The following is a 72,089-nucleotide window of genomic DNA, read 5'->3' as shown; positions in this document are numbered from 1 at the left end:
TCATTGCAAATTCAATAATTCAAACCTGTTCTTGAACTTTCAATTCCTGACTTGTACTTCAATTAATTTGCTAATTTTAGTCAGGTTAAATCATTGTAGTCATGCTGCATGCCTGTCCTCCGAAGTTTGATCCGTGAAAATCGTTTGTTTAGTTATAATGAATCGAAGTGAGCAAGTTGTTCACTACCTCTTTCAACACACTACTCTCATTGGATAAATGTGGACATAGATATTATTCATGTGAACTGTTCTGCCATGATATAGAAGTCTGCTGAAGCAGAGTGTTCCATTTCTATCCTAGGCATATACCATAGTTGATGTTCAAACTTTTCAAGTATTCATAATCATGTTCAGTAAATGTATATATGATGAGTATGATATCGTTCTAATTATAAATATGAAATCGTATTAAGAATAAACTTCAATTTTTTGCGAAGGATGTCCTAAATGGCAGATGTTGAATTATAGAGCAACGATTATGGTCTAATGATGGCATGAATTTTGTAAACGAGCTGGTGTTTGATACTTCCCATTCATGACTTCAGACATCCAAAAATGTTGCGTCCCCTACACTAGCTTAAAAGGCAACAGAAGAAGTAACAGTAGAGATAAGAGTAACGCTTTTCCGACACAGAATTGCGTTCAACTGCACGCGCGAGACGCACTAAGACGCGTCAGGAGCGTCTGGCGGCTCACCGCAGAAACGCGCTCGATTGATCTATTCCTTTGAGCGGCTGATGGAGTCTTTGGCGGCTCGTAGGTCGTGCTTGAAAGTCAGGGTGAATTTTACAGAGTTAATCCGCTAATTTATTACGCCTACTCTATCATTATATTATCTTGGGACTGACGATGCATTTAGATTTTGAACCGTTTTCAATTAAGATAAAGAGAATTTATACCATTTTCTTCGTAGCAATTGTGGCGACTGTGTTGATTATGCTAGATCTGGTGTGTCGCCGATTCTAGACTTCCTAGATTGTTTTTGCAGCTTGCCAAGGATTTGAGCCCAGACCCTAGCAACCCTTCGCCCTAGAGTATGTAACGCCAGTGCTGGAGGAGAAATGATTAGAAAAATACTGGAGAGTAGCGATAAAGTATTGTTTTTCGAGTAGCACGTAGCACAAGCAGCTTGAAAGGCAAATATGAACTCAGATAGCATTAATTAGGCATGCATTGCATGGACTTACTTAGCCGCAGAAAAAGTTGTATGCAGAAATGTAAGAGTGTACGACTTCTACGTTTGTCTTCATGTTCATTCCAAAACTGAAATTATGTTCAGAAGTTGTCCATTCTGCGTGTGCAAAGAAATATTGTAGGGTGTTGACATTTGGAAGTTCATGAAATTGCACTTATCGAATAAAAGCAACTCTTGCTCTTAAGATAATTGGAGAAGATTCCATGAATGGCTTTATATACAGAATGGCTCTGTGCTCTTCCCAAGTCTAAGAAATATATTTGACTTGTAAATAAGCTGCCTCACCAACAGGTTCCTAATTTTTGGGCATGACCTTGTCTTATACTAATCGACGATAAACAAATTGTAATCAATAAACAGGGTCTCAGAATATTGCGGTTACCGCTCGTAAACAGTGCAAGAGAATGTACTTGCATGTACTTACCGCTCCTACTTAATTCTATCGGTCTCATGATTATGAAGGGCACCGTCTCATCACGACATTTCCAAAGAGTTATACTTCACGCAATATAGAATTCTTTTAATAAGAATAAGCGATCGTGGAACTCTTCAATTCCCGTCAGAGTTCACTTATTACCTGTCGCATCCGAGTTACTTGAGGAATGATTAACATAAAAGAAAAAACATGGATGAGTCATGTGGATCATTGGTGCCTACACCCATGTGACGCAGAGCTATGCAGCGCTACTTGGAAATATAGCGGCGCTACCGCTACCGCTACACGCTCTAAATGTAGCGGGCGCTACCGCTACCGCTGCACCCACTAGATTGTAACGGGCGCTACCGCTACCGCTACAGTAAAATGTAGCGCGCTACATTAGCCGCTACAATGGCCAAAATTATTGGAAATCTCTAAATATTTATTGTTCTGCCATTGGGATTTACTCATTAACATTTAATGATAATAAAACATTTTTAAAACATATCAATGCAACTTTATTGCAATTAACCTAACCGAACTAGTATGGGTTACCCCAGGGTTAGATACAGTAAATAAAAGTTACATTTATTTTTATGTTTTACCTTCCCTACATGGATGAGAACTTTAATCTATACCAATCTAAGAAATTATCCACATATACATATAAAAATCAGTCTTTTTTGTATATATATGTGGATTATTTTTGTGATTGGTAGATTAAAGTAGACATCCATGTAGGGAAGGTGAAACATAAAAATAACTGTGTAAAAATAACTATAAGCAAACTGAAAGATGAAAAAGACCAGTAAGTGGTAACTGGTAACAACCTAACATGTTGACACTAGTAACAGGCTGAGGTTGACAACATTACACCGAAATCTTTCGTACAGTTTTATTCTGTAATTTATGTTATGTATGTATCATACTGGTTTTTAAATAATATTTAATACTATTAAGGGGACCGGCTACCCTAAAAATCGGAAATTTTGGCTTTACCGTTTTCTTGATTCATTTTGTAGCTGCTTGAAAAGGCGCGTCTATAACGCAGTTTACCGCATGTCTGTGTGTGCTATAATTTTTGCGTAAGACAATTTTAAAAATATATTTATGAACATTTTTTAACAATATGTACAAAGATTTCTTTGAATTAAATCTGTATATATAGATCATTACTCTCGTTAATTACAAAGTGATTGCACTCGTTTGAAAGCTACAAGCGAGACGCGTTCAACAAAGCTACTACCATAGATGTACATACAATACTTTTTTGTTTAAAGCAGTCTTGAACTTTTATAAAATGATCATTTTATATCATTATTTACGAATAAATGGTATTTATATGTCATTATTTAGGTTAATTGCAAAGTGTTTGCACTCGTTTGAAAGCTACAAATAAGACGCGTTTAACAAAGCTACTACCATGGATGTTCATGCAATAGTTTTTGAGTAATGCAGTTGTTAAGTTATGTAAAATGAATATTATATATATATATTTATATATAAAAAGTCCCATTTATAGCCTATTATTCACGTTAAATTGAACAGAAATACGTCTAAAGACGCGTGCTGGTACCTAGAATGCAAATAATTGGCAATGGGAAAGCTTGGGCTACAATATCAAGACTTTTTGGGCATATTCTTCTGTTTTCAATGAATTTTACCTTATTTAGCTCCCCGGAACAATTTAAAAATCCAAAAAACGCCATCTTAAAAAAATTATAACTCCAACAGTTTTCAAGCTACGGCAATGAGAGACATACCATTCGATTTGTAGAAACAATACCTAGCGACTCTAGTGATATTGTTGTTACAAATCGAATGATATGTGTCTCGACATTGTAGCATGTGATTTGCAAAAGTTATAAACTTTTTATAGTCCCCCTTATTTGCCGTTTTCTATTAATTCCACGTTTTCTTTCATTTTTTTAAATTTACATGAACAAAAAGTCTTAGATTTCTGTTTTACATATGTGTACCAAGTTTCAAAACGATCCGTCTGTAAACAAAAAAATTTTGTTGGAGGGTAGCCGGCCCCCTTAAGTAAAATCTAAAAGCTTTATCTATAAATGTAGCGGTAGCGCTGTAGCGGCAAAACCTCGTATATATCGCTACTTAAATATGTAGCGGGCGCTACCGCTACCGCTACATTGCCTTAAATGTAGAGCCGCTACCGCTACTGAAAATGTAGCGGCCGCTACATGTAGCGCGCTACTGCCCACCTCTGCATGTGAGTTTGACAAGCATGATATTTCAATTTAATGTGTACTGAATTTATTTTTGAAGCGTGACATTCCTTTCATTACTGTAAATTTTATGCCAATATCTATAATTGACATTCGGTTATTGCGGCCATGCCGGTTAACCGAAGTTTATTCAGTGAACGCTACATAATTATAATGTGCTGAAGAGAGATGGGAATTCACTACATTTCTCAACTCTCAGCCCTGCATGGACAAATGTTTCGAATGGACAAATGTTTATTTACGTCGTTTGTGTTGCCGTGATATACAAGTCTGTTGACTGACGCTTAGAACCCGAGTAGGGTAAATGTCATAGTTAGAGCCCATAGTTTCTAGTATTTGTTCAGTAATAGTTTATATATAACTAAACTCCCATTTTTCCACGCCAGAGTTAAAAGAAATATTCCGTTCGTATAATTTGAACTGCTGCTCTCGCAGCGGCGTTGAAGATGAGTTTGCGTTCACTGGTATTCAAATGTTCGCTTACGAGGTAGTTATTCCTACAGTTATTGATAACTTAAACTAACTTGCTTCTATTACTTATACCCCTAGCAGTTCTAAAAATGTTGCTTCCCAACAGTAATATGAGAGATATGAGGGAAGGCGCAGGTTGCAGCATCGTCCTGGTGATGTGTATAGCTGTGCTACCTGCACGCGCGAGACGCATTAAGACGCACTTGATTGTGCTATCATTTCGATACGTTCTTGTCATTTGTTTTCATTGTGTGGCGCAAAATACACTAGGAAACTTATGCATGTTAGCTTTTATACGGCACAAAATTCGTGGATACTGGAGAATGTAAGCAAATGTTGATAATTTAGTTCTATTCTAGTATTAGTTTGCTGATATTATTACTTATTATTAGTTTGCAAGTAACTAAGAATTTTAAAGAGAAAAATGTAGAATTAATTCATTATACTTCATTAAAAACGTTTTAAGGACTATTTCCATTATCAGTTAAGTTATCTTAAGTTTATTCAGGTTAAATTATTGTAAGCAAGTTGCTCATCCATCAGTGCGGGACTCGCGCGGTCACTCGCATTATGCGGCGCTGTTGAGCGAGCAACTCAATGGCCGTCACTGCGGCGAACGATTGTCATGTCTGTCATCTAGCACTCGTAATAAAGACAAGTTCCATGGATGGTAAAGTGATTGATTTTAGGACAAGTTATTTTAAATAGTTTATTTTACTTGTTTCATAATTGTTATAGGGTATTATCAAGTTTATGTTGTTTTGCGCCCATTTAAACTCGTAATTTCCTGTCGTTTCTGCTTCTTTCTTCCCATTAATGAGAACACGTAATTCAACGACATAAATTTAAGACCGTATTGTGTTGCCAGATGTCCAACAGATTTTCGCAACGTTTCATCTACCGTTTGCGCCACGTGAGTCGCCACTCGGCGAATATACTGGATCAACTGGCCGCTCGTTAATAAAAACCGTGTAGTACTGGTCAAAACTGCGATTTGAAGGATTCGATAAATACGTGATAAGAAATAAGTACAAAGCTGATCTGATCCCGCCAAAAAGTTGTAATTCAGTTTTATGTATAGAGTAGATCGTTTCTATTGGAGGCAGGTGACATTGGAGGCAAGTGACTGAGATTATTTTTTAACTGTCGCCGTCGCGGCGACGCTGAAGTAGGTCATTTGCGTCTGAGAGCTCAGACGTACTTCACTGGAGATCTTGAGTCATCAAACTCGCTTGTCTACTTTTTTTTATTTATCAATAGATTAGTAAATTTACATTGCCCATAGGGCTTCATATTTGCGTGCGACGAGTTCAAGTGAGGTTGTCGTTTGTGTTGTTAGGATAGGAGCTTTGGCAGCAATTGCGCTGTGGGCTCGAGCTGTGGAGTCGGTGCGCGCAGTGCGTCGATGATGTTAGGTGGGAAATGACTTTATGTCAATATTAGTAGTTGTGGTCTTGCGGATTCATTATTTATTATATATGCATTGTATTTATTCAGATATATGCTTATTTACTAATTATTAGTAACAGTTACTTATGTTATAATTTTTTATTGCTTTGCGATAGTCTATATGACGAGGGTCTCCAAAGAACGGTTAAAATAGGTGATCGAACGGAATTGGTACTGACATGTTTGGAAGATACTGACATGTTTGGAAGGTACTGACATGTTTGAAATAATTAATTTTATTCGTGCAGCTTTGATACACAAGCCTGTCGACTCCAAATAAAATGGACAAATAACTTCAAAATATTATGAACTGTTGATTAGTTCGAGAGTTGCCGTTCTTTTGTTTGGGATGCTGGCATTAGCGTGCAAATAAATTCAAGGCAAATAGTAATGGCTGATCCATTTCAATTGTCGTTTGATTAATATCCGCAATGGCGTCTGCCCGCCTTAAAAGCTCGTAATCTTGTTGAGGTTGTTGTGGCGCATACGCTACCGCAATTTTCTGCGCTGCTACCACACCACAAAGCCAATGTAATCGATAGTTTTGGTAGTACGCGAAGGATAATGAATACACTTATTTTTTCGAGGAGCATAAACTTAAGAACTTTCACACGTGACAGCCTGTCTCTTACTACTCGTAGCCAGAACCCTACTTCCAACTGTTACAACGAGAACCATCTGTCCAGTTCACTCTGAACTAATTATTCAATACAGCTATGGTAAATATATATACAGAATGAAACGCAAAGTAAAAGTAATGAAAACAGAAAAGCGATTCTATCATGTTGTGGTGGTCACAACATTTCCCCCCACCAGTGGATACACTTATCCACGCCACAAAAACGAGACGAGCCATTATATATATACATCCTTATATCTGTTCGCTTTGCATACACTATTATTATTCGCCAAATATTACAAGTAACGGTCCTATACACCTGTGATCCGTATGTTTACCTTGAAATTATACACAAAATGGCGCCTATCGTTTAACAACATTTACATCCATAAGCATATTTAACATCCTACTATTACCAATGAAACTTTACACACCTATTAATGAAACTTTACACACCTATTAAGCATTGGAAATTGATTGAGATACATGTTATGAACAGTGTAATTTTTTTTTATGATAAGACAACACAAGTCTATCGTCTGACGTCCATATACTACTCTTCTTAATTTACATTCTCAAGCAATACATTGGTCAGACGCCCGTTTACAATACTTTTATTTACTAATTTAAGTACGCCGTATGTGTTCAATGAAACTTAAACCTAATGCAAATATTTACACATTTTACCACTAATCTGTAATTACATCTTAAAGCAAACCGTTACAATCAACCGGATTCTTAAGATAATCATTTCTTGGTATATTTTCGATATTCGAGAACTCTGGGTTGTACATGGGGATGGTTCTCGGCGTTCCCTCTAGAACGAGTAATCCTCTGCTCGGGAGCGGGTGTAATCAACACCGGTATTTCGGTCGCCACGTCTGAACTCTCGGATTCTAACCAATTATTTCTATCAAGTCTACTTTCACTACCCTTATACCGCCTAACCCAAATCTCCCTTAGTAAATTATTATCACTTTGATATCGCGCTGCTATGCTCCGAGAGCGTGCCGCCTGTTCCTTCATTATATTTAAAAAACTTCTTACTGCCGACGCGTCCCTAGATACTCCTACACTTTCCCCGACCCCACTAAAGCTAACATCGTCCGTAAGAAAATGGGGCGTATTGATCTGTGGCATTTCGTTAACGCTTTCCATGACCGTTAACTCTTTCAGAGCGTCGTCAATGAGCTCTTCTTGCACCCGAAACGACTGTTCTACCCAGGAAACGAAAAACGACTGATTTCTATCTGCCAGACTGCATGAACTTCTGATAATCGGAGATAGTGATTCCGCTACTTGAAACTCAATGTCACCGTGCCTAGTTGGAGTTGAAGTCTTCGGCTCTGGCTGCCTCTCGACATTCAGCTCTGACCTATCCAACCTCTCGACATCGTCTCCATCAACCCTATCTCTCGTCGGCGCTAAGTCATGATTCACATTATCTCTTATTCCCCCTACAGCTTCTTGACTACCAGGCTCTACTCTTCTTACTTTAGAATCTACATCATCCCGGCTATTGTTACTGACATCATCGCTTCTCTGACAATCGTTATTTACGTGCGATTGTATTTCGCTTGCGTGGCGTGGAACGTTATTGTCACTATTGCTCCTAATGCTACTGTCGTCTTTACTACTAATACTAGAACTACTACTGCTATCACTACTACCACTATCATCGTCTCCACTATCACTGTCATCACTACTACTGTTACAGCTACTACCACTATCATCGTCTCCACTATCACTGTCATCACTACTACTGTTACAACTGCTGCTACTTGGAAATGGCATACCGACACTGTCAAAGTTGGGTGCATTCTCATCCGTTAAATTGCCTGCTTCGTCCCCCGAGGTAATTCGTAACTTTGGGTCTCCCGTTAGTTCTAAATATTTCATCAAATATCTCGGAAAATCGTTCCATTCCTTCAGCTGTCTATGATGAACCTTGTGAATATTACCTCGATTATCCTTAACTTCGTACGTAACCCCATTAGATTGCACTTTCGTCACTAAAAAAGGTCCCTCAAATTTGGGTGCTAATTTATCCCTGCTAAGATTCCCAACTCTATTAATTTTATGCGCTACCTTCTGCCCTACCGTGAATGAACAAAACTTTGCATGCCCTTCTTTCCANACCAATTATGTTGTGGCGCATACGCTACCGCAATTTTCTGCGCTGCTACCACACCACAAAGCCAATGTAATCGATAGTTTTGGTAGTACGCGAAGGATAATGAATACACTTATTTTTTCGAGGAGCATAAACTTAAGAACTTTCACACGTGACAGCCTGTCTCTTACTACTCGTAGCCAGAACCCTACTTCCAACTGTTACAACGAGAACCATCTGTTCAGTTAACTCTGAACTAATTATTCAATACAGCTATGGTAAATATATATACAGAATGAAACGCAAAGTAAAAGTAATGAAAACAGAAAAGCGATTCTATCATGTTGTGGTGGTCACAACAAGGTTCCTCGCAGGTTGAGGACGACGAGGCTGGAGGCGATGAAAGGTAGTTTGCTTGTCTTTGATAATCACAAACATCATTGCAAATATCTATTCACTGCATGTATGCTAAAAGACATTCACAGTATCAGTTGATAGGTCATCAGCTTACGGTTATAGGTTTAAGCCAGGTATACACATGAGATTATAACTATCTTCCAATTCTAGTACGGTCACCTGCCATGATTATCATCATAGATACACATCGGTGTAATAAGGCTCGTACGTAATACACAGAGGTGGGCAGTAGCGCGCTACATGTAGCGGCCGCTATATTTTCAGTAGCGGTAGCGGTAGCGGCTCTACATTTAAGGCAATGTAGCGGTAGCGGTAGCGCCCGCTACATATTTAAGTAGCAATACGAGGTTTTATTTTTATAAGATGGCGTTTTTTGGATTTTAAATTGTTCAGGGGAGCCAAATAAAGCAAAATTCATTGAAAACAGAAGAATATGCCCAAAAAGTCTTGATATTGTAGCCCAAGCTTTCCCATTGCCAATTATTTGCATTCAGGGTACCAGCACGCGTCTTTAGACCTATTTATGATCAATTTAACGTGAATAATAGGCTATAAATGTGACTTTTTATATATAAATATATTTATATATATATAAAATATTCATTTTACATAACTTTACAACAGTATTACGCAAAAACTATTGCATGAACATCCATGGTAGTGGCTTTGTTAAAGCGTCTTGTTTGTAGCTTTCGAACGAGTGCAAACACTTTGCAATTAACCTAAATAATGACATATAAATACCATTTATTTGTAAATAATGATATAAAATGATCAGTTTATTAAAGTTCAAGACTGCATTACACAAAAAACTATTGCATGTACATCTATGGTAGGTAGTAGTTTTGTTGAACGCGTCTCGTTTGTACCTTTCAAACGAGTGCAAACACTTTGTAATTATCGAGAGTGATGATCTATATTAACAAATTTAATTCAAATAAATCTTTGTACATATTGTTAAAAAATGTTCATATATATATATTTTTAAAATTTTCTTACGCAAAAATTATCGCACGCACAGACATGCGGTAAACTGCGTTAGACGCGCCTTTTCAGCAGCTACGAAATGAGTCAAGAAAACGGTAAAGTCAAAATATCCTATTTTTAGGGTAGCCGGTCCCCTTAATAGTATTAAATATTATTTAAAAACCAGCATGATACATACATAATATAAATTACAGAATAAAACTGTACGAAAGATTTCGGTGTAATGTTGTCAACCTCAGCCTGTTACTAGTGTCAACATGTTAGTTGTTACTTGTTAAGTTGTTACCAATTACCACTTACAGGTTTTTTCATCTTTCAGTTTGCTTGCAGTTATTTTTACACAGTTATTTTTATATTTCACCTTCCCTACATGGATGTCTACTTTAATCTACCAATCTCAAAAAGAATCCACATATATATACAAAAAAAGACTGATTTTTATATGTACATGTGGATAATTTCTTAGATTGGTAGATTAAATATCACATCCATGTAGGGAAAGTAAAACATAAAAATAGCTGTAACTTTTTTTACTGTATCTAACCCTGGGGGTAACCCATACTAGTTCGGTTAGGTTAATTGCAATAAAGTTGCATTGATATGTTTTAAAAATGTTTTATTATCATTAAATGTTATTGATTAAATCCCAATAGCAGAACAATAAATATTTAGAGATTTCCAATAATTTTGGCCATTGTAGCGGCTAATGTAGCGCGCTACATTTTACTGTAGCGGTCGCGGTAGCGCCCGTTACAATCTAGTGGGTGTAGCGATAGCGGTAGCGCCCGCTACATTTAGAGCATGTAGCGGTAGCGGTAGCGCCGCTACATTTCCGAGTAGCGCTGCCCAGCTCTGGTAATACACTTTAAGAACGATAAAATTGTACTGGATGCTACTTGCTGCTTAATTTTGTGACATTTTTTATCAGTAAATGGAGTTGACTTAATCTTTATGTATGAGTCATCCAGATACTGATTTTCTTCTATATTATTTGAGGACTGACTATAGTATAAACGATTTTTCAAAAGCGTAAGCTACTTATCCATATCTTCGCATAGGATTTGATAAATCTATGAAATATATTTATTGATAATTAAATATTTCTCCAATCCCAGCCTAATGTTTTATAACCTGACTTTTACTCTAACTAATTTGCTGATTTTAGTCATTTAAAATCTTTGTAGTCATGCTGCATGCCTGTCATCCGGAGTTTGCACCGTGAAAATCATTTGTTTAATTATAATGAATTGAAGTAAGCAAGTTGTTCACTACATTCCTTAACACACTATTGTCTTTAGATAAATGTGAACATCGATAAAATTATTCATGTGAAATTTTCGGCCATGATATACATCTCTATGAATATGCTGCTGAGTGACCTTGACTGGCATTCAGAGCATTCAATGCATATACATCAGTTAGTGCAGAAACATAGCGATGTTTCTACCGTATGTTCAGTAAAAATTTATATATGGCTATTATGATTCTTGTTGAATGAAGGGAATAAAATATGCTGTATGTTTAATTCGTACCTTCGGGATATATATATGATGGTGAAAGCCGCTAAACGTGAGGATGAGTAGCTATGGCGTTAATTGTTTTCATTACTCCGCGCATGTTGCTTCCTATTAAAGACATCCAAAAATTCAAAAATACTGTGTCCACAACAATGCGTGAAATGCAACGGTAGAGATACAAGCAACAGTAACGCTTTTCCGAAAACAGAATTGCGTTCTACGCAACCTAAATATATGTTTTGTGGAAATCAAATGACGAACATAAGTTAATTAATGAATTATAATTATTTTGATGCTAACCTAAAATATACCGACGTCTGACATTGTAACGGCGGCGGTCAAGTAACATGTGAAGACTCATCTCACGCGCTCGTTGTCCTTCTGAATGAATGCTGAGTAAATTATATAAATGTTGTTCATCAGAACACTTGAGTGTCATGTTCATGAGGCCAAACTGAGTAAAATATGCAAGACTCCCGTTATGGGCTTGATGGATGATGCTGTCATTCGGATGTGATCAAATAATTTAGTTACTGATCAAACTTCCAAGAAATAATAAATGAGTGTAATGCAAGAATCACCATATTTTTGCAGAAATTCAGTACAAATTCTGTGTAATTTGTAAATTTGAATTGAGATAAAATGCTCAGATTCTGATTTTGATACGATTAGATGGGATGTTTTTCTTCGTATGGATAATATGCTGCAAAACAGGCAGTACTTTCGACCGGAGACGGAATGAATCACCATAATATCGTAAGCTTAAAATGCGTATAATATACTTATAAATGCCCTCAGGGGATAAATTTGAAAATCTTGCCTACTTATTTTATTTGTATTGGAAGAATAATTGCCCAGTCTTGTACGCAGTTATTGTGAACACATGCTTGTAGAATAAGATATATGCACATCACTCGTATGAGGCTCTGCTGCTCATATGCACATATCTCTTATAATAACAATAGCAATAAAATTATAAAGAACGGAGTGCTCGCGGACCTTGTCGGGGTAACTCATTTGAATTGAAGTTTTATTGGAAGTAATAGCACAGTCATGTTGATGTCATGAACAAAGGTTTGTAATAATAGGAAATGAGTTTGAACTTAATTTAAGTACCAGATAAAGCATATTTATAATTTCCAGTTGCAAGGCTTTAATTTGCCAATCCAAACAGCGGGCAGTCGGCAGTTTCGGCCTCCGCACTTAACGTGTTAAGAAGATTAACCCCTCCTCCCCCTGTCTCTAAAATCTAGTATCTCTTCGTCTTGCGGAGGTGTTTGAAAGTCGGTGAATTTCTGCGAGAAATTGCAGCTCGCCTGTGGCTTGGGTTGCGGGTTGGAAGTCATTTGCGCTTTAATCAGCCGCCTCTTGAAGGGTCGTCTTAAGTTTGACTGGTTATATCGGTATTATTTGAACTAACATAGAGGCCACAATAAATTTTAAAGGTGAACTTTTGCAAATAATGACAAATGACAATCTAGATAAAAAAACACTAAAAATTATTTAGATAGGCTGAAGAATATTTTAGGGGGCTGAAGCCTCCACGAAAAGGCCTAATGACGCCACTAGTTAGCTAATCAGCCCTTCAGCAGACAACTGTCGCACTCACTTGGATTTTATCCCGCGTCAATAAATTATTTTATTTGTATTTCTGTGCGCTGGCTTCGTGAATTTCAATGGCACAAGTTGAGTTGTTTAGGAGTATATTTTTGTAGTTCAGTCATGACTCATCAATTGCCAACAATCCTGTTCTATTTATGCGGTTATTTAATTTAGGTTGAAGAGACCTCCGATCTTCAGGTTATCATTTCCATATTTTAATGGAACTTTCGTGTCCCGATGGCCGCCGTTGTGAAGCACTCAGAGAACTAAATGCAAAGGTGCGGGAACTAGTAGCAGAATTGAGGGAACTAGTGACAGAATTGAGGGAATTAGTGGCAGAATTGAGGAACTAGTGGCAGAATTGAGGGAGTTAGTTGCAGAATTGAGGGAACTAGTGGCAGAATTGAGGGAACTAGTNTCGAAAAGTTCCGAATTTTCTCCATGTACTCAGGTGCCTTCTTTATCCCATCTATGCCTATTACGTGACCCAAAAAACTAACCTCGCTCCTAAAAAATTCGCATTTGGATATCTTTACTTTTACCCCATTTTGACCCAAGGTGTTAAGCACCTCCTCAACCAATTGTAAGTGTTCCTCGAAAGTCCTGCTCAGAATCAATATGTCGTCTATATATACCAACACGTTGTTGAAGCACACCTCTGATAACATTCTCTGCATGTTCTTCTGGAAGGCTATGCCGCTATTTTTAAGACCAAAAGACAAAGTTTTGAACTGAAAATGGCTATGGGGCGTGCTAAATGCTGTGTATTTACGACTGCTCTTATCTAAAGGTATTTGATAATACCCTTTTATGAGGTCTAGTTTGGTAAAAAATTTACTATTATGAGCGCTATATATTTGTTCTGCTAAATCTGGCATTGGGAATTTCTCTGTAACTGTACGCTCGTTAAGTTTCCTATAATCAATGCACATCCTAATCTCTCTGTCTTAACTACCAGGGCTTGGCTTCTTCATAACGGGTACCACTGGGCTACTCCAAGGTGAGTCACTATTTTCTATAATGCCTAACTCTAATAACTCTTTGCACTGCCTATCAATTTCCCTATTAACCGGTTCCGAAAATTTCCTGGGTCTCTGCCAAATTGGCGCCTCATCACTCAATTCTATTCTATGCGGGATTACGTTAGCTCTACCTATATCTACTTCACTCTTACTCAATGCAACCTGAGTCCTAGCCAACATCTGATATACCGCTAACTTCTGATCGCGATCGATGTTATCCGCCAACCTTATTTTCTCCTGTAAATCCTCCTCTGACCACCTATCTCCAAGTTCTTCTACTGGCGCTACTTCTACCAACGTACTAATAAACCCTAACCTCTCCCCTTTCTTAATTCTACCTTCTTCGGCTGACGTCCCTTTCTTAAACTTCACCGCTACTTTATTCTCTTCTAACTCCAACCCTATTATGCCACTAGTGCTTTCTAATTTAGAATTCTTAGGTTTGCCTTCATAAAAATATGTAACGTTTTCCTGGTTAGTACTGCATGCGACAACGTTGACATAAACGGGGACATAGTTAATTCTAGAGCAGCTTAATTTGGTATCTCTAGCAGCAACAACTGGCACATTTTCATGCATAACATGAGTGATACTGCCGTCTCCATCAATGTGAAATGAAATAATACCTCCATTCCTATCTTCCCTTGAAACAATTCGTCTGGACATATTGACACTTATATTATTACAGTGAAGAAATTGTAAGCCTAAAATAATATCAAACGTTAAAACATCATCGGGAAGCACATTAAATTCACACATAAATTTTTCTAAACCTAGCGCTTCACATTCCAAGTTAGTCATACCTATGGTTTTCAGCTTGGCACTCCCCAAACCCGTGATATCATTTTTGACCTTTCCGTCGATTACTCCCTCACACATATCGCAAATGCTCTTCTTAATGATATTGACAGTTGCACCACTATCCAGCAAAGCACTCAATGTTATACCATTCACCTTAAACGGGATTTTAATTAGCCCACCTGGCACCAAATTGAGCAAGTTAACATTTGGGGCATCCGTGTCCAAACTGTCTGACTTCCCTATCTGGGGTGTGCTCACCTCTACCAAGTCGCATGGACTTGCAGTATCATTAAAGGTCACACGCTGTTTTTCGGGCTGGAGAGATTGCTTCTCAGTAGATCCTCGTGCTTGTTGCTGGGGAGGCTTCTGGCGCTGAACGTGTAGTGGTTGCAAGGGTTGCCGACCTTCCGGTTGAACGAGTCGCTGACGTTGAACGGTTTGCTGACGAGGTTGAGTGGGGTGCTGATAATGTCGAATGCGGTGCTGATGCTGCTGATTGGGGTGCTGGTGAAGTTGACTGTTTGGAACCGTTAACTCATCTTGGAGCTCATCGGTTAAGGTTGCAAAGCGATTACGCCACGGGTTCCTAACCCTTTGCATGCTGGAGGTTTTCTTACATATTGCCCCTGACATTCCTCCATCTGTGCCAGAGCGTCTTAGTTTCCCGACGGTCTTCTCTGTGGGTGATAACCTGCGCACCCAGGCACCCGTAAATTTTGATGACTAGAATACTGTCGTTGATATCTGTTATTTTCGGTCATCGCCTGATTGTTCGCTGCTTGTGGTCGGACGTTGTACCTTTGGTTTATCGACTGACGCCTGAAGTTCTTGGGGCAGTTGTAAGAGAAGTGATCAGGAGATCCACAACAAAAGCACAAACCTAGTTTTGCTCTGCACTTTGCTTCAGCGTGCCCGATCCTATCGCAATAGGTACATGTTACGCTCCTATCTATGAGACGCTGAGGTGGTCGGGTGAAGATGTATCTGTCCCTCGTTTGGTTGTCATACCTGTCAGGTTTCCATTTCGATGAATATCTTGGTTTGCTGGATAGTCCTACATTTATAATTATTTCATCCGCGTCCGAGGTCTTCGCTACACCGTTTCTTTCCACATCGCACAAACTGGCAATTTTCTTCATGTCATCCCACTTCATTTTTTTATTCTCCATCTTCCTATTCATCACTTGGTTCCTAACAATTCTTCGATTGTCGCTGGGCAATAACGACATAAACTTCTCACTAAGTGTCTTGCTAGTCTGGATATCTTTCTTTGGAAACGCTACGCTGAATAATTTCTCTAGTCGGGTCGCAAAAAGGTACAGACTTTCATTACTGATGTACTTAGCTTTCATGAAGTTGCTCCTATCCTTGTTCTTTCTTGCGACCTTGTCGTTGTCATACCACTTCACCAGCTTACGGGTTAGGCTCTCATAGGTGTCATCCACCGACTTCACTGCTTTGAATGCTTTTAAAGTCTCTCCTTGCAGTTTAGCTTCAAGCTCTCCAATCCAGAACAAAGGCATTCCTCTGAAGTTCTCCCGACAGTAATTTTCGAAGATTACAAGATACTCCTTCAATTTCATCCCTGAATTTTCATCAAAGTTATACAATGCTGGCGTTTTCCTCATATCTAGTTTACTGACTGCATTAATTAGCTGTGTAAACGTGTCCTTTCGTTTGCGATGCTTCGTTCTCAGTTTGGTTGTCCCGGACTTCTTGAATGCTGCCTCATCTTCGCCGCTCGTAGTCTCATTTTGTGTGTCCGTTGTCTCGCTGGTCGATTCAGTATCTGTGTTTTGGGAATTTACGGAGGTTGCCTTGTAGTTTTTATTCTTCGGGATGGCTCCTTTGGCTACGCACTCCTCTCCACTCTTCACATCCTTTCGCTCTTCTTCCATTGCCAGCACTGCCAAATCAAAATTTGCTTTAAGCCGAAGTAGCTCGTCTCTAGCTTTCAATGTCAGATTACCTGTTTTTGCTTTCACTGCTGTCATAAATTTATCAAGGTGTTTCAAGTTCTCTAATATGCATTCTTCTTCATCTCCATCTGCTGCGTCTGACGCGCCAACGGCCTCCGCCATGATTAATGATCTTCGGCGAAATAGGACTTTTAGTTGACGGTCACAGATAAAGGCGTTACGCCGAACATATATAAACGATGAGCAAAAGGCACTTTAATCAGTAATAAAAAATATACACTGTACCTCAAACTGTAACTGTACACTTGTCCACTGGACTGTAACAGGCACTGATAATGCTCTTAAAATCTTACTTTAGGCAATGGTCACGGCACCAATTATGTTGTGGCGCATCCGCTACCGCAATTTTCTGCGCTGCTATCACACCACAAAGCCAATGTAATCGATAGTTTTGGTAGTACGCGAAGGATAATGAATACACTTATTTTTCGAGGAGCATAAACTTGAGAACTTTCACACGTGACAGCCTGTCTCTTACTAACTCGTACCCAGAACCCTACTTCCAACTATTACAACGAGAACCATCTTTTCAGTTCACTCTGAACTAATTATTTAATACAGCTATGGTAAATATATATACAGAATGAAACGCAAAGTAAGTAACGAAAACAGAAAATCGATTCTACCATGTTGTGGCGGTCACAACAACGATACAAATTACGGGGTTATCTTGGTACAAGATAAAAACAAAATAAGAGAAAATAAAAGAGAGAAATAATTCTTCACACCAGATAATTACTAGAAAACTGCTAATTAACAGATTATTCTATTCCTATGAATAAGTTGACTACGTAATTAGATGTAAATTTGTAACTTTTGATAAATTTTAGCACAAAGATGTTACGGATACTTTGAATTAGTTTATTTGGAAATTATAATTACGGAACTTCAAATTTTTCTGGAGGATAAAACAAAACGTTTCAAAGCAAAAATTGAATGCTTTTCCAAGTAAAATATTTCAGGTGACATTTCGGAAAAATATACAGGAGAAGGCCTACTTTGTATTGGAGATAATGACAATAACCATAACTCGGAATATTGTTATAACTCGAAACGCCGTTATTCCATGCAGATAAAATTTAATCGTGTCGCTAGCACCAACTTGGTATTCAAAAGAATGATAGGTAATTTTTTGACCTGTGTCAGAGTAAATTAAATATTAGTCACGTTTCCCGAAGACTTTTGCAATCGAATTGCCAAATCAATGTACTACCAGATTTATTTGATGCTTTAAGATATTTATAGAATAAGAATTCCAACCCACAATAATTGCGTAAAAAATTGCCTACAGTCTTTGTAAGTAAATTGATCACAGCATGAACAATAGATACGGCAGAATGACGCACACTGGTAGCTGAGTAATAACTTTGGATCACAATGAGATACAGAATCAAAATTTAAAAATAAGCAACACTTTAGGATAATTTCAAAACTGTTACACATTATCAGTCAGTTCCGTGTATAAATAGAGAGCAAACACAGTAAAAATAATATAATAATAATAATAAGAAAAAGGCCATAATAAAATATATCAGCCATGGAGCATATAAATAATAAGAAGGCCATGGTTTAAAATATTAAATATATAATGGGTATCAAAATAATATCCATGGATAACAAAAGAATAAGAGGCCATGGCTGCCATGGCTGAGTTATATATATTTATATTTTATACTTTTTTATATAAATGGAGTTATATTTTGAGGCAAATGTATAAGCCAGAGCATGCAGTTCGGTGCTGATGGAGAACAATGGCTGCTCGTTTGGTGGCGAGAGCCATGCGAACGTGATGCGCTGTCCACTGCGCTATATTGATAAACTATAATATCATTGATGTGAATTCCTGAGTTAGAGAAGCACCTCATCCTCATTTATGAGATCTCTTAGGCCTGCGGGAAGCCTAATTTATTAAAGAGAATTTTCATCGAAGTGGGTCACATGAATAATAAAGGTGAAGGACTTTTTACACTTAGGCTGGTAAGCGAGCGGTTTTTTAACTTCTGTGATGTAATATATATATTTTATATATATATTTTATATTATTTATATTTTCACAATAGCAAGATGTGTTTGGTGGATGAACAAACTAGGTGTGAGATTAGAATACAAAATAAAATAGGAAATAGTTGGTTCAATGATTGATTTTTGTATAGAATTTATGCGACAGGTAAAATTAAGCTGACAATTAGCTGAGCACATGCAACAAAGGAAGAACATTATAACACCTTGAAAGTAAATTTTAATCTTGCATTTACTTACTTTAAACTGAATAAAGGATGAGTGTCTTTAAAGAAAGGTTGAGTCTTAACTCGACAATGATCGTAAAATAACACTCCAGTGACCGTTCATTGTTCACTCAGAGGTCCTTCTGATCTGATTTTGCTTCACACTTTGCAATGTTACAATCTTAATTAATGCTGTTTATAGCCCATAGAAAATAGATGATTGTTACGAGAGGTTCCGTCACAACAAAGTCTGTTTTCGTCTGTGCAGCGCACAAGTTCACGCATATTGATGTTGAAATTCCAACAGTACAATAAGTACTTCCACAAATTATACCTGCATCACATTAAACAGAGTACATTTATAAAAGCGGTATACGTGTACAGTGGACCCCGGAATATAATGGGTAGTCACAAACGTTAAGCATGAAGTCCACCTATTATTTTTATCCGAAAGTTAATATTTGTTTAGTCATTTATTTGGAGTTTTGGTGATGATTGAAGTTTTTGATTTCTGGCCACGTGAAGGACACATAATTGTCTTCTACAAGGTCATTGGTTTTCTCGGGATTATAAAGTCATGCTGTTGTTTGCATACTCGCCCATTAGCGCTCTTTGCTAGAGCACTAAAATTTTTACAAGATTTGCCTAAATGGGGACTTTTGGGGACTGGAGACGCAAATATAACCATAGTACAAGTTAGAGTGGAACGCGGCAGCCAAAGAGTGGGATGAAAGGGACTGAAAGTGGGATAAAGTTTCGGTGAAAGGAGAGAATTAAATTGGATTAAACGGTACGCAAAAAAGGTATGGAAATGAAAGAGGAGAGAGTACAGTGCAAAGAGATAGAAGGGAAATCTGTCATACCATTGAATAGTATGGCGGGAAATCTAAATTTAGGCAATCTATATTAATGTTCTGAAAACAAATTAGTACGGAGAGAATACTTAAATTAAAATTGCCTATTGAAACTTTCAAGTTTCTGCTTTGTGTTGTTAACTGGGCTTTGCAACAAATAACTTGAAAATAGTAGAAAAATAAAAAATTGTAAAAAATGACAAATAAATAAAAATTTACAATAGTTATTTTCAATCAAAAAATTAAACGGTGATACGATTTACCATCAATAAACATTTGAAATCCATCATATTCAGATTATTAAATTCAACTTGCAAATCCGTCCGACAAAAACACAGATGTGAAACTTTTGTTGTTCAGCCGAAACTCGAGTTCTTCATCACAAGTTCCAAGTAGTCAGTTGCAACAAGGATGCAACAAAGTGATCTGTCAGCTAGACAAATCACCTCCCAAAGAGTCACTTGCTGAAGAATAATATAAACACGCATATCTTTTGCGTAAAATTCGTAGCCACATTAAACAGCTCCATAAATAAATGCCAAATATTATAAAATATAATATGTAGCGAGAAATCGGGGTTTTCAAATGAATATTATTTAGGTGAATATCAGAAAACTAAAAATGGTACCAAGGCATTAAAATAACACTCCAGTGACTTTTCATTGTTCAGTCAGCTGCGTCCTTAAAATTTTTTTAATTCTAATAATTTGATAAAAATTTAATTTATTATTTTTTGGCGGCTTAAAATTTACACTTTAGTGATCAAGTCAAGTGTTATCATTTAATAGTTTGAAATTATTGGAATCAACATCAGTGATACTTGACCTGAAAACTTTTTGAAGTATTATTTACAAACTTTGAGCATTAAGATAATATTACAAAAATTAGTCGTATTGAAACATTTATTTTTCCTGTCTATCTACAGAAAATGTTCTAACATCGCTAAGAAATACAAAAAGAGAAAAATTGCTAGAACAATCCAGAAATAGAACAGAAAATGTCATTCCATTGATGCAGGTTTTGAATTTGAACAGAGCACTTCATTTCCGTATTCATTAGTCTATTCTCTATTAAGGTCAAAGAAGCGTCTAAATAAAGCAAATTGAACCACTTTAGAGATAGCAATGGCATAATCGAGGACAATTTCACTTTTCAGACTTCCACAACTCAGTACTGCAGCATAAACTTCTACTAACCTCCTTGAGTTCTGCATGACCTACAGACAGTTTTACAGTCCATGTTAATTCTGAAATCATTACTAAACTTCGTTTTAACATTAGCGATGATGCGTATGCTTTTACGGAAGAAGCATAATGTTAACTACCCTGTTTAGCTGGAATTTGTTGTAAATGTTCTAGATGGATACCCGAAACCATATTAAACGGATTCTTGGGAGCATTTTACTTTAATTTTAATTTATATACTTCTTCATTATTATTACTCCATTTTGGTCTCCATCGTCATTATTGATTTATTTTAATTTTTCTGGATTTATAAAAAATTAATGTTTCAACGTTATAATTTTACTTGCATCAGATATAAGAAATAACTAAAAAATTAGCAGCGCAGCATACAATTTAAACTCCTTGCTCCAGAATGTAACAACAATTTTAAGAAAATCATCAACTACAAATAATGTTTGTAGAACTAATACCTAGAAAGAATTATTCCTCTTATTCATAAACTCGCAGTTTAGGTATAAAACTTTTTCACCGCAAACAAGTCAATATAAACAAATCGGTCTCCATGCTTCGCGTGTTTTGCACCATTAATCTCTTTAAAGGGGAACCGTGACAGCAACTTTAGATCTCCTGGTCCCCGGGGTGCTCTGTGACAGTCGACCGGGAGAACAACTTTGGCCAGCGTCGGTGCCGCCTGACTTACGGACAAGTGCATTAAAATGACCCTACGCTCGAACTGCCACTTACTTACATATCATATGAATAAAACTGTTAAGAAGGTTCTTTTTTAATTAGAATTTGAAACCCCAAATGGAAAAGCTTCAATTTTTGCAAAAAGTACACTCGATCATATTAAGTTAAATTCAGACACCGTTAATCGTTTTTTGTTTTGAAAATTTTCCGAGTTGAAATTCAAGTCAATTTCAGTATTCACAGATGAATTATTTATTAATTGCATCGCATTGCCATCATAAAGCCCAAACTTCAACTTCAGTTAGACTGTTAGGCAGCTGAGAAAAATAATAATGCACATATGTTACATCTCATGAGTTAAACTGAAACGTCGAGACGCTGTAATCAAATAGTTTGATCTGTAGTTGAAAATATGCAAGCACGAAATTAATTGTTTTAGTAAATTTTACGTCGTATTTTTTTCTGAAACTAATGTAATTTTGTAAGGCCGCCAAGCACAGATGCGAAAGCCTGGCTGAAAATGTCTAATTCATTATTATATTTACCAGGCACGGCAGAACTATAGTCGCTTCCATTGTGTGCATTTGCATGGGAACAAAAAAGTAATCTGCGCGAGGCGCAATTCTTCAGAGCCTCGCTCATCCTGCTGTCCGAACGCAATCGGGCTTCATTTTTTCTCGACGCTTTAATTGGATGCCGGGAAAAACACCATTCTTGTATCTTTCTCGGTTAGCATAAGCAGAGAGCCCATACAGCTCAGCAAAACGGTTTCCTTCAGTGCTTCAAATTAACAGATCTCATAAGACCGCTCACTTAGATACCCGCATGAAAAATCGACCAACTCACAATAACATAATCAGTTCAACCATCTACTTAAAAAATGGTTCGAAGCGGTGTAGAATCATCCACTCTTTTCTCTTTTCAAACCAGCAATGACTCAACAAAACTCAGATTATTGGCACACTTCCATTCATCAAATCAGTGGTCAATATAAGAGTATTTGCATTTTGCAACAATGATTCAGCTACGTTTTCAAATCACTCAAGACAAGACTACTAGAATTCAGACAAAATGTCCACTGCAGTTTGTTCACAGTTCACCTAGAGAACATAACAAACCAGCTCGTTCGTACTAATAAAATCATTGGAGTTCTACCAAGACAATTTAAGATTAATTACCTCTTAAAATGAATGTTCTGCGCGAAAATCTCATAGTTTCACAAAAGATGTTAACATTATAAATTCCTATGCTGCCCGTTCCTCTAACTATGCTCATAGCGCATGGTGCTCATAGCGCTGGTCAATTGAACTAAATTTAGCTCGAAAATCTACGCCAATAAATTCTTTCTCCCGCGATTAGTGAAGACATGAAAACGTTTGACATACTAATCTTCTTTCTTTACTCACACATATGAATGAGAATCAGTAAATACTTAACAGGAAACTTTTGCTGAGGCATATGATTATGTTAACATTCGAATAATTACTGTTTGATGAATTTCTGATAAAAAAAATGAACTCACATATTATGTGGAATTTAACACTTTATTTCTTCACAAAGTTCGTCCCCTCTGGATTAATTGATAGTTTGTTGCACATAAAGGATTGAGTAGGTCGACCTCGATCTTGCAGAACACGCCAATTTTAAGCCTGAACCTAATCACACGCCACTTGTTGACGGAACAACAGTCTTGAGACTCAAGGTTGCAAGGTCTTTCTTGTTCATCCCCTCACAAGAGTCGTTAGCCTTGGGAATCCGAGACTCCTGGAGCCCTGATAGTCATTTGTTAGGCAACTTAATGACCAGTCAGCGGCACAGATGTTTTCTTGTGGAAGCTTTTCTCCGCTGTTCACTTCCACTAACATATTTTTGCTTTCCGGAGGCGTTGACGACGTTTCGCCCTGAGGTAACCCAATTGCTTGCGGATATTATCAGTGAGTATTAAAAGAAGCTCGTTAGTCATGCCAACAATCTTGGTTTTCACGATGTTTTGGAGCTTATTAGAACGTCATATTCACGCATAAGCAAGGGACAAATTTTTCACATCCAATTAGTTAAGTTAATCATCGATGACGCTCGATAATTATTTCTTCGCATGTGGTACGCGAACAAGTAGTGATGCAGCGAGTGATAGCAATGTAATATGGCATACACAAAAAACATAACTTTGTCAAACTTTTTATTTTACGTCTATACTCATGTCGAAGACCTGGAGTGTCTGTGTCTTTATAACACAGAAAATTCATCATTTTTTTATGTAATTCATGAAACGATGTTGCAAAATTTCGAACTATGAGGACCGCTGATTTCAATGGGTCAAAAAAACGTATATAAATCGGAGCTTGCTTTTTATTTATTTTTTAATTTGGATTCTTTTGTCTTCACTTTTGAGACTTTTCAACGTTTCTCAAACGGTAGATATTTCCGAAACAAATATTCATTCAGGCATTAGGTATAGCAAACTAATTACTGATCAGTAATTAGTTCCCGCATGTACATTTGCGTTTCAAAGAACCGCATTTGAAAAAAATATTTGGAATTAATTAATATCATAACTCTAAGTCGAGAGCACTTTGGTTTTAGAATGAAAACAACCCCACAAGAAAAATATATCTGAAAAATATATAATATTATAACACGCAGACTATTTACGCCATATAAGAAGCGGATACAAATGAAAACTTGCCATTTTCTTATGGCTTCACTGGATCACAAGATAAACCCGCAGGCTGCCTTCTATGAAGGTATAACTCATAAGCAACAAATAAAACATAACGAGCTAGCGAGAAAGCCTTTCACAGTTTAAATGAATTCATTGCTAACGCAGGGGGCTTTTCTTCAAGAGTTGGTTTAGTCGAGAATTCGCCAGCCCAAAGACAACATCGTCAAAAGTTATAAAATATTACCCAACCTACATGATCCAACATCTGGTCCCCCAGTGACTCCTCCCATTTGAAAAAAATAGAACACAAAAAGATTACTAAAAGTAACATTGAAGACACCTTTACCATATTTTTGTTGGCGTAAACCTTTTCCTAAACACTACTCCATAAATGAAAATGCCCTCAATTGAAAAAATGGGAAAAAATGCCCTCAGTTAAAAAAATGAGAAAAAAATTGCGTCACTTAAATTCAGTGGCCATGGAAAACTAAGACAGCAACTTTTTGTTGACTTAGTGCAAAGAAAAATTGGCTAAAATGTTCTATTTGATGGAAATTTTGGTAAAAATCATCATTTCTGTACCCATCTTTAGACCATATCATAGAGGCCAAAACTCTACAGATTTTAGGCTACTGTCATGAACTAAGAGAGAGTTGATGACAATCTTATGTAAAGATGATGACCACGAAAACTGTCTAGTCTTCGTTTAATAAGTAAACTTTGCATTTGATTAATATTTGATCAAATGATTTAAAAATTAAGGGACTTAGTAGTGACTGGATTAGTGAAGGGGGTTAATAATATAGTATGAAACTCTCTTATAATACGAAATATATAGAAAGTAATAGAGATCATAACTTACCTTCAGAGGTTGGTTTCACTCTCTTGTCGTACGTGCTCTTGTGCAACAAAAAATCCAGGATCTGCTTGTCGTTTGCCTTTTCGAAGAATCTGTGTAGGAAGAGACAAGAAAATTAGAGGTCATTTGTAATGATTCAATTGTTTTTATAAATAATTGTGTAGGAAAATATAATTTCAATTGCAACAATTCCATTAAATTACATACAATACAGATCAACCAAGCACATGATCGATTTCTTAAATTCTGCGCTGTAATCCGCTGCAATGGTTGAAACTCCAACACGAACATTCTGAAATTCAATTCAAAAAATCGAAAAAATATTTTCTACTCAAACTCTCAATTTGAAACGCTCAGAAACAATCCAATCAAGAAAAAAAAACAAGATTCAAGCAGAAATTCGATTCATACTGTCCACTCCCTGTACAAATTAGTGCAAAATTATAACATGTGATAGCCGCATCATATCGGGCAAGTGAAGTGAATGAACAGCAGTTTCCAAATTCAGACAGCTTGAATCTCCATGCTATAAACCAGAATTGACGCCCTTCCATGAAAAGAAGAACCCATACTGAATAAAAAGGTTTGAAAAAATGAAATAAAAAACAGTTAATATATTCGTGCCAAAGAAAAAGCTCACGTCGAGTTATTTACTATGTTGAAACCCGAACATAAACTTCGACGAATGGTATTATCGACCTGGCGTCAAACTCAAATTCCAAATTCACTGCCAGAAATCAACTGTACCATAATTGTAAGGACTTTCCACCTTTTTAATATTGTTTTCCAGAACAGTATAAATTATCATTATGATGAACATTACCTCGTAAATTATTTACATATAGCGAATTGCAATTTTGCATTCAAACTTTAATCCTGGTATTGAATTAGTAAAAAGGCATCGGAATCAATTGGCTGTCAGCTGCAGTTGAACTTGTATTAAGCCCGTGCCGGACCACTGATCTCATGAATAACGCATTTCTTCCTATCATGCGTCTCCAAGGCAACGCATTTTCTGCCACCAGGCGTCCGCATTTCAAGGCACCGCACTTCCTGCCACCGTGCGTCCGCATGCCAAGGCAACGCGTTTCCCATTATGCGTCCGCATTTCAAGGCAACGCATTTCCTGCCACCATGCGTCCGCATTCAAAGGCAACGCATTTCCTGTCACCATGCATCCGCATTCTGAAGATGCAAGCATCCTGCTACTGTCCGAATCATTCACAATGACGAACGAAGCATCAATAAACTGATTGACCATCGAGGGCCGATGACACTCCCGACTGGCGATACGTCAAGGAAAAACGTGATCAAATAAACCTCCATTTTATTCACTGCGCTTATATATACTTAGGTAACTATAGGATCGATAGCGAGGTGAAAGAAGTGCAGCACACTACTGTTATAGTTCTGATAGAATATAAAAATCATTCGTTCGTTCTTTAAAAGCACTCATGCTCGAGCTTTTAGTATTCATTGTTTGCAGGTATTCGTGCATGTGGCCGTGAATGAGTTACCGGGAGACTGGGGCTTTTTTTTGCTAGCGCAAACTGACAAAAAATTAATAAAAATGTAATGAGTCAACTTATTTGCTATCACTATCAATGTGAAAGACTTGAATGCTAGAAATGGGTACTTAAATGTCAAATGGGTACTACCATACTTCGCTATGACTGAAGTTAGTGATCCTGCATGGCCTTGTGTAGACTCATTTTGTAATTTTACTGGAGATAAAAAATTATACGAATCACTCATCGATTTTAGAATTAATTTTATTCTTCACCCACGTCACAACTGTACTTGGAATGACCCTACTCTATAAAATAATTATAACAATTCATGATCATTAAGCCGAACGACCTTCGCCATGAACCTGATCTGAACTTCCATCGGCCCACAAATGGACTTCAAATGATGCAGAGACGCTCCGGCCAAAGTCATGGTTTCAAAAGCTGCCGGCAGAATTTCATGGAAAGATCCCGAATAAAAATACAATCTGTTTCTTGATGGACAATTTTCTGGGTGAATTATCCTGCCGATGCTCTCATCGTTGAAATTATTCTGTACAAATACCCTCATATTTCAGTGCAGAAAGAACAACACAAGTTTCTTTTTGACAATCAAAATTTTTTACGAAATATTCGTTAAATTTGGTCTTATTATTCAGACTCGGTTATTTAATTCAACTTCTCTCTCAGAAAAATATGTATTTTCTAACGATTGGTATAGGAGAATAGATGATGAAGTACCTACGCAGGAATTTGGTGATTATATACTTTGCAAAACTAAAAAAATATTTTCAAATTTTCCTCCTGAAAGGCAGGCTCCCGTTAAGTACCCGAAATGATCTTATAAAAGGTGAAGTACGACAGCTCTGTTTTTAGAAAGGATAAGGTAGCCTGGCGTTTATCTAAACTGTACATTTTCAGCTTTTCTTAAAAGTTTCGACTGAGGATCACGAATCCCAAAATTGTCAAAAAACTGCTTCTTTCGATTGACAGTCCAAGCGAATAATGGGCCATATAGAAGATTTGAAAAAAAAATTACCAAGAAAAATTCTAGATAGGTAATGAAAGCTTATGAGGAAATTCTGTTGACAAACCTTGAAGGCCGAAGAGAATAAGACAAATGAAGCCTTCAGCCTAGCTGGACGCACTCGAGAAGTAAAGAAGAAACCCAACAAAAGTTTTTTATCGTCTGCTACATATCAAGAAAACTGCTTCAACTTCCAAGAAACGCATGAGATGAGCTCAACAATCTAAGGTTATAAATATGAATTTTGCAAGTGTTTGCCCGTGCCAATATAATGACTTGCCATTTTATAAGATCCAGGAATAATCTACGATACGGCTCGCTGCAATCTTTTTTAAAGTTAACGAGACACATTATTTTCAGACAAAACTGAAAATTATAAAAAAATCTTGAATGTACAAAATTTGTTATTGCTCAGTGATCACGGAATCCTGTCTGCAAACAGGTTTCCGTTGAACAAGCGGAAAAGAAAAAGTTTTCTCACTGATTAACTAGGTCTTCTAAGTCTTCGTTCTTTAATTCAATGTGACGTAATAGTTTCGTTCAATTCAAAATTATATTATGCTAGTAACTTCTTGACATCAGAGACTTACAGCAAAATATAGATAACGAAGAACATTTCTAATGACGAAAAATAAACAAGCAAGGCAGATAACAATACAACAAAGGAAAGATAGAAATAAACTACGAGTGGAATTAAACAAATTTTCCTGAAACCAAACATAACAATCCGTTGAAACACCGAGAATTATCTTAAAAATATTTAATAATTGTCTGAAGCAAGCAACACATGAAATAACGGAATTATCGCGCAAATGTAATTAAAGGTGTCTTGAAACGTTATCAGACAAGAAATAATATTTATCAGATATAATCAGAAAACGTAATCAGAGAAGAAATAATTGTCTCCATAGATTGCACTATTTCCACCTGCAGAGTAAAAAATGCAGGCATTATAACTGTAGTAACTACCAATCGAAACATCAAAATTGAGTTCATATTTAATCTTGAACTAATAGAAAATCCTCGAAATATTTGCGATAAAATGCTATTTTTGAGGTTCGCTGATGGCTGGTAAAAAGTTCCTATTAGTCGGTAATTGGATTCACATGGCTGGCGCCGGCGTATAAAAACAAGCGAACGTGACGATCGACAGGACAAGTTAGAGGTCGTTCGTATGATGTTACTCATGTATTCCTATATACAGCTTAAAACACTAAAATGTAACAATCCCAAATTTTTTACGGTGATTCTCAATGAATCCACAGTATGCGCGTGTGAATACGCAACCGGTGCGTTCTATTCCATGCACTTATTGGTCAGAACATTAGAAGGGCATAAGGCATGAGCATTTGAACAATCAATCTCAACTAATCTTCTCGCATATAAACGGTCGTGTGCGAGACTATATCAACACGATGAATATGCGAAGACGTCTCCAAGAACTCACGTGTAGCGGTCATCGATCGAGGTTCTAACGTGTAGCGGTGCTCCGATCGAGGTTCTGTCGTGAGATTACAACTGACAATGGGCATAATGTATAAGATCAAGAAATCTGACAAGAAATAAGATCAAGAATTTAAATAAGAAATAAAGTATATTTCAAAAAGCTGTATCAGGGTTTTCTTCAATCTAATCGCGCTTAAATTAAAAAAAAAAATAACTTGCCAACGGCCATATTTGCATTCGTTTCAGATTTCGTTCTCACTATCGAATGCTAATTTTCCTTCTAATAATCATTTGAATGGGATCATTTTCATACACCCCTGCGACAGGAAATAGATTTTTAAATATAAATGAAATTAGCGGAAATTTAAATATTTTATTCCAGTTTATCAGTTGTCCCCACCAGACGCGTAGCAGGAAATTAATGCTTAAGGTAAAATGTGACGTCTGATGTGGAGCGTGAAAGAAAAGATCTCTGACAGGTCGAGATATCATGAAAGCAAACGAGGTTGAAGCCTTGTTTATCACTACACGCATGAAATTCGAAACTGATAAGTTGGAAACGTTTCTGTAAATAATTAATTTCTGTTATTTTGTTTCAACATCGCAGCGCGGAGAAGCTAGAAACATTTTGCTAAAAAGGTAGACGTTACAAAACTTTACGAGACTGTTTATACTGATAATACTGAATGAGTTGAGGTTCTATGAATGCTGGTAGGATGTTATAATATTGTTCAATGCATGATGGCTGATTTCGAGAACATTTCAAATATTTTAATTATGCCTAGTTTTCCTCAAGTATATCCTCTAGCGTGCAACATCTGGTTTCACATAAATCCTTTAAATTTGGTGTAGGGAATACTAACTATAAACAAATTTGAACTCTAGCACCCTAAACTAGGAATGACCCCCGACAGCGATATCTCAAGTCCCTGCCATAAAAAAGACACAAGACAGAAGGACAACCCCACCAGTTATCGCCGTATAAAAGAGAGCCAGACAATTGAACCCAACCACGGAGAGTCAACTTAAACAGACAACGCCTTATCTTTGAACCCCAACACAAGACATTGAACGCCATGAGAAAGCTTAATTTAATTGAACCCCACTCGTTTCTTTGAGATTGTATCATTCAATTTAATCCTCACATAGGCAATAGTCGCCCTGAGATTGTACATTTTTAGGAAAATAAAACAGGCGGCAATCATGCGACGAATTTTGAAATAATTTTTGTAGTCATCACATTCGATTTTGATATTTTTTATGGCTTCTTCTGCCTTTTAGAGCACATATTAATACTGGGTTAGGTTGTACAAATTAGTATTTTCAAAATCTAACTACATCCAATGAAATGTTATCATCATTTGATCTTCCATTGATGTGAACACGACAAATCAAGCATTATGTAGTTATGTTATGTTAGTAGCAATATGTCGATGTTAGTAAATACGAGTGGGTTCAAAATGATACATGTCATTTTGAATCACGATATTTAGCCAAATTTGAGATTGCACTATTTCATATCTGATTATGGCAATATTTTCAATGAGTAGTTTGTACCAAAATCTGAGTTATTGAATAACATTGTACGCCGCAAAAAGGCTGGTCAACACTGGCAGCTACCGAAACTGAATTCAACCGTATTCTCGAGAAAGCCAATAGTATCGGATGCCTCCTCTTGTCCGGAAGACCGACAACGTTTGTTTATTATAGCGGCCCGGTCTACCTCGTATTATCATTTGTTGCAGGGCCCCACAATGAGGGGATTTGTCTCTGCTTTATTCCCCATGCCGAGATTCGCGACGCACTCTAATTCTCAGGCGTAACCTCAAGGTGTGTACGGAGAGTGGGAGGAAATTACCTAATAATAATTCTAAATAACGCCCCGTAAAATTTAAAGGATGCAAATGAGGGTATTTCTACAGAATTGGATAGCAGAATGAGCAGCCTGGTTTTAAACAGGGTCTTAATTTTTGCAGCTTAAGATGGTTGTAACAGTCAGTTTTGGGAATAATGCAATTCACATGCAGGAAGAAACTCAATGCAAAAGGTAAATATTTGCATTAAAAGAGCCAGTAGCTACTCAATATCGCGATATTTTAATACGACGACTGTGAAATGCAGCAATATTCATCTGATCCAGCGTTCCAAGGTTCTTCAAATAACGTACTTCTATGATGTGAAAATATATATATAGTTTCCCTCAAGATTTTTGCCTTAACGTAAATTGTTTTCCCTAAAAATGAAAATAATTAAAAAGCGGAAGTTATTGCAGATCAAAATAACTAAGTAACGAGGAAGGTTCCATTAACGTTGCGGTGCTCACCGCAATTACCAAGCTGTGAGAATTCCCAGTGCTAGTGCTTAGTGAGAGGATTTCATCGCCAAATATATGCTAATTCGGTAGAGTTTAAAAATTACAGCATTGAATTCCAGGCCAGTTCTAGCCAAAATTTTGAAAACATTCTAATTTATATTTATATTGTTTGAGCAAATTACATCTTAACGAAACCAATTAAATCAGTTGATTTACCGGCACTATATATTCGCAACAAAATTATTCATCAGAACCAAGTTGTTCATTCGGTAGATTGGTCAATTTTACGGTGCATCAATTGCAAGTATTTGCAGTAATAAAATACTCTAATTACAGCCTGTACATTTTCGTAAAAATCCCTCTTTGAAGTAAAATAATTGCAGTCATGAAGAAACGTGTTTGGGTTAATTTGCAATATTTTCATTCTTTTCTTAGTCGCATCACTAGCTGTTCTTCTTACTAGCACATCAACCAAGATTCAATGGCAATGGATATCTAACTGACAATGGATAAGATATTCCTCGTCCACACCGGCACAAATTTATACTGTAATTACAAACAAAAAATTTATTAACAAATTTGATTTGGCCAACTGTAGGAAACATCAATAATAACTAATGTAGATTCGTTGCAATATCGAGCAAACTTCCCGGCGGCAAATGATTTAGTTACCGCTCTGGGGCGTCAAGTGCGGCAAGTTGGCAGCACAAGTCAGACGAGAAAATTACGGATTAGATCAGGACTAACCAAGTTACGGCGTTGCAACACGATAATGAAACTACGTGCTGCGGACTTCCCGTAATACGTATGATTGCACATAAAACATATTTTAGAGTTATTACATAGGCAACAATATACATTCGTAGATTTTATTCAGTTGGAAGAGGAAAACAGTTTTCATTACCTATGAAAGTAGGGGATAATAGTTGATATTATCCATCCATGTCAAAATTTTCAAATGAATCAATAAAAAGCTCAAGGCAGTAATGGCGGTTCGGTCGGGACGCCCAAATGGTTCATGGTCCACGGGTCGCCTCGCGACTGTGCGCCGTCCCAACGTCTAAAGGCCCGTTTACACTAGGGGCAACACACGAGAGTCAAGTGCCTCAAAGCGCATGCAGAGGCGCTTTGCAGCCTCTGCATGCGCTTCTTGACCGATTGACGAGCTAGCGATTGACAGGGGCCATGCCTCATGCAACACAAGCGCGGCGCTTAGTAGATAGCTATTAAGTAAAAGAATTGATATCACTTGTATGCTTAAATCGCAAATTAACTAAGAATTTAAATTAAATTAAAAGTTTAAGTAAAATTAAAAACCTAAATTAATTAATTAAAGAAATTGAATTCGTTCTATGGTTTCAATGTATTAATTTGTGACTTCTGATTTGTGATTCTAGATTCCACGAACTGACGATGGAGCTGGTCTCCGAAACGTTTTCTATAAAGATATGAATTTTTGTGGACTATTCTTTGCTTTTAAATTCTTAGTTAGTAGATAGCTGTCTGTGGTCTAGTAAGGTATATTGTGTACGTTGGTCCGGTACACCAAATGTCGACTAAACACCACTCTCGTTTGGAGTCACTCTCTAGTAGAGCGCCTAATTGATCTTTATAGAGAACACGAATGCCTATGGACTGTTAGTTCAAAGGAGTACAAAAATCGAAATGCAAATGATGCAAGTTATTTTTACATGACGTGTTTAGTTTATGTGATTTAAGCAACTCCTGACAATTTATGCATTACCGTTTAGCGATTTCAAATGATGATATAATATCGGTACGAATATTGGAACTTTTTATTTAAGAATAGACTATATTTCTATAAACTGTATCTTTTTGAATGTGCTAGTTCTCTAATTATGATGCCTATGCTAAATTCTCGTTTACAACTGACATAGTGAGAAGAATGGCGGACCGCAGCACACCCGAGAACAATGGCCCACAGCTCAAATTCGGTTACATCCATCCTCATTGACATCTAGGTGGCAACTAATGTTCAAAGCGCGCGGTCTCGAGCTATCGCTTTAACAAACGCAGTGTGAACGGTTGTGCGCGGTGAGGCACTGCAGCAAACGACTCAAAGCGCATGTCGTTGCAACTAGTGTAAACGGGCCTTAAGGCATGTCCGGCACGCGCGCAATAGCGCGACTTACGTCCATTAAACTCTTTCAGAACTCTTGCCAAATTATTATCACTAGTTGTTTAAATAAGTTTTATGCTTAAAGATCAATTTATTTTGAGAAAAATTTTAATTTTTAATTAAAAAATAGACGCTTCAATTTGGTCGATTACCCTTGAATAAGATCGAAAATTTCATTAAAGCAATAGCTACAATTCAGTTATTGGAAGTTTAGATTTGTATATTTGAGGTTCGAGAAGCGTGCTGGTCAACTGTTAATAATTCTCACAGAGAATTGAAATTCTGCCCACGTAATATTCAATGCATATTAACGAGGCCATGGCTTGGAATTGCTGATAACAAAATAGGGCGAATGTAATGCTAGATGTCACGAAGTTTACTAGTTAATTAAATAAGATTTCATAACGCCTGGAAATAGAAATGTTAAGCTTCTCAATGATATTTTTTAGTTTCCAATGTAAAATGACACAAACAGGTTCCTAGATAATGCATATTAACGATGATATTTGAATTTCTGTTTTAAATATCGGCACAGATCAACAATGTTGCATAAAAAATACATAAATGTATATGTAATCCGTCCGAATAAAGCGAACGATTGCACGTTCTAAGCAAACGTATCATAAATTCTGCTGATTTTCGTACATTTACATAGCAAATGTCTATATATATTTTTAAAATTTAATCTTCTTCGTCCGTGTTACAAAGAATCAGAAAAATAGAGTAGGTTCATAATCAAAGTGACGTGATTATTTTGAGGCCAAACTACCCCGGAAATAGAACAGGAATCTGCCCCAATATACATAAATAATAAACTGCGACAAGCAAGCAAAGACATACAAAATATATTTCAAACTCTGAAACATAAAAAATATATTTCAAACTTTTTTTTCTGATCGGAACCTGTAATTCAAGGAAAAAATACATCCATAAAAGAATTGCTCGAAAATCGTTGCGTCCACAGTTGACCTAAAACAAAGTTTCTGCACTCAAATTACAATTTCAAAGCTAAAAATAGAACGAAAAAAAGTTATTGATAGAAGAGGCGGAAAATGGATAAAATTAAACATAAAAAGAGCGAAACCGCTTATAATATTTTCAGAAATTTAGCAAGATCGCAGCAAAGGAAGAAGGAATACAGAATACGATTAGGAAAATCAGACAAAGCGTTGATGAAAGCGAACGCTCAAGAAATTTTTTATGGGATGGAAGCATCGATCAGCAGAACATCAAGGGTTAAAACGCAGAAAGGCTGGACCATACATTGGAAAGTTTATTTGAAGACCATGAAACAGACATGCACACTTAAAGGATGACATAAATTTAAGAGAGAACCTGCAGCAATGTTTGAGATTTGAAGTTGATCATGACTGTCTTATGTGAATCTGAACACTAATTATATTAGCTCGGTTAATTTGTAAACGTATAAATTACGATGTTAATAATATAATAAAAATAACTTTCAGTGAACACGTAAAATAGAAATAAAATTCAGGGTAGAGTAAAAAAAATCCACTAAGTAAAAAAGCGGAGGAAAAATTTTTTGGTCGCAAGTGGCTTCATAAAAAACCTAACCAAGTTATGTTAGACCGTCGTTCTTCCTTCAACAGGAAGTGGAACTTGCAAACGGGCACTCACTCACTCTTATCGGCAGTCGCAATTCTAAAAGTGGCCGAGAAATCTGTTTGCCAGATTATATGGAGAAATTTTTATATTTTATAATGTTAAAGTTCAAATTCATTTGATACTACGTGTTTTTATTACAGTTATGAATGTCACGAAGAGAGGTGAACTCGTATTTTTAATCCTATATATACTACATTAAAAACATGTATAATTCATATATATTCATATATAACAGAACTACATGATTAAAAATTTTTGTTTAGTTAATAAGTGGCGAATTCAACTTCAACGAAATGAGTAAGGAATTGTTTGACATAGTAAAATCAGGTGCACAGAGAGGTATGGTTTAAAAATGTTAGATTTTTTTAACAAAGTAGGCATAAGTTAATGTCATTTCGGTAAAAAAAGCATAAATTTTTACGTCAAATTCGACAGGGTATATATTACTGATAATAAATAAAAATCGCATGTAAAAAGATTAAACTTAAGTCTATTTAAGTCAACTAAGTTTGCATCAATTTTGCCATATAACTTAAAGAATTTTTGTTCCATAGAATTTTTGGAACAAGTTTCTTGTGCCGGAACAATGAAACAAAAAGTATCACTTCATCCATTTTCATCCGATTGGCAAATTTGAAATGTAAATGACATTAAAATGACCTTGCAAAGATATTGAGCCATTTATTCAAGATACTAAAAGCGAAAAAAAGTACTTCTCTTTTAAATTCAGAAACAAGCCCAACGAACGTACTAGTTTTTTCACAGGTTAAAATAAAATACAAATGAAATTAAAAGATTTAAATTTGAGACTTTAGGAGGACGAACAACACCAAATAAATGAAGAATTTGATATTGATATTTTCAGCTGATAGTTCACTCTTACAAACAGCAGCTCCTATTTCAGATCTTCTCTCACTTTTAGTGTACACTTCACAGTCAATTCTGAACCATGGTACGAGAAGCAGGCTTGAGAGCTACACAAAATACATGGAAATACGAGAAAAAGATGCGTGTAAATACAATTTTGAATGAGTTGCAGAAAATTATTTACTTTATAATTTATGATACCGGGATGTTAGTTGATGAAGAATAACAATTGTTGTAGGTGTAAATAGAAGATTTTTCTCAACTTGCAATTCTTTCATAGTATAACTCTGGTATGAAACTTGCAGTTGTTGAGTATATTGTTGAATATGTAGAACCCTGATATGAAATGAAAGATGCAAGGCCTGATTCAATTCAAAGTATATTTTTGTTATTTGATGAAGATGAAATTTATGACATTTGAATTTTTTTGGTCAGTCGCCTAAGAATCAAATTTTAATTGAGGTATCTCTGCTGCCAAAACCTGCAAAAAATTTGAAATAAACCCAATTGTTAATCAATTACTATATTATTGACACAAAATTTTGATCGTAATTGTTGTACTTCAAAAAAGCAGCAACCGCTGGCGGATGGCTGAAGTCGAAAGAGCAAATTGATAGGAAATAGATTGCGTTAAAAATACTTTTGGTAATGAAAAGAAAATCGGGGAAAGAAATTTTAAACAATATTGATGAGGCGGAACGAAGAACGAAAAAACGAACAGTAAGCAGATACGCAGTGAAAAAAATTCTGAAGTCATGCTCAAGGAAAAGAAGGCTATACTTACACGATATCTCTTGGCCTGAAAAAAGAAAGAAATAGCAGATGAGTTTAATAAGGCAAGTGTCTCTACTCCCGCCATGAAATTATGCAAAATACTAGTGCTTCTTGCAAAAATGGTATAGCAGGCAAATACACATTCAACTCAAGAGGAAGTGAATCAGACTAACATCGTTTAATTACTAAATGAAAACCAACTTGAAATTCCTTATCAAAGTTTAATATTATAGGAAAAAACGTTAAAAAAACATGTACCTGGTAAGAAATTCTCGATATATTTTTCAGTGTAACTTCAAGACCAACAAATCTTTATTACTGTCTCAATTAAAATTAAAATTTATGGCCTCATATAATTCGATTTAGAAATAGTAGATATTTTCGTACGCTAAATTAGGCAGCTTTAGGTAGCGTTTGCCAAACTTAAGGAACTTTGATCCGTTTTGAGATTAAAAAGAACTTTGATCCGTTTTGAGATAATCCAGTTAATCCCTAAATTTACTGATTTAAATACAAAGCAAGTATATATATCATCTATCAGACACCATATTTTAGTAAGTGCAAAAGAATAAACTTGAATTACTGCGCAATTTAGTGGTGCATTTTATCCTCCCCAATGAACAAGTTTATACAGATTTATAATACAGATTTATAATAAATAAAGAGAACTGTGAATGAATAAATAAATTCGGTGGGTATTTTCTTGGACTTGGGGGATAAACTAGAATGGTTCTGTTCGTAAAATCCAGTTTAACTTACTACGGTACATTATATACAAGCTTAATTTTGTGGAGTGTATATCATATAATAGTGTAAATATAGTTATTTGTGCCAAATGTGCTAAATGTGAGATGTTTTGTGAATAACAGAAAATATTTTTTCTAAGAAGTAACTTCCATTCCAGTGAAAAATGCAAAATGTTTTGTGGGAGAAAAAAGTAAGGCATACTCAAAAATACAATTGATAAAGTAAATATAATTACTGTAAATTTTTGACAAATAACAGTGGTGTAATGCCAATGTAACTAAGATGCGTTTTTAGTATAAAACATTGTTAGAAAAATGTCAACACATCCATTGCAGGATAGCCGTTCAAAAATACATCGTGTCGATTCTCTTTCACACATTGGATGTCTTGCTCGTGAGGTTCATTGATTCATTAACCTGATGGCAATCCGTGGTTTTGTGAGAAAATATTTTTTCTCATCCTTAGACATTGAAAACGACCTTCCTTACGCAGTTTCCCGCACAATATTCTCAATTTTAATGCACACAATTCCAGCTGAAAAATTTTAGTGTCGTCCCAACTTTCTCTCATCGCATTTTGGCTGGCAATTTTTTTAAGTCACTTTCTAAAAGCATCAACAAAATTGGTCAGGTGTTTGCATGAAAATTTTCCATGTCACTGTGTTCAAAACTGGTAAAACCATCAACAAAATTAGGAAGATGATGGCATGGAATTTTTCATCGATGAGATCCAAAACTTGAAACGGTTGCCATAGCAACAGCGACGCAGCTGCTGAACGGTGTGGGGCGCGTAAGCTAATGAAGCGTCTTGCAAGCCGAGCTAAAAATCCAATGAGATTAATGAAGCTTCATAGCTAGCTTGGTACGCACATGGCTTTTCAGCCGACCCATAATCAGAGTCGAAGTAAAAAAAATCTAATAAATTGAGTTATTTTTCAGTGCACGAAGCTAATCAGAGTTTCGGAGTTCGCGAAGTTGGTACTGTATGCATTTATCTGAGGATAGATTTATATAAGGAATGTTTTGAGGCACATGGTAAAAATTATAAATTAATTGTTGACAAAGTAAAAACTTGGTGGATTTAAAATATTTAACTGCCTGATTAAAAGAAGTTCATGTCCTGATTCATTTCTGAGTTCAACACTTCAGATAAGAATTTTCTTAAAATGAAATTACTGAAGATTCAACATGGCAACCGGTATATTCGTTTACATTTTTGTCTTTAGCCTAGGTCCCAATGATTTTACAGCAATTGACTTAGAACAGCTCGGTGGCAACTCTATCGATGAAATGAAGCTTTTTTTGTTGACTTCGAGCCTGTGTGCAAATTTTTGCTTTTTATAACTAAAAACGAAGAACTTCGCACTGAATATTACAGACACGCAACGCAAGGTTCGGCATTCGCATAGTGTGAAAATCATGCTACCAGTGTTATCATTATGCTTCTAATTCTTATATCAGCATTACGCTACTAGTCTAAAATTTCAGGGACATTTCTCATTAAGTACTCATAAACCCAAGGAATAAGAGGTTCACAGAAAAACACCATGCCGAAAAAATTTTTTAACGAGAGGTGCCTCATGTAAAACTTTTCGAGGCTTGTGTAATCTTTTGGCGCTCGCGATGTTGGGTTAGGGTCAAATGAAAATTTTTTGCTCACTAGAACTGGGATGCAAGGAGCTCTTGATTAGAATAGAAACCTGCAAGAAACTGGTTGCCCTGACTGAAATATTTGTTTAAATAACAATATTTGACTGAACGTCAGGAAATAATCAGGAAAGCCTTGATTAAATTGCTCGCAGGGAGGATTACTGCTGTTCTTCGTGAAAACAAATGCAGAACATTTTGGCTCACATATGAAGATGTGCGGGCAATGAATTGACGGAAGACCAAGTTATTTCGGCAACCAAAATTACGAATTAGAGCTCACTTTGAATCGTGTGTACTATTGATGGCATTGGGAAACAACTATCACGTAAGATAGTATGCTTTAAGTAGATAGAACCTGGCTTTTAATTTAAATAAGACTTGTCAAAAGTATTCCCAAGATTTTGTTATCCGGTTCTGGTTAGGTAGAGTTTTCGATTAATATGTAACACAACGAGAAAAATAGAATTTAGAATCTAATAGAACTTATTAGAAAAACTTTAAAATATAACTAAAGTTCAACCTTGTTGAAACATGAAGCATGAAAGATTCTAGCAAATATCAAGATGAACGAAATACATCCAAAAAAACACTAAATTTAATTTTTTAATGTAAAAAAATTGGTTCTTGAGTTTTGTGGTGGTTTCTTATTAGTAATTAGTTAGAGTAAATAGAATAAAATATGAATGTCACTAAGATTTTGCGGCGTAACAACTAAAGATGACAATGACCAACTCTTCATTGCGTAAATATGTATCATGCCAGTTCAAACTTCGCCTTAGGTTTTGTTAAGCAAGAAATTTGATAAAATACAGGGAAATAGAAACATTAAAAGAATCATTTACAGGTAAATCAACTATTCATAAGAGCGTTCTACAAGACTTAAGTCTTAGAGTCACAGCGAGTCTCTTGGATTACTGCAATAACCGCTACCGCTACATAGACATGAAATTTCTTAACGCGCACTTGAAATTTCCTTAGTTCATTTCTCAAATAATATTCTACAGAAATAACTTAGTTCAATCGCACGAACTCTGAACAAAATCCTAAAGCAGATACAGAGTCAGGGCCAGCAGAGGGCTGCCTCAGAGTTACATAGATGGAAACCTCAATAATTAGGGCCACAATAATGGAAATAAAATGTTATTGTGGAAGTGCTACTAATGTTATTCAGGATTTCAGATGTGAAAGCTTCAAGGTAATTACTTTATTACAGAGTTACAAGATGGGCGCCTGGGAAGACGGTAAGACTCACTCATCAGCGTTCTGAATGCGCACTTAAAATTTGCTTAGTTCATTGATCAAATAACATTATACAAAATAACTTAGTTCAATCGCACGAACTCTGAACAAAATCCTAAAGCATGTGTATAGTCAGAGCCAGCAGAGGGCCGCCTCAGAGTTACATATGTAGAGGGAACGTGCGCCTGGGTAGAAGGCAAGACTCACTCATCAGCGGCGCAGAAGGTAGGATGGAGCAAGAGCAGCAGCGTCGAGAGGGCTCCTGCAGCCAACACCATCCTGTCGTGCATCACACTCCGCATATTGATACGCCTGCCGCGGGAGAAAGATAGGTAATTAATTAGTGGTTAATAGCATAGTCACACTTAGCATATGGGCGCAGAGCCACGAGAGTAAACACTCAATTATGTAGTGATTAATTCTAAAGTCATTTTCTGCATGTTGCTGCAACTATACGAGGACGTTAAAGATTGAAGAAATAATGTTTCGGCACTAGTTCTAATAATAAAAATTGATTTATCTTTATTATGATACGCCTAATACGCCTCAGATGTCGCATTTTGATATTTCTACGAGGGTAAAGCTTCGTTAAATCCGATCATCAATAAATGCTGACCCGTGCTTGACTTAACAGGCCTTACCCTTACTTTTCCTGTAAGAAAAATTTTTGTTAAACATTCAATTGCGGCCTGATTTCCTTAATTTAATACAAATAATAGTTTTATAATTATAATCATATATGGCTTGTTTTTAAGAGCCCTGTGACAGACTCTAACCGAGCACGGCAAGATGATGCTCAGCCCTATTTATGTTTGTTTACTGACGATTGTTCGACGCACAGGAGAGCTGAATACGGAAGGGACCCTGTCGAATTCCCGCTGGTAAAATAGTAGCCATACTATAATATACTGCACTTTAAAAAGCAAAGAGAACGCCAAGTAAATATGACCATATATGAAACGTTGAAAACGTTTCGGAGTCCAGCTCCATCGTCAGTTCGAAAATCCATAAAGAATGAAAACATTTATTATATGTAATTCAAACTCCAAAATCAGACATTAAAACCAAAAATTAAACGCTAGAAAATAAAAGCCTAGCGATTCACTAAGAGGATAAGAACCGTGTGCATTATTGAGACACGGGTTTTGTTTGAAGATATGTTGTTATTCCAGAATCCTCAAGTCCGAGCAGCCAGAGGTGGAACCGAGTATTATGAAATCACTCTCCGATACAGCCACGTCGCACTGTTCAGCATGGAGGCGCACGGAAGAATGAGGAGGCTTGCCGAGAAGTAAATTCGGACGATAGCTCTTGCCGCGGTGTTCAGAAACCCGGATGTAGAAGTTTCGCGACGTCATTCCGACGGCAGTATTGGAAATTAGTACTTATAATACACTGTTTTACAGCAATATTAAACAATATACACTCATCACACAGCATTACAATTTAAGGCAATCAAGCCCATAAAAATTAATCATGGGTTGATAAATTAATCGGTTACCCACGAACAATTTAATGGCCAGCGGCAAGGCGTCGACAATATCTAGTAAGCTCTTAGTAGTGCGATGAAGATCCCTTGGCTAGCAGCTTGCCAAGACTTGGTCATGAGGTGACACCGCCACCGGTCTTAAGGCCCTGGTTGAAGGTCGCATGGCTTCTAACAGGCTTGGCTCTTCCCTATGCGTTTCTTCACTAATTAGGATAGACTTTACTCCACTCGCAAATGAGATGGCGATATGGATTTTTCCATGCTTACCCATCTATTTATTTATAAACGGTGATCAGTAACAAAAAATATGTAAACTTTGTATTAAAACAGTTTTAATGAGAGGAAATTTCAAGCAACTTTGAATATTATTGTTCATCAAGTCTGCGACTTTTTTACTTTTTTCGAGATATAAAAGGGTTGTAATTTTTATTCTCCATTGAATGGTATACTCGGCATTCCTTGATCAGCCTCTTTGTTGTAGATATTTTCGACCGAAAAATAGTTATGATCGAGCCTGCTGATGCGCGGAGGGAAAATCCCGCATACTAGCTGCTCAAATGGAGGCGTTGTGGAATACATGAGGGGAAAGAGACGTCGTAAATTACTGAACTGTCAGTTCACGACAGGTGGCATGGTAAAGGCGAAGTCAATGAGGGGCGAAGAATAATACGTGGCCAGTGGTCGGCCTAGTCCAATTAGTTATAGCCGACCGTTGGCCTTCCTCGGCCACCTGAAAGCGACCAGTGACCGCGAGAAAGGGTCTGGCTAGGATATCATATTACAAAGAGTACAAGCTCGAGGGTAGCGACTGGCCGAGCTTTGGGCAGATCAAGGATTTTACACGATGGTCGCGAAAACCTCGCTCTTAGACTTCGCACGGCTTTCAGTCAGGGCCTTAAGAGAGCCGTTCTGAGACGGCTTGTATGATCCTTAACAGAACAGTGAGCGAAGGTGTATATATAGCAGGTACTCGCAGCAACCTATTTACAATCGTCAGTTATGGAAAGATCGGGTTCCAAAGGCCGGATCCCTTGTGAATCCAGTCACGAAAAGTTCAAGAATCGGCAACAGGCCATGGGCCTATTTCTTCAATGCCGATACTTCTATTCTATTACCATATTGTGGTGGTTTCAATGCTGTGGTAAATTACCTCCAAGGAGTTAAATACTTTTTAACTTTTTTATTCTGTAATGGATGGCTATCGGAAAAAATGTACACCGTCTCTAGGATAAATATGCACGTAAGCGTTGTAAATGAAGTAATATGCATTTTGTACCATGCTGAATTGCACAACCATTCACCGAATTCATAGTCCTTTGACTTAACATTCGATGCAAGTGATAGAACATAGTAATAAATGAGATTTAATGAAAATTGATAAATCGTGAAACTAAACACATAGGAGAAATCGTTATCCTAAGAAGCCAGTCAACAATTATAGAAGCTAAATTATGTTAGTTAAATTTAAAGCGGTAGTTGAAAATTGATAGTCTACAACAAACACAACAAAGAACAAAACACATTTGAGAATTTTAGATCTAAAATCAAGAAAAGGCTGCATTTCACTAATGAACAAGTCTCATATTTGAAGCTCATTAGTTGTTTAATAGTTTCTAGAAAATGTCTAGAAAGTCGAATGAATCACATAACATAAATACGGGGCTTAGTCAATAAAAAACAAGGGACATCATCAATTGAGATATCTTCAATTCTTTACGTTGACGAAGAAGAAGAATATTTACAATCAAAAATAATTTCACGCCTAAATGTAATAATCTAATAATCTAGAAGAAATTTTCTTAATATTTCGTAACAATGGTTAATTTTTCCTTGATAAGTTGGCCATTCATCGGAGTTTTTCAAGCGCGAGATACCGAGACCAAAATTAGATTGCGGATAAAAATTGTTGGGAAAGAAGCATCAAAAGCTTTGGGCGAAGAGTCCAATAGAAAAAAAAATTAAAAAGACAAATATTGGCTTTGTTGTTGTGCTTTTCGTCAATTCTGGAGCGAGATATTAGTTTGTTAGAAGGCTCGTTAGCATAGTTCAATCGCGCAAACAAATTGAATAGTGATGACCTCAAAGGGCTTATCGAACAGGCCTAACAAATGTGAAAAGTTTTCTTTCTTTTTATAATAGCAATGCAATACATCAGATGGAAGAAATAGAAAGTGTCTGCGAATGATACGTTTTCAAAGCAGCTTAGCTATTGATGAACACAATCGATCTTTGCTAAATATGATTTTCGATAGATATAAACATGAATGAATGTTTACTTGAAACGTCACAAAAAGCTCGTAATCGAAAATTACGATTCAGTTTGTTAAACTTGGAGATACTATTGAGTGACGTTCATTTCGAAATGACGCTCTCATTTATTATCGGTAATAACGAGACATCGGGAGTGCGAAAATACTTCTATTAGAAGTAACTCGGAGATTAGCAGTCATAGCAATTTAACGAAATTGAGGCCGTTTAATATGTATTAGTGACAAAATACTCGCCTAATTACTTCACCTATCACCATCACTAAACTCTCAACCGCCCTGCCTCTCCATCTACCTCCAGCACCCGTGTTCATAGAAGGCATCGCTATATGAATTAAGGATGGCAGCCATCAGCATCTGACACTGTATGAGCCATGTGCTATGATGCTTCTTTTTACGATGAACATTTTTATTAAAGTGTGAACGTTGCGTATCAGGGTAAGGTCATTCGAAACGGCAATAAAAGGGAACTCAACTGTGTAATAGGGTGATTTATTTACAGCTCAATTCCCAAAATAGTAACGTAAATGGACATAAATCACAAATGACTTAATTAGGTTCCTTTTTGATTGGCGAATTAGATCGGCAGCAATTTTTTTGCCGAGAATTTAAAAATTGTTTAGTTAACTATTGCTGCATTAATTGCTAACTTTGATACATTTGAAAGCATCAATTAACGGCATCCAAATAAGATAGCACCAGCTCACTTAGTTTGGAGTAAACAGGCAACGACCGCAACAAATAGGAGAATTTTGTTTTAATATTTAAAGAAAACCGAGATGCAATTTAAATCAGAATTGTGAGAAATTAGATTTATTCGTTTCGTTGATGACAATGGAGAAACCCAATTTTATAGCTGAGTATCGGATACCCAAACAACATAGACTGAAACGCTGCAAGAAATCAAATGATTCTATCATAAAGTAAATTAAAATCAGGAGAGTTCACATTTCTCAAATAATAATTCGAAATTCAACAGGGGCTCGTGGTTAGAACAGGAAGTGACTGGGATCAAAGCTTAGGCTTGTTTGACCTTCCCCCTGAGCTTCGCTTCATTGAAGCCGCAATCCGACACGAACAAGAGATTTATTCCAGATGCTTCAATTGAGCGGGAGGATAAAGCACTATCTTGTACAAGAACGAGTGGAGGTTGTCCTACAGAATTTTTAAACAGATGGAAGGACTGAGAAAAATTATTCGGAAAGTAGTGCGCTATCGCGCCAACTAAAGGACGAGGATTCTCCAAAAAGAATGTTCAAAATGAAAGGAATCAAGTTGGGAAATTACAGCAATAAGAATTCTAGATCATTTGTTGTTATACAGTATAGTGGTGGTGGCCGAATAGAATACAGTGAAAACAGATGAGAAAAATCAATATAATATTATATGAATAACTGTTCCATAGATAAATTTTTGGATTGCAGCTTGATTAATAAAATGATACAAAATTTTGGGGAAAATTGCTGCTAACCGTTCAAATGATATCAAAATATGCTCAAATGATTCACAGTAGTTTCAGTACTAATTCGTTGCAATGCTCCTATTATACAAACACAAAATAAAATAAAAACTAGAAAGTCCAATACGTCTCGACCCGTCTAACCGTGGCTAAGGGGATATTGGATGATATTTTCAAGGTCTACTTTTGAAAAGGAACATACACTGTGGTAATGAAATTTTATAATGTAATTTCATTCAAAATGAAAAGAACTAATAAAAGAAGGATAAGAAATCGGTGCTGTATTACTGTAATCCTTTCTCATTGAAAGGGAGTTTTTTTAGTGGTCACAATATGAGACTAAATTACACTGAGAATTTATGTTTCGAAATTTCGTGTTAAAAAGAGATGAGGTCGATATAAGAGAAGACTTGTTCCGCATCTCTGCAGTCACCGCTCATTAAAGAGGATGGAACACGCCGAGGTAACTCCAGCGCTTCCGCTTCGTGCCAACTCACAATTTTGCTGTGCTGCTAATACAAGTGACCAAAGGCCGAGCCTGCAGCGAACACTGTCATGTAGGCTGCACGCAAACTCTCTAAGGATTTGGGTTTTGTAAATCAATCATAAAATAATATCGAATGAAAAAATTGTACGTATGCAATCGTGAAAACGGACGAGTCGCGAACGTTTGATCATCGAATAAAGCTGGCTTAGATTGTGGCCAGTTTGTTCCGAATTAAAGAAAATGGAGCAGAGGTAGGTCAAGGATTATTTGAGCTATAAATAAAATCGCCGACAGAATGCAAGCTAGGTTTATTTTTAAATTTACTTCCCAGATGAAGGAATGACTGAAAAATATTCAATGAATTCTGAAAGTTCTGCTTTTTTGAGAAAAAATTTCGATCCCTGGGAGAATCTTAGTCAAATGCTCCCCGCTCCGTGCCGAGTGGCTTGATTCTCTGCTCAGTTGCATCATTTCGGTGCACTTAGGCGGAGTACATTAAATTAGGGCGATCATGACAGACTGAAAACTTCAAGCACTGCCATTTTCAGATTTAAGTTTCAGGATCGTAATTTTATATCACGAGGCCTGAAGGATACAGTCATGCATTTCTCGTATATAAGAATCATGTAGAGAAGGCATTGGCTCACTTATATCCTCATCTTTGAAAAGACTTGAGACTTCTTACAGATCATTACCTCAAAATAACTGTCTCCGCGTCTGTCTCATAGATTTAGCATGTTGCTGCAGGTAAATTTTGGTCACCAATAATTTCAACAAAAAAATTTTTGAGTGTCATTTCTAACAGGAAGCCTTGTCAGTTCAAAGTATTACCACAAACAGAAAACGTGAGTATCTAAACTGTTTCATTTCTAAATCGAAGTCAATTCAGGGACATGATATATGGAAAAACGATGAGCTTCTTTAGCTGAGTATAATAACGATTATTGCAATTATCATATAGAATAGCTGGGGAATTTTTTCATACCAAATAATCACCGATTTGTATAGTGTGTCGTACTATTTTTATCTTCTAAACGATTAATTATAGCTTCAATAATTGAGGTCAATATCCAGGTCAATAATCAGGTACAGATTTTCGATGAGCCTACTTAGAGATACCTATTTAAATACAATGATTTTATAATGGTGGAGCCAACTCGCAAACTGAAATGTTTCATGTAATCATCAGGTTGAAAAATTAAATTCAATTATGTTCCCTTCATTAAAAAGTGTTAGGGACAACATTTATTCAAGTAATTCATTTTTGCGTATCGTCGTTCACACACTACGTTTCGCCTTGCTATTTTTTGTGTTTTCCATTTTTCTTTGTTCAATATAATGATTCATTTATACAAGCAAATTTAGGCATACATTACTGTTAGAAGTTAATTTTGCGTGGTGTTGTCTAGCGCAATACTCGTGCACTGTAACTGCACTCAGCGGGAGGCTTATCCCAGAGTTAAGAGGTCGTGGAAGCACGTAGTGTTCTGGCATGCCACATTGCCTAAATACTTAAATAGGGGTTAACCAGTGACGAAAGTTGAGAGATCAAACGTAAAGTCAAAAGTAGGTAAATTAAGGACGGATATATAATATTACTCAAAGCCATGAAAGATCTGCAGAAAGCTAGATGATGTTAGTGGATTTGATAACAAACTACCATTATTACTTCGCAAATTAACTTTAAATTAACATCATCATTACACTCGAACATTAAAAAAATTTAAGGTCTAATGACGAACCATTTTTAGTGAGTTAGTTTTCATTAAGAATACCTTTTCAAGTTTACTTACTCGTACTTTGAATTCAACATAAAATTGCTTCACAACATAATGATAAGGTTTACAATATTTTGATGTTGGGACTAGAACACGTAATCATTATTTACTGCAGGATGTTTTAGCGAAAATACTAAAACTTCTGTTTTAAAATTGCAGTGTCGTGAAATAATTTTTAACCCGCTCACACAATAAATACTAAATTAAGTGAACTTTTTACTGAGAAATTTATATAAAGTTCACCTAACACTTGAATGTTTATCCAATAACATAATTAATTACTATTTAGTGCAGGCTGGTCCATTCATATCATACTATGAAGAAGTACTTCTTGGTTTTGAACGCTAATGTCAACGCATAACCTTTGCCATATTTTCACCTAATGATAGCTTCCAACCCTGTGTCGATAAAGAAGATGTCTAATGCATCATGCTTTTGGCCATATTTCCACCTAATGATAAGTAGGTACGCATAATAACCAGCTTGATGCTCCCATGCACAAATGTGAGCAACAGAAATATGTATACGAGGCGCATAATCTTATCTCACCTTTCTATTTTCAGTATTGGCCGCTATATCACCTCAGCCAACGGTAGCAAGTTATCAGTAGCAATGTTTACTTATTTCTAGATAAGATACCATAGCACTGCATTAGGATTTTCCATATAAAATACTTGAACTATGCTACAAAAAAGCCACATAAATATTCAAAAGCCAATTACATATTTACATAAAAATTAGTTGCAAAAAAATACTGAGTTCCTATTAGTTAGGACACGAGAACAAATTAAAAACATATTTTTCACTCCTCCCTCATGATCAGGTTAGCCACACGTATCGGCGTTGACATTGAGTCAGATATTAGAATATTAATTACATAAACACGTAATGATGTTTGATGAAGCTTAATTTAATACTTTCTAGTATTCAAACCGTATACGTATAAGTTTTATCCGCATGTTAAGGACCGATGCGGCAGGTCTCTGAATATTGACAAAGACAAATACAGACAGGGTTCTTATTCAATCGTGACGTATAAGGTACTCAGTCGATGTTCTCGCGAATTTCAACACTGTAGTACCAAAAATTCTGATTTACTGCGCAAGAAAATATCTTAAACAGCCACTAGAACAATGCACCATGAGGGACTCAATTGGAAGCATTAAAATAAGCAAGAAGCGTTAAGCGATTATTTTGAACAATAGACAACGTTCAATTAACTTTGTTCAAATGTAAGAATTAACGTTCAATCGATGTTTGTGTAAACGTAAAACGACTGGTGACAAACGAGTTTCGAAGGAGCGGACATTAATTGAGGAGAATCGTAGCGCCTAACTGGCTTGCTTCAAAGTATTGTTAAATAATTCGATTACTTAGTACATTCTGACAAATGTTTATAGTATATTATCGACGCAACACACAAGAAATTCGATTGCATTAGTTGAATTCAATTTTTAATTGAATGATCATACTTGGAGTTTCGATGAACATATAATTTCCTTGGTGGAAAATAAAAACACTTGTCAAAACGTTCTTAACCTGGCCTCGTCAGCAAAGAATAAGAGAAAATTACTGCGTTGTTGAAAAAAATACAATTTCATTATCAAATTTAATAGATAATGCTAAAAATAAGGAGCTAGATTAAAAACAACTAATTAAATCCTACCTCATTAAATCTTTCGGCGGCAAATTTCTTATGTCCAATAAAAATCAGTAAATAAATTATATAAAACTGAATGCATAATAATTTAAAATTGCGTATCAATAGCGAAGCCAATAATTCTCAATCTGAATTCCGCATTGGATCACATGCTCATGATAGCTCATCCTAACTAATCATGCAACTGACATAGTAAGAGAAATATAATCCACTTATCAAGCGCGATCAGTTAATTACATCACTCTCAAATCTAAATTAGCTGCGCGCTATAACCTCAATCCTTTGATCTCATTAACAGCGCTCTTAACAATTTTTAATTTTGTTATGTGTTCACGCTTTGTGAAACGCTTTCAGCCTTGCTGAAATATTTCAAGGTTGAACCTTTTTACATACAATTTAGGAACATTCATAAATGTCAATAAATCGAAGATTTTCGTTTGATATCAGTTTTACTCTGTAATCCAACTTTTTTTAAAATTGAGCAGAAAATGAGATAATGTATTTTTTACAGGCTTGTACCTATAAGGCTTGGCTTACTGAATAAAATGAAAACACTATAACTTAGACGGTTTATACGTGAAAATTGTACTGATGGAAGATAGTTGCTTGATAATGAAAGTCAATAGATTTTTGTGACACACTGTTTCATTCAAAGTCAGTCCGCTCGTTCCCTTTCCTGTGGGAACGAACGGACTGGCTTTGAATGAGACGGAGTGTCACAAAAATCTATTGACTTTCAATAATGCAATCAAGTATCTTCCATCAGTACAATTGTCACGCGATCGATGTGACGCATCAACATTACAATTAATACAATTTTTCGTTTCATTCCAGGGAAAATTATTTTCTATGAAATTTTAGAGGTTACAGAAATGTGATAACTGCATTTTTTACTAATTCGTATGGGAAAAGATTCTAAAACTTAGCTAAATACAAGTTCAGGCTTCCAAGAGATGATTGAATACACACTTGAGCTCGGAATGAACTTCTTCATCTAATTTTCAGTACTAACACATTAGGAATTATTTCCGAGGATCTTAATGCATCCGAACAAAAGACTAATAACATAATAGCGACAAGAGTTTTTCAGGCAAATAATACTCAGCTGGTAAAGAGAAAGAAAATATTATTAATTTACTTGGATTTGCCGCGAGTTGCTCTAGCTATACGAGGACTTACTTAAGAAAATTCGATTTAGAGATCAACGTAACAGAGAATTTTATCAGCAAATTTTTGTCAAATTGTCAAATACAAAGCAATTTTCTAGACTAGATTGATGAATTAAAAAAAGTATATTACAACTGAATTGCAAGTTTTTTGTTCAAAAAATCTTATCTACGGTAATCCAAACGTGCTGAGTTTAATAATATGTTTCAGTTATAACATAAATTCCAAGAGGATCAAACGTTGGCGGTTTGCATTTAGATTTTAGACCGAGCAAGAGGCAACTGTAGGGGTTTCTTCAGGCACTGATTCTTCTTGTGTGATTCTACATATATATAATCATCTGCTGATGATGATCTGCTGTATCATCATTACTGTTTCAGAGTTCATCTGCTCATATAGAGCTCTTCACCTCCTATCTTATGTTACAACTGTTCTCTCTTTCGTGTGAATGCAGATTCTGTACTATAATTCTCTCGATGATGTAATCTATAACTTTTTTTCGTGTGCTTGCACTCCTCTGGTTTTCTTGCTTCATGCTTATAAGCTCTCTTAAGTGCGCTTGCAGTCTCCTCAATTCCCTTTCTGCTTGCTTAAGTTCACTTTTTCCTGCGACCACATCACTCAAAATTGCCACAAAAGACGGATTCTTTACAAAGTAGAAGTAAGATCTCTCGCGTTCTCATGATACGCATGCATGCATTCTCATCTTCGTTTCATTGGTTTATTTTTTTTTTTGTGTTCCTCTATGGCTGCAACTGATGATTCTATCTTCCTTATGTCTTTGTTTTAACCGGATCTCTTTTATGCCTTATCGAAATAACCTCTATATCTTTGACTTCAACTGAGCTCGAAATGGCTTGCTAAAAGTTTTCATTTTTTCGTTGGTGATTGATCCGGTTTCCTACTCGATGCAGTTGTTTTCATCTTTTTTGGAATTTCTTCATGAATTAGCTGCATCTTGGGACAGAATTCATATATTATTCATAAATTTATTTTTTGTTTTCATGCGTCGCATGGAGTTAGATTGCCATCCTCTTCGTATATTTTTTTAGATTCGATGAATCATTCAAATTCGACTTCAGTTTCACAGTATGGTTTCTTTAATTAAACAATTCAGAGTCCAAAAGTTCGAGAAACTTGTTTGATCACCGGACGAGATAATTCCATATTGAGAAGTCAATAGCCCAGAAGCTGAACGGTGGCTACACGAAGGTAACACCCTAACAAAATTTTGAGTCGCCCCAGCTTCTGGTAATCCAAATCAGAAGCTGCCGCGTCTGTAAATTTTCACTGGGCACGAAGGCTGCAGGGAAGCCGCACGGAAACTGCATGCATGAGGCAGAACGGAGGCAGCTCGGGAGGCTGCACGAAGGTTGGACGTAGGTTGAACAAAGCTTAGTAGAAGCTACGTAAATATTTCATGGAGCCTGCCCCAAGCTTCACGGAAACAGCCATGAGGCAGAACGGAGGCTACTATTGAAGGCTGCACGAAGGTTGCTCGGAGGCTGAACGAAAGCTTAGTAGAAGCTACACAAATATTGCATGGAGGCTGCCGGCCAAATTAAGCTGCACGGAAACAGCCATGAAACAGAACGGAGGCTGCTTGGAAGCAGCACGGAAACTGCTCTGAGGCTTTGGTCATGACAGGCGTTGGTCGTGCAACAAATCACTTGTGTTCGCACGTAAATCTTGTCCCCTAAAGGGCTGCATGGTGAGAACAATGGGCCAATGAACTAAAGGACGCCTGGCGTTTACACAGAGGCAGCGTCATTACTGTAGACTTTATGAGTGACTACTGGTTCAACATGATTTTTAATAAGGTGTTAATTATGAAATTTGTGGAGATTACTTTGATAACAAATTATCGTATAAGATATAATTTATTCAACATTATTAGTCAGAAACAAAGTCATTTCCCTATTCAACATATTAACGTACAGGATTTTATTCAAGTCAAGCTTTTGCATGCAAATTTGAAAGAAGTAAATAAAATTTACCGTACAGACACAGCCTATATAATGTTAAACCATATTGTAGTGCTTCCGCATGGATAAATTGAATACAAATGAGAAATAAACACATTTTTTAGTTGTCTAGCTTATATTTCCACCGAGTAAATAAAGCTAGCATAAATTATCCCATGCTATAAGGAAGGTAGTTCTCAGTTTGCAAATATTCTTTTAATAAAAATTACTAATGAGCGTTTAATCACAATTTGACAAAAGTCTGTTGAATCAATAAGGAGGAGGTGGAAAATAACAATAAAAATAGAAGCTAGGTCATCGTATTTACACCGATATTTAGATAAGCATATTACTTTTGAGTCTTTATACGTTTTTTTCAAGCATTTAATCCCTGAACAAATGTGATCAATTAAGTTAGCACGAGTATACAACATTATACAATTAAGAATTTTGATAATTATCCTCGAATGTATTGAACTTAGTGAAAATTCACAGGAAATGCATGGCGCTGATATACCTAAATTATTTTGTCAGTCGTAACTATTGTTGTCTTGACGTACAGAAACACAACAGAAGCAGGAGACAGCCCGTGTATACGCTTTATCAAGTTTTGATAACTTAAAATTTAAGTAGACAGAAAAATACAAAAACTTTTTAACGTGAAAACACACAATAATTGATTAACTGTGAACTGAATCAGAAACAATAAAGGCTTACAACAATTTTTTTAGCTTTTGGTTTCTCACAAGAATAGAATACATAATTTAACTCTTCCTGCACTAAATTGATCCATGAGAATTATATACTATTTTCGGCATTGTATACGGGAGTTAATTCAGAGAAAGGCCATTTACACCATCACGAATAAAAAATAATATATAAGAGTTGTTCTTTTCCATCGTAAATTAACGTTTTCGAAGTAACACTTTCATATCGTGATGAAGTGCTCGCAATTCTTGGCTTTGACGTAACGTTAAAAATATTTCCTGAAAATTCTTTCACAGAAACACTTAGATCAAAAAATCAAACCAATCTACGAATTTCACACGATGAATTTTCCCGTTTCGCTAGAAAATCAGAATCTCGTATGGCGGTTCAAACGCCTCTGTTAAAGAACCGCATTTTTCTTTATCAGCACATATATAATTGAGGAAGCATGAAAAATCTCAAAGTTTTTCTTGCCATCGACCAAGTTTTATGAGAGCAATTAGTGGAAAACTTTGCAATGAATGACAGTGAAACGGTGAAAATTTTCCAGTAAAAGTTTCAAGGAACACGCTTTCGATAATAACTTTTGCCACGTAGGAAACTCCCTATATGATGACCGAACGCTCACTAGAGTAGCCTCTAGTGGCAACGCGTCAGCGCATAATGAATGGGCTAACTTCTTAAACTATGGGGAAAAAACTCTGACAAAATTACGGTCTCAAACTTAAAATGAACAAAAAAGAACTAAAACATATAGCTCATGAAGGTTTCGATTAGGGCGATAAAAAATTCGTTCGCAATACGACATATGAGGGCATATGTATTGAAATAAACAAAAAAAAAATGAACAAATAGTCATTCCTTCAATACGCGAACTTGAGAAGCAAACCCATGACCACACCATGCAGGTGGAGCGAAATATGTGGGCACGGATGAATAATTAAATTTTACTTGCCAGACGAGCTATAGATCCGCATAACGTGACAGTGCGGTATTGATTAGCGAGCCATCGTATCCGTGACTGAACAGTGAACATCTTGCAAGTCATGACCAAGAAGGACTGCATCTAAAGATTCCTGAATAAAGGAAGCGTAGCGTGTAGCCTACTCGCCGTGAAAATCGATTACTTATCACTAAATTTTGGCGAGACATGTATACCGATTACGTTATTGATAAATATCATAAGGTGTTGTTAAAACTACTCCAAGTAATTATCTTGTTAAACTATTAATTTTTCATTTGCTGAAAATAAAAAGCCGATGATTGAAAAAGCCGAAAAATTATTTAATTTCCTTTGCAGTAAACCAAGCAACTAATAACGTACTTATCGTACTTGTCCTTGTTTTCATGTTGATTCTTTCTCAGATATAAGGCAAATAAAACTAATACGTACCAATGAACAGAAAGCTATCATTCTTCATCGGAGCTTAACGAGAGGTGCTACAGACGTTAATTACAAAAGTAGGCCTAGCAGTTATCGCAAGAATTTCATCAGCCTATCATTATTCTCATCGACAATACATTATTTTTTTATATAATTCAGCTAATGACTGCCTCATGCTCTCTTTTAAAAATCTATTTATTAGAATATATTGCTATATAACACACTTTACTTCATCTTAAAGTCATATTACGAATGCAATACCTGATGTAATCTAAATGAAAAAGTAGGAAAGCCTGGAAGTTACGATCTACAAATGAGGAAACTCGCTCGGATAATAATGTTTCTAGAAAATTTATATCTTCTATAGTTTATATTTTTGTTGTGTTTAGTGGAAATAATATTGTCTGCTCATTTCTACCATAAATATTTTTTCAGAAAGTACAGACAAGTACTGTAACACCTCACGTACAGTCCACTCAAAGTTCCCAGATTGAGGTCATCGAAAATCCATGGAGTGCTCCGCTGAAGGAACATCGTAGTGGCTATGAACGCGGTCAGTTCTGCATATTTGGTGTCGCAAAAATATCGTCACGTCCTGGCCGCAAGGTAAGAAGATTTACGTGGAAGCAGCGTATACGACATATTCCTCATTAGAACACGTTCCAATAATTTGGACCAAATAAGTCGAAACATCACAACACTGGAATAAGAAACTGTCAAAAGAGCGCGCGAGCAATTCATTAATCATATGAAACTTACACGATTAAATTTTCCCAGATATTCTTCACGTGAACTTTACTGGAGGAGAGGACTTCATGCTTCCAGTATTTGGAATATTCATTTAGTGGGTAAAATGAAATTCTACCCTTTTGTGAGCCGCTGCAAATAATTTTTAAATGAAATAGATGAACAATATTTTCAAGTTATTAGTCAAGGGCGCATTTGAAAACAATATTCCTTAAATAAATGTGTAATCAATACCTTTTTAAATCTATTTTATAGAGAATACAAAAAAAAATAAATTTTGAACCGAAACTCCAATCAAACCCTGAACAATCATTTCAGTAATTCTTAATAATTTTTATGCACCTATATGATCTGAATTTCTCGACGTTGCACCACGAAATTGGAGATAACACAACACGAAAAGAAATATTTACATCAATGCTTCCAACAATGGAACATTCGACTGATTGGATGCAGATACAAACACCTCAAATGAATGGTAACATGACGAAAAGCAAAGAAGCAACACTAGATTTCTGGTCTCAAAGCTTGAGGATGCAAGTCAACAATTCCGGCTTCCAGCATAGAAGTGTTCGATGCTCAAGTAGCCGAGGACGCATTCCATCAGCAGGCAAGTAATTCAGGTTCCAAGGGAAGAAGTCAACTCTATGACGTCAGAGGCAGAATATCGGGTTCATTCCTAGAAGCCATCCGAATGCAGTCAATTCTATCCTACCTACCATTTCTCTCCAGCACACAAGAAACAAATATTATCATGGGCAAGCAAGCAATCAAATTACTCTCTAGCTAGAAAGATATTTATGTTTCATGGCAAAAATCTCCAACGTCGAGTGTCGTCATTCCATGAGCAGAAGACTGCGAGAGCTATTCTGGCCAGAGCAATCGTAGACCGGCGTCGTAATGGCGCCACTGGAGCCGGAGCACGACGACGAGTCCTAGCCAAGTCACTGCCTCATTTTTCTCCTTAGGAATCGATGAGTTTGAAACCACCTCAATCCGGCTGGATTTACTGGGAAATCCGTGACAGTGAGTCCAACTCTTCACATTCTGATCGGGCATTTCAGTTTATGGTTAGTGTGGCGTAGTGTGTAAATCCAGTGAGTAAATAAATACATCCATTCAGTGAGTAAATAAATTTAACGTGGGACAACTATTAAACTATTCATAGGAACTAACTGTCACTAGAATTATATTATCCAATTTAAATTACTACCAAAAACAGTTAAGCTCTTTCCTCTTCTGTGAAGTTTGAACTTGATCGATAATTTGATGTAAAGTGGACGACATTTGTTGCAGCACAATTTTTGACAATTTAGACAAGCGAACGCCTGTTCAAAATCCATTAGAAAATCTCATACGAGTAATTTGAGTAACCATTTATGTTTTCGAAAAATAAATTGGCTGGTGAATCTATTCAATTTTACAACGATCGTTTCTGACGTTTTATAAAAAAATCTTTGCGTGTCAAACAGGCTGAAACACGATTGAAAGTTTCCTCCGCAAAAGACAATGAAACATGGGCCGGCAAGACTGAAACGAAAATATTAATTCGTAAATTATTTTCCATTCCTCACATTTTCTTGTGTCATTTTAGTTAGACATGAGAAAATACACGTAACTCTCGATTACTGAGCAATTTCAGTCAAGGAAATAAAAGTCGCAGCCATCAGCCATGAACAGCAGCTGAAGTTCAGATCCAGCAGCTGCAGCCTGATGTCGTGCCCTGCTTTGCCCTGTAAGTTAAGGGGCGACACCTCGACAACAGCGTCACTAAAGTTTCGAGAGGGTAGCAGAACAAGTTAGGCTTGTGTGACAGGACTCGGGACTTAGCAGTGATCTGATGTGGGCCAAACCATTAGCTACAGCCAGATCTTTAGTTTTCCAGCTCTCAATTCTTTCAGTCCGCAAGTGTTCATGAGTTATCTACAGCAAAGGTGCATTGTGGTAATTTCCGGGAGCTTGTATGTTTATTAGGATTACCAAGCTTTAGTTAAGTTGATTTTTGTCCAATAGCCGTTGGAGCTCTGGAGCAGCTAATTTCTCCAACAATGTAGACTGTAATCCAGAATAGTTAGAGTCGTTAACAAATGTAAAAAACAATCGTGGGTCATGGTATTAAATCTGAAAACGATATTGAGATCAATTGACAAATGTGTTAAAGACCATAACCTAGATATTCATCAGATCAGTGTTTGAGAATGGACTCTTAGAAAGAGAATGGAGTTCGAGAATGGACTCACTGTTTGAGAATGGACTTACCTCTTTGAGACCAAAGTTGAAACTACACAGTAAAAATCTTGAGTTCAAATATAGAACCGTTCTAAAATAAATGGAACCACAGAAGAATCCACTTTACATCTTCTAGCGAGTTGCTAATGCACGGAAGCGGAGTAGCAGTTCAGAGAGTTGATAAAAGATTAAACAACACAGCCACGCCACAGAATTATGCTAGCCTAAAATTTAAAAGCATAATTATATTTGTGTAAATGGGGATTCTAAATTATAATTGGACCCTTCTGTCATACAAAATTAGAGATGAAATTTATCATAGAACCTTAACACAACGCTGATCGATTTAAATTATATCAAATACTTTTCATTCTAAAGCTCAAGAAAAAATACTATTCAGTACGCTACTGCTAATCGTGGAAGAAAGATCATCTTTCAAAATGAGTCTTCTCATTACCTATGTTTATTTTAACGTGCTCAAACGTTTCAATCGTCTATTCATAATCGAATAATTTTTACATGCTGTGATGAGCTATTTTCGTATAAATTTCAGAGCACATGGATTCGTTTGCAAGATAATTTTTCGGTAAATATAAGGCCTACAGCTGTACAAGATTCTGAAAAAGCACCATGAATGCTTTAAATTTTCACAACTATTAACCCTACCATGATTCTATGATTATTTTTATAATAAATTTTCATTTATGAGCAAGTAACTTCAAAGCTATTCATCAGCATAATAACCTGCGCATAAAAGAATTCTTTGTGCAACAAAAGCAAGGCTTGGCCGAGCGTAATGCAGAGGTGCTCTGCTCCTGCAGAACAATCGATACCCTCCCCTACTAAACGTCGCGCCCCGCAGCTCAGTAGGACCAGAGAAATTGCACCGCTTTGCTCTTCTGCTGCCTACGTATTACGGCATAAAAATCGCCCGTACCAAAGATACCGTACGTACAAAACTTGTTTAGTTTACTGTAAAAGACACATGGGTGCAAATTGCTGTAAGTCGCCGCTCGTAAAAAGATAACCAAATATCTTGAACGGAATGAATTAAGAATATTTTGAGAAATTTAGAAGCTCCGGCATCTTTTTGTATCGCTTCTATTGATAGGCAGTGAATCAAGTGCGGTGGCGACAACGTTTCTTTCACGATGAAAATAAGTTAATAGTACAAAATTTGCAAATTTCTTTATTAAAGAAGACTTTCTTGTAATCCGTCATGCTCACGGTTCGTGACGTCAGAAGATAGTTTTAACAATTGTTGCGCCTCATAGGTCTACGATACGAGTTACAGATTAATATTAGTACTGCCTCATACGTTCAATACACGAACAATATTGCCATTTTTAGCGCTTCATACGTCTAAGATACGAGTTACAGACAACATTAGTACTGCCTCAAACGCTCAAGACACGAACACAAGTAACATTTGTACTGTCTCGTACGTCTAGGATACGAGCACTAGATTACAACACTTGTAGTGCTTAATACTTCAAGGATACAAGCACTGGACATAGGTTACATTGAAATCTTTCATTTTGACGTACTTTCCTTGAAAAACTTTTGGTTCCCGTAACAGGCCTAAATCACAGACTGCCTGATAGATGGCAAATTGCAAACAAAATAGGCCATCAATCTTACCATTGTGAGTGGGCGATTTAATTCCATTATAAGATAGGGATTGGCCTTAGTAACTGGCAAGGCTTCCGCAAGTATTTAAAATAAGTTGAAGGTGCATGATTTTTCTCTAGCACTTGAAACCAGATAAATTTCTTCTGTAAATCTTATTACATTTTATTCTAAAATTATATTGTGTTGTGTACTCCTGTGTGAATAAAGAATTAAGAATAAAAAGAATGAAACGATTATTCTATCAGGAGCAAAGCTAAGTTTTTATAATAAATTCTTCAGATTTGTATAATCAATACAAAACAATTTGATAATCACGCCTATATAGTGCGCAATACAATCAAATATCGTGGCAAAGGGATTGTGTGTGACCTTGAAAGCCATTCGCCATCCACTAGCTGACTTACTGCATGTGACAGCGACGAAACATAACTAGTTCTCATGTAGGTACTCGCGTACACGGATTCAATTCAGATTCGTAATCAGTTTATTATTTATATCGTACAATTCGCACAATGCTGTCAAGTTTCACTGTCACACTGCTGTGATCACGAGAGCGTCAGATGAGCAGACTTAAGTGCTAATTCATGTATATTTTCAGCACTATTTTATGAATAGAATTATTTTGTTGACGCAGACGATTATGTGTTTTAATAGAATATAAAACTATGACAGGCATGATCCAAATTTAATGTTGTAAATTTGTGTAAATCTTTCTTAAATCTTTCTTACATCTTACATCTTTCACGGCCAAACAAAACGTGTTACTCTAATGCAGAAACAGATATTACAAAAATTTGTGACAGATTGCAGTGCTTTATTAACTGTGACCTTTAAACCAATTGATACCCTTTTACTATAATGGCTTACATTTGATTCCATCTAGAAAATTTCATCGAAAGAAGATATTTCTTCAGGCTCACTTCTCATTGTTTACACTATAAAAAGTAATACAAACATGCTAGGTATGAAGGGACAAAAGCGACGTAATTTCCTAATCGTTTCCGAAATTCTTGAACAAACAATTGAAATCGTTTACTGAGAAAGCTGTATCCGAAACAAGGATCACTTGAAAACGGTTGCCCCATTTTGTCGAAATTTAGACAGCTTGAGCTTTCGCAATCTAAGTCTTCGTGAGAGTGAGAGGAGTTTTAGCCTCACGACAATCGAACTCGGAAAATGTTGGTAGCCAAAATGTACAGTGCACTGAATGAAGGGAAGATATGTCTGGCATAAAGAAATGTCGCGATGAAACGAAGTAAAATTAAAAAAGAGTGTGCATTGCAAACTTATACCAGGCATTATATTTGAATTATTAATAATTTATTGTAAGTAAACTGGCAGAGTAAACGCACATTATGTATAGTGCAACACGTAACAACCAGCTGATACTATGGGTATATATACTAAATAACATGTTAATTACAAAATAGGAAACATAGATTAGATAGAAGAGAGAACACAAATCACTAGATAGACAAGAGATCACCAGAAAAACTATTATTTGAGATAATAGACTAGATTCTTCATAATGAATTCCAACGCAAAACCAATTATATAATTTCTTTAAATATATTTCGCACAATATTTTAATTTTCAGTATATCTCATTACCTAAAATTATTACAATTGATCTTCTATATAGTCGGACAAGGTCATTTCTCTATACTCGTATTTTGACTTTTCATAATAAAATCTAAAATACCTTTCTACCGCATCCGTTTACTTGAGATTCAACTACAAGATATTAATGGAATAACCCATTATCTATTTCCGATCATACCATGAACTTGAAATTATATACGGAAGAATGATCATCACTAAACAAATAAATACATGTTTAAGTTTCCGCAGTGAAAAGCAACTCCGACGATCCAAAATGGAAATGGATTGAAGATGAATGGCTTCGATGACCCAACGTGCCTTAAAAGTGATAAATTTCCATGGGATGTATAATAAATTCAACTTGAACTGAATTATAGAGACACTTTAAAACACTCGCATAACAAAAAACTGTGGATAAATTTCAGTCGAAAATTCGAAATTTACCTACATTACAAAATATTTGGAGGATTGTCGAATCATTGTGCGTCAAAAAGTTTGACAAATAATTCCTTTTTCTATATAATCACGTCAATAAAAATTTTTATTTACTTCATCAGCATAATGCAAATAAAAATTCAACACATAATAATTTTGAATACAAGTAAATTTTAATAATAATAATAATAATTCAGAATAATTTAAAAAATTTATAGCGGACCAATAATATGTCAATCCGCGGTAACCTTCGATCATAACTCTTCTAGGCACAGACGACAAATCAGCAGAGGTGTCGTTTTGGCAGCCTTTGGTTAGGCTGGCTTCGATCGACGGAAATAACACGTTGCCCTCGCCCGATCAGCAATATTTGAAAACATCAGGCGACTTTTTTAACGAGTCTTGCGATCATTTTATACGCAAAAAAATTCATTTATATCGCATTCGTCGTTACGCTTAAAAAAGAAACACTCAAACGAATTTTTTTCACCACTTTATTGCTTCACAGTAAATTTAGTTTGATTCTTCGCTTATTTTCAATTAGAATAATTTCGGCACGATATATAAAATTCACATTTTCAATTCGCATGATCCATCTGAGCAAACGAACACACAAGAGAACAGTGCCTAAGCATGCAGCAAGAAATTACCTACAAACTATTTAATGCTTGAGGTAGCAAAACAATGAATATTTTCTCGTTCTTTTTTCCCATACAGAAATTTCCATGAATATTACTGATTTTTAGCTCTACTTTCGAATTAATTAGCCAGTTCCGTATTGGAAAGAATATTTTCGCGTCATTAGACCAGGAAACCAGCGCATTGCATACAGACGAAAGAGATGTAAGCATTGCTAATTGGATCCTCAAACAGCATTAGACGTGCGCTCAGTTACTCCAGCATTTGCATAAACAACAGGAAATGAATCAAAATGAAACACGAGGCATTTTGTAGGTTCTTCGAAGACGCTGTTCTGTTCTTCTGAGTTAAATCTTAATTAATTTCAGAGGAATTTTCTATTCGTATTAATGCAGCCAAGCGGTATATACGCGAATATTAAAAAAAAGGATGTGATTAATTTTAATTCATTACGGCATACTAAGAAACATATATGAATGAAGGAATATGAATTGAAGATAAATTTCGCAGGTGCCGAGAAAATTCTTGCTTACCGAAAAAAGGCTCAAAATTGAGAAGTGCTTACCGCACTTTCCAATCGATCAGTATAAGCGGGGGAGGAGCAGTCGTAAAACTATGCCATCATCTGTCGTTAGGTAGACCTTCCCTACTAAACTCCCGACATTGCTAGGCGGGCGGGCCTTCCCTAAACTTCCGAAATCACTGAGAAAGAGCCGGAGAGTACAGCAAAAATAATCATCATACCAATGACTATATTTAACCAAAAAGTTTTCTGAGCACCGATATGAAATTGACTTCGTCAGCTTCAGTCACTTTGTACTAATCATGTTATTTGACACGAGACTGGCTATCCACAAAAATGTTAACTTAACTTCTAGACACTAACTTAATTCACCCTCATCCGAATAGATACTTGAAAAAGTACGCAATTCAAGCAGATTCAATAAAATTTCAATGAGATTACTTAAAGGTATTGTTTAATATTAACTTCAGATTTTCTTTAATCATGCCTGTAATCGGACCGCATCGACTTTAGGCCCGAAATTTGACACAAGTAGTGGGCCGATTTTTTTGTAGCGCACTTCGTGGGTGCTGTTTCAAGCCTTACTCAAGGTCAAATCGATGCCGGTCTACACCTAATTAACAACACTAAACTTTTTATCCACAGTACCCTCTCGCGATCTTAGACTGGCTTTTTCTGTTCGCTTTGTTCTCGTTTCACGCGCTAAATTCTAAGTTTAGCATCACTTGAACGCCCAACTTCGTCATTTCGAAGCCGTTATCGACGTAAACAAACGAAGCTTCCTATTCGCATTGCGATCACAGAGTAATGTAAAAGGGATTTTGCTCTACTTCCATAGAAATGTTGAAACGACCCTTCCGGCGTTTATGGCTCATATATAGATATGAATCATGATGCGAAAGCTAACCAAGCAACGATAATCGATGCGATAATTCTGCATCAATCTTGGCCTTATCGATTACGCATCTCATACTTATCATTTTACCACGGGTGGCGTTGTCAAAACTCATCATTATTCCGTTCTCATCTAAAACAATAAGAGCACAGTCGCGGTTGCCCCTCGTTCTCGGCCATGCCCGAAAAACAGTTCCATCAGATTCAACCACCCCACGCATACCTTTTGCAATAATCAATCTACTTAATTAGAGTTTAAACCTAATTTTTTTTCCTTAAACGGTAATGAGAAATGTTAAATATTAGCTTGCTCAGTTTATAAACAGCAAGGTAAACAACAATCATTTCATGTATGTTATTAATGTAGGGCCAAGACATTACAATAAAGCTGCCTGTCTGCGCTTCGTTCGCACCCAGTCAGAATCATACAGCTAACGCTAGTTAGGACTTCGGTCTTTTGGAGAGCTGCTTCAACCTTGTGAGTTTCCCACGCTTTTCCAACTCAAAGCCGGTAATCATGACTTTCATGATGAACCACCACGCCGTACAATGATGCAAGCTTGTACAATGTACAATACTCGACAGCGATAACGTGCTAACTACGGGCACAACATCATACACAGTTTTGAATTCCTGATATGCATGCTTAATGCTTCACTAAATGCACCTGAAAGATAATTGCACCACAAGATGATCTGCATCCATGATAGTACTCAAGTTACCAACAAAGTATACTTAGAAAACGTAGATAAATAATATAATCAGAGATTAAACAAAAGACCAATCAGTCAAAAACTTTCATATATTTCTAGAGGGTCAGATCAGGAATAGATGCAAATTACAGACATCAACTTCACTATAGACGCTCATAGGTTAAATTTCAAAGTCCATGTAAATTTTATACTTACAATAAAATTTCTAATTTAGTTTTCATGGTATGTAGGCCACAGCCACACTTTATAATTTTTCTATTTCAATCTCCTATTAGCTATACAATGAATGTTACTCTCACATCACTGGCTGTCGCTTCTTGATATTGTGTGCATGGTCCTCGAAGCTGTATAATTCGTATTTTATTTCCACCTCACATTGGAGGTCATGCTGAAATACTTCGGCAGGCCCTAAATCTTGAGATGTTAGCAAATAAAAGCAGTGGCATTATCAAACATCGACACCATTTCTGTGCTCTTATTTGCTTTTGCACTGTGACCACTATACGGTGGTAATGAATAAAGAACATTACAATATAGGGTAGCTACACATTCCCTGTGATCACCAAAATTTGATAAAGAAACAATCTCGATTGTCCACTGACAGCAATCGTCTCAATAATTCAATGCATCTTAATATTTATCCAATTGCATTCAATCAGTCACACAACGACAATAAGTAGTTAACAGGGTGGAATATGTTCGGTAGGTTTAGGCCAGTAACTGAAATTTAGAAGACTTTCTCTGATGCGAGATCTGCTGGTTAACCATATTGCGAGTGCAGGACGTAGCTTGCATATCATTCAGTAAGACATTGAAAGAGCGTATCATGGCACTGAACTTAGGTATCCTGGATGTAACGTAATCTGTTGAGCACAAAGCTTGCACGGAAGTCCCCGTTTGTATAGGTTGCATTTTTCTACCGCAACGTGATTGACGTAGTTTAACACGAGGCTTCATTACCAGTTTTGAACAGAAAAAGCGCGGGAAACTCATTGTTTATCTTAAGCCATCCGAACAAAAGCTAGCCTGGAGTTCTTAGACGAGTTTATAGGAGACTCGCAGCACGTTATTGCATTTTATAATGCACAGTATTGAATTGTTTTTTGAAAGTGAGCAACGCGATCAATGGAAATGTAGTGAACACTGAACACAGCATTTTCGTTAATGAGGTATAATATATTTAGATTTGACTAATTTTATTGAAAGAGATTGTTCAGAAGTGCACAATAAATTTTAGACCAAAACTTGTGCCTAATTCCGGGCAAAAAGAATTCGTGAGGTCCGTAGAAACTAGATTCATCACAACACAGCTCTCACGCCTCACAACACAGTTTGAACGACAGTTTACCGTCTGGTCGAACGACGCCAAAATCCATGGATATTCTTCTGTCAACTGGCGCTGCAGCAAACAACGCATCATAAATTGGAAAGTCAACATGACGAAAATTCGCTGATCCATACGGAAAGTTTAGCATCATTGTTTCATACCACCTGCGATGCTGCGAAAGGCTAAAAAATTAAAGCGTTTGAAGTGTTGCAAGTGCTACGGATATCGCATAGGCTAGCTACTTGTAGTTGTATGTAAATTATTTACCGTGCAATGGAGCACATGGGAGCATTGTTTAATATATGTACAATCAAATCTATCATATATAAATGGACAACCATTCATACATACTTCATAAATGGGTCAATATCATCGGTTCATTTTCATTTAAACGATAAGAATTCAGGTAGAAGTCGCAACTATTATTTTTACACTTAACGATACAAATCATACAATAACTTGATAAGAGTTAGGTTAAGCGATAGAGTAGCTTGAAACGAATACCTATACCTAGGTAACAATTTTTGAACTTCAGGTACTATGTGAATCACTACCGAATTAGATTTAAACTTCCATTTATGGTCTCTTAATAGTAACACGCTCAAGAATTACCCACGAAGATAAATACACATTGTAAATTTAGAACTACAAACCTTTGTTGGGTTCGGCCTGAGAGAATATTTCCTTCCTTGGCAGTAACTGCAAGTGTTCACAGTAAATACTTCTCTGGCCAACTTCCGTCATGCCCAAGTATTTCAGGAATATTTGTTTAATCCTTGAAGAGAAGCTCAAGAAATTCGAGCTGGTTCACACAAACTTTCATTCTATTTTCTCGGCATCACAGGCAGGAATCATCGAGCGAATGCCGAATGACATGACTACGGAGGAGCCCGGGCGCGCTATTCGCTTACTACACCGCACAGCCAACACGGAGACGCACACACACCCCGTCACTGCTGAGTCCTAACTGAAACTCGTCGCTGCTGCGTGGTATGTGTCCTGTGGATTACAAACGTCCTGCAGTGATGGTTGCAGATGTTGACCATGTTGCTGAATATATATAGTTGCAATTGCTTACAATCTTGTTGACCATTGATCGTTGCAGTTATTAATCACATTCTATTTCAAAAATACAATGATCGCAAAAGTGACATTTATGAATGCATTTGAAAGGCAGAGTGATAGGCAGATGGGTCATTCCTCACAATGATAGGCAGATAGGTCAGGTGGGGGTATGACATGAAGACATAGCATCTGCCTCTGGAGCCACGATATCCCGAAATTATGAAGGCACCGTTGATCTGCAATCCAAGCACAGTCCTAACTTCAAACATATTTTTGCAGATGTAAGCAACAGATCCAAAACTACTTTAAACATCAGACGATCACTCCAACAGTTGTCGAGAATTTGACCACCGGAGAAAGCCGGGAGGTTGAAGCTCCAAATCGTGGTTATGCGTTTCTAAGATTACTACAAATCGGATGCAATTTCCGTGGATGAAGTGAGCTGAAGCGTGGTTATAATTTTTGCAGTCTCATGTTCCATCGCCTAGAATTATTATTCAGAAGAACGTTCTGCGATGAGCGAAACCTGATACTAGATAATGTTTAAATTATTTTCTTCTGTAAGATTACCATAGATATCTTTTATTTCGTCTTTGCTATTGCAGGTGTAATTTCAAACCAGACCTGCGCCTATGCAGCACATTTAAGCCATGACAACAATCACACAAATTTATAGCCTTCTAGAAAATGTCGTCTGAAAAGAAGACATCACGAGTTTATCATCGTTCGGTTCCATGCTTTTTTCACCCGATTGCAGACTTGAAGCCAAATTTATGATCATGTTGAAATTTTGGAGTATGCAGGCTCTGAATTACTGGGAGCCTGTAAATTTAACTTTTTCGGATATCAAAATTGCAGAGTTAACTTTCTTGGAAGCATTATCAGTGTTAATTATAAGAAATGAAGCGTGAAACAATTGTGATAATCAAAGTCAGCTGCACCAAAAATTCTCTATGAACTATGAACAGTGTGCCGGAATGCGGTCGTTTTCAGGGCCTGATTGCTAAATTAGATAACCAGCAAATGGAAAAAATAATTATGATAACTAAAAATTAACAAAGTATAGTGTTTACGACTGAAATAAATGATTCTTTTCTTAATTTACATGCATCAGGCACATGGATGTTCTCCGACAACTTTCATTCAACAATCATTTCAATTTTTTTTTCAATGTACAGGGATATTCTAAATGACGGACCCAATTTAATAAATTCATATTTGTTTAAAAATAAATTCAAATGAATAATTTCATTTAAATAAATTCAGTTTTAACTTATATTTTCATAAATACAAATTTATTAATTTGGGACTACCATTTAGAATACCGTAACCCTGTACTTTTTTCTGCTATTTGTATTTTTAATTCTACAAATATATTTTGCAACTTTATCCACGGGAATAATCACTAAAAAATTAGATGAGATTATATTCCGCCCATCATTCTGAACATTGCGATCAACGATAATCAACATAGAATAGCCCTGGCAGGCCAACAAACCTTTGCTATGCATACTCGTATCATCTTGTGCCAAGTTTTCACCACCTAACCTGGATCGATCCAAGCAGACAAACATCCTATCGATTATCAATAACTCACTGTTTTGGTCTAGAAAAATGTGTATGAACACTGCGGGCAAATTGTCGAGGAAGTCAAGCATTTCCATCTTCAAAAAAGAAGAATGAAGGCCACAACCGATTATTAATTGAGGCTCTCCTTGATATTAGTTGTTTAGTAAAAAGGTTCGTGACAGAGCTTTTGCACGCGATAACTTGCTCTGCATCGGTTATTGCACAGCACTTCAAGGCCAGCTAAATGAAGGATGCATGCTACTGACTTATGGCTAGAAACTCTGTAACATTCATCACCAACCAGGGTCGTAAGACTTATCAACAGAGGCTGCATAGCTAACTTATTGTAATGCTCGACGAAGAAAACATAATTCGTGTTCCTCAAAATTTCAAGAATTATGAATAGTTCTTCTAGATTCTTCTTATTTTAAAGTAATATTGATCTCTCAGTAACTTTATTAGAATGCGCAACGACAAAAACAGTATTTAACATGTATTTAGAACATGCGACTTAGTTTACAGCATATATATATGAATATCAATTTTCATTTATACAGATAAATGCCATATGTGTTAGTAAAATCCTCTATTAAGGTACCTTATACAAATCGCCCTGAGTTCAAATCGAAGAACGATCGAATGATGCCTTTTGACTACAAACATTAAGGGTTGATATAATCTAGTTCTCGATTTATGATAACGGGAGCAACCGAGCACGATAAATGAGTGTTCACTAAATAAGTAAGTGTTCACACAAATATTTTCTAGGGTGATCACTATTGAATTCGTCATACAAATATTTTCTTAAACACTTCAAAGCATCAGAAAAGCAAACAACGAAACAACAGCTTTTTGGATTATCTTCAGAAGGATTAAACACGAATAAAAGCCACCATACCCTTAGATTAAAGATTATATCGAGAAACGAATGTGTTATAATACCGGGATGTTTGCTGTTCATACTTCTTGGAGAAAATTTCCCTTACATAAGTCTTTTTCGATAGTTATGTGTACAAATACCTATGAACAATTATACAACTCTTTAATTAGATGTACGAATACTTATTGACAGCTATGGAACGCTTTAATTAATGGTATATTGTGTTGGTAATGGTAAATATTTTGTTAACACAAAAATGCGGTTTAATTATTTATTCATACAGTGACGTATGATATTCGATTGATATACTCAATTGCTCGACACCTCCAACTTAGGCGCTCGTTTGCAGGCCAGGCTGCTGTCTAATTGTCACGTACTTGTCGGCTCGCATCTGGCATTGACTCATGTTTTTATGACCTATAATGGCACGGCTGCCGAGTGCAGACTGCGATATTCTACGCCATGCGGTCGTCTTGAAGAGCCTGCTTCTCCACCCGGTCGTTGAAGCTCAAATGGACGCTGTTTGCTCAAGCGTAGTCACCTATTTGTTGAGCCAACACAATTATTCTCATAGATACCTTGACTGACAACTATAATTGAATGCTTCTGCTTAGGAATCTGTAATGAGGAAAGCGCATTCGATGGCAGTCGCGACCCAATGCTGAGCCTGCAATAATTTCCTCTCTGAGGGTGAATGAATGCTCATGCCGCAAGAGGGTGATAAAATAAAAATAACTAATCTTTCATTTGGATTAACATTCAAACTTTTCTCGTGAATTTTTAAAAGGCTTTCATCTTCTGAAAAGCTATGGTTGATTAAAAATCTTGCAAGCAGTTTTGAAACCTGTTTGCATTGCATTTTTTGTGTTTCGTGTGAATGCAGGGAAAATTAAGAAAATTGTTTTAAATAACTATGAAAATGCATGTTAATATTTTGAAAAACGAAAGGATCATTAATGAAACATTTTTGAAAATGCAGAAAATTGATTGAGATGGATATAAAATGTGAGGAAAGCGTAAAAAATAAATAATTGAATGGCCAAAATAAGGAAATTCACAGCTAAAAGCTAATTTTTGCTTATTAATTTCATTATTGTGATCAAATACGTTGTGGAAATGAGTGAAAACTAGATGCCGCGATGCACAATTACTTGAAGTATTTTTGGCCGAATTTGAGTGTCTTTTGAATGACCATACCCACAACTATATGAACATTCACCGTCAAATTTAAAATTAATTTACCGAGTACAGCAAAGAACAATTTAATAATAATTACCATTTGGCTAGAAAATAATAAAGCATAATTCATCATTAAAACGACATATACTATGAAATAGAATTGGAATTGAATAGCACAGCACCAATTTCAATCGTTTCTAATTTACAAAACATTAACGCATACATCCCTTATGTACTGTGCTCCATCACTTTACAACGTAATAAGCGTACAAAATAACGGCAAAAATTATAGACCTTTCCTGATACTATTAACAAATATGGGTACTGTCACTGGGGGATTGTCACTGTGGGATCCTGCGTCATCATCTTGTAGGTGCTGGAATTATCGGCGCAGCATAGCTGGCCGCCGCTGGCTTCCTCAGGCGACACTCAGGCAGCTATTGATTGGAGGCGTGGCTGCCTGTGTCCAGGTGACTGCCAGGGCCCGTGACTGCAGCATTACTGCATTACTGCCTGCAGCATTACTGCATTACTGCCTGCAGCATTACTGCATTACTTCTTGCAGCATTACTGCAATACTACTTGCGGCATTACTGCATTACTACTTGCAGCAGTACTACATTACAGCCTGCAGCATTACTGCATTACTGCCAGCAGCATTACTGCATTACTACCTGCAGCATTACTACTTGCAGCATTGCTGCATTACTATCTGCAGCATTACTACTTGCAGCATTGCTGCATTACTACCTGCAGCATTACTGCCTGTAGCATTACTGCATTACTACCTGCAGCATTACTACTTGCGGCATTCTGCATTACTACCTGCAGCATTACTGCCTGTAGCATTACTGCATTACTACCTGCAGCATTACTACTTGCGGCATTACGGCATTACTACCTGCAGCATTACTACTAGCAGCAGTACTGCATTACTACCTGCAGCATTACTACTTAAAGCATTGCTGCATTACTACCTGCAGCATTACTGCCTGTAGCATTACTACATTACTCCCTGCAGCATTACTACTTGCGGCATTACTGCATTACTACCTGCAGCATTACTGCATTACTACCTGCAGCATTACTACTTGCAGCATTGCTGCATTACTACCTGCAGCATTACTGCATTACTACCTGCAGCATTACTACTTGCAGCATTGCTGCATTACTATCTGCAGCATTACTACTTGCAGCATTGCTGCATTACTACCTGCAGCATTACTGCCTGTAGCATTACTGCATTACTACCTGCAGCATTACTACTTGCGGCATTACGGCATTACTACCTGCAGCATTACTACTAGCAGCAGTACTGCATTACTACCTGCAGCATTACTACTTGCAGCAGTACTGCATTACTACCTGCAGCATTACTGCCTGTAGCATTACTGCATTACTACCTGCAGCATTACTACTTGCGGCATTACTGCATTACTACCTGCAGCATTACTGCCTGTAGCATTACTGCATTACTCCCTGCAGCATTACTACTTGCGGCATTACTGCATTACTACCTGCAGCATTACTGCATTACTACATGCAGCATTATTACATAACTACTTGCAGCATTACTAGTTGCAGCATTACTGCATTACTACCTGCAGCAATACTACTTGCGGCATTACTGCATTACTACCTGCTTA

At 36.5% G+C, this 72,089-nt stretch overlaps 1 long non-coding RNA gene across 2 annotated transcripts; it reads right to left on the bottom strand.

The window, feature by feature from the left end:
• Positions 1-25,318: 25,318 nt before the first annotated feature.
• Positions 25,319-66,686, bottom strand: LOC108665478. 2 transcript variants are annotated; one of them, XR_007156631.1, is made up of 4 exons: positions 66,404-66,686; positions 40,855-40,959; positions 37,023-37,037; positions 25,319-25,402 (listed from the first exon to the last, which is right to left on the bottom strand). It is a non-coding gene; the product is annotated as an uncharacterized LOC108665478 (long non-coding RNA). The 2 variants fall into 2 exon arrangements; XR_001930449.2 differs by lacking the exon at positions 37,023-37,037.
• Positions 66,687-72,089: the final 5,403 nt, after the last annotated feature.

This window comes from Hyalella azteca, unplaced genomic scaffold (genome assembly GCF_000764305.2).
Source record: "Hyalella azteca isolate HAZT.00-mixed unplaced genomic scaffold, Hazt_2.0.2 contig4447, whole genome shotgun sequence".
NCBI classification, from domain to species: Eukaryota; Metazoa; Arthropoda; class Malacostraca; order Amphipoda; family Hyalellidae; genus Hyalella; species Hyalella azteca.
This window is presented reverse-complemented; position numbering and strand designations above follow the sequence as displayed.